The 62,664-nt window shown below is 37.9% G+C and overlaps 5 protein-coding genes across 5 annotated transcripts; 3 read left to right on the top strand and 2 right to left on the bottom strand.

Moving 5' to 3' along the window:
• Positions 1–20,176: 20,176 nt before the first annotated feature.
• Positions 20,177–21,772, bottom strand: gadd45ba (growth arrest and DNA-damage-inducible, beta a). The gene is made up of 4 exons (XM_056734824.1): positions 21,567–21,772; positions 21,363–21,464; positions 21,038–21,257; positions 20,177–20,929 (listed from the first exon to the last, which is right to left on the bottom strand). The coding sequence occupies exons 1-4, from the start codon at positions 21,608–21,610 to the stop codon at positions 20,816–20,818; spliced, it is 480 nt and encodes a 159-aa protein (XP_056590802.1). The 5' UTR covers positions 21,611–21,772; the 3' UTR covers positions 20,177–20,815.
• Positions 21,773–23,385: 1,613 nt separating this feature from the next.
• Positions 23,386–26,280, top strand: larp6b (La ribonucleoprotein 6, translational regulator b). Its single transcript, XM_056735238.1, is given in 5 exon segments — positions 23,386–23,497; positions 24,432–24,542; positions 24,700–24,913; positions 24,980–25,034; positions 25,037–26,280. Coding segments are annotated over 5 exon segments (1,449 nt in total). The 5' UTR covers positions 23,386–23,477; the 3' UTR covers positions 26,086–26,280.
• Positions 26,281–26,621: 341 nt separating this feature from the next.
• vmac (vimentin type intermediate filament associated coiled-coil protein) lies at positions 26,622–29,269 on the bottom strand. The gene is made up of 2 exons (XM_056734891.1): positions 28,757–29,269; positions 26,622–28,450 (listed from the first exon to the last, which is right to left on the bottom strand). Exons 1-2 carry the CDS (start codon positions 28,945–28,947, stop codon positions 28,096–28,098), a joined length of 546 nt encoding a protein of 181 aa, XP_056590869.1. The 5' UTR covers positions 28,948–29,269; the 3' UTR covers positions 26,622–28,095.
• Positions 29,270–30,120: 851 nt separating this feature from the next.
• Positions 30,121–31,620, top strand: ndufa11 (NADH:ubiquinone oxidoreductase subunit A11). Its single transcript, XM_056735002.1, has 4 exons — positions 30,121–30,272; positions 30,700–30,792; positions 31,165–31,287; positions 31,441–31,620. Exons 1-4 carry the CDS (start codon positions 30,194–30,196, stop codon positions 31,551–31,553), a joined length of 408 nt encoding a protein of 135 aa, XP_056590980.1. The 5' UTR covers positions 30,121–30,193; the 3' UTR covers positions 31,554–31,620.
• Positions 31,621–45,684: 14,064 nt separating this feature from the next.
• On the top strand, positions 45,685–58,292 carry nrtn (neurturin). The gene is made up of 3 exons (XM_056735324.1): positions 45,685–46,216; positions 55,227–55,491; positions 57,605–58,292. Exons 2-3 carry the CDS (start codon positions 55,254–55,256, stop codon positions 58,030–58,032), a joined length of 666 nt encoding a protein of 221 aa, XP_056591302.1. The 5' UTR covers positions 45,685–46,216; positions 55,227–55,253; the 3' UTR covers positions 58,033–58,292.
• Positions 58,293–62,664: the final 4,372 nt, after the last annotated feature.

The raw sequence follows: 62,664 nt of genomic DNA on the forward strand, positions 1-62,664 counted from the left end.
AGAGAGAACCAAACGTGTCTTATTAGAACCACTGAGTGAACTAATAAGAACTATTTAGTGACGGGCTCTTTGTGGAACCAAATATTGTTCTTCTATGCATTCTAGAAAAAAATGGTGCTTTGTAGTATTAAAAGTGCTTCTTCGCTAGTAAACACTTTAAGTACTATATAGAGCCATATCTCGGTGCTTTGGAATGATAGAGGTACTATAAAGCACCGCTTGTGTATAAAGAACCAGTTACGCCCCTAAATGGTTCTTCAGCGGTTCTATATATCACCTCAGTCATCCCTAAAGAACCGCTAAAGAACCACCGAAGTCCATAGCACTTTAAGTGCTAATTTATTTATTGTAGCATCACTATGAAAAACTTTATCCATATCCTTGTAACTAACAACAACCATATAAACCACATGGAAGACCCTAGAAATCACCTAGAAGTTCTGTAGCAACAACATGAAACAACCCAGTAACCCCAACAGCACAATGCCTGAAAAACACCCTAAGAATTACCTAAAAACCTCAGAGACACATTTCGTCAACACCTGACACAATACCTCGGACTCCTCTTGCTATCCTTTTACTGTTTTTTTTTCTGTTTCTTTATAAAATATATATTGATGGTAAGTATTGTATTTGTGGTTTTATTTGTATTAGCTTTGTTCAATGTGTTAGGCAAACTACGGCCAGTTCTATGGCACTTGCACATTTCTGCCCTTTTGTTGCACTGATTGCTTCCTTTGTTTTGCCCCTTTGTTAGTTGCTTTGGTAAATGTTAATGTACCTAAATATTCTTACTGAGTATCGTTAATCTTGTCAAAACTTCCCATTTGTTGCTGCTCATACTATGAATATCTATACTGTATCTATGTCTCTGTACTTTCTCACGTGCCTGTGTGTGGTGTGGTGCGGGACATACTGTAGTTAGGAGGGTGATTTATATCAGCTGTAAAGAAAAACCGCTGACAGCTCTGGGAAACCCTTCCTCTTTCTCACTAGCACTGGCGGCAGCTGGAAAAGTGTGTGCGCGCGTGGAGCAGAAAGGTCCACCCAAACGAATGGCATTTGCAGTGGGAAAGTGGATGATCTGTACATTTAAGTCTTGTTGTTCACATAATGAAAACCCTTACTTAATAAATCAAGCCAGACTCACATGCCTGGGCGCAGCACGGTTCAGCATGTGATTCTAGTGAGGAAAGTATGTACTGCGTCCAGACCGTCCCTACAGTGCAGTATTCCCACACCCTACAATCAGAATGCTTTACCCTTGTGAAAGGGGTTTGCATGTGCTGTTGCCCATGTGCTGTGTTGCAATGTGCTTTTATTATAGTCTTTGTTATCAATAATTTCTTGTGATACTTGCACATGGCGCTTCAGCTCGCCGAACACACACTTATCGGTGTAATCTTAAGAATCAGTCAAGAATATTGTTGAAGAATTGCAATCTTAAGGCTAATTATTCTCTGCTGTAAGTCTTTGAGGGTCAGGACGGGGTGAGCAGCTCTGCTCCGTGACCCTCAGAGCCCCCCGTGTCGCCACTGGCTTCCTGTTCCTCCTCATTAAAGGACAGGACATGAAGGAGAGCAAGTGGGTGGAGAACACATCAGAAGAGGGAATCAAACCCCCCCAGCCTAGTTCCTGTGTTTCTTCTTCCTGTCCTCTCTCACACTCAAACCCACACACATGCATACACACATCATTGCTACAGGGCTTCACCTGATCTCAGCTGTCTCTTCACTGTAAACCCTTTGCTACAGGAACTGATGGTCCATCTGCCCCAAGCGTTCCTGGAAAAGGGGGTCCTACTGGGACCAGCACCAGGAACCAGCAATGACAGTGTCTGGGACAGTGGGATGATGCTCAATCATGGTTTGTTGAACAATGATAACTCAGAATACGATGGTGGCAAACAAGATCATTTTAATTATATACAAAAGAAAAACAGGACTGCGGTGAGTTTGGCTGTACAGTATAGCCGTGTGACAAACATGAAACCATAAACCTGTTTTACTTTTGAATGCATTGTGATTTAAGTGATCTTGTTTGGCATCATAGTTCTGCGTAATTGGTTTTTGTACTTCCTTTCAAAATCTGATCACAAAGTGGTCGTCTGACATGCATGTCACTAACAAACATGTTCACTTCACTTGATACGAACAGTAGACGCATTTTGTGACTCGAAAACTTTTGTATTTGCATTTGGAATGTAGCCTATGAGTACAATGTGAGTCAGAGAACCTGTCAAAGTGTGCAAAAGGTGTTTATTCATAATGCCCATGTGGCAGGATGGTTGGTTTAAAGGCATCACCCTGACGTTTATTCATCAGCCCTTTTAACCAAATGCTTTTGATGAGAACACTGATCGCGTGCTCTGCATTCTCAGTTGATGACAGTTATTAATGAACATGTGTGCGAAGCTTGTACATTATATTCTCTTTGCGTGCATGGGTTTGGCCCCATTGATCCACCTACAGGTGTACTTTAGTGGATGGGTTGTGGTGACTCATTCAGTTCCAGGATCCTGGGTTCGGGAACAGGAATGTACTTTCTTTATATAAACTGGTTTCAGTCGCAGGTTCATTTGTTTCTAGATCCACCATTTCTGCTGATTGAGAGTTTGAAGTTTCGTCATACATGTTTTGGTTAGAGAAACAATACCTTCGAAAGCAATGCAAAAAGAGACTACACATGAAATGAAAAATCTCAGATGAGCTCTCCATTATGTATCAAATGCTTATGTAGTAGACGGTAATGGACTTGATAGGAGAGCAAATAGAGACAGAGGAATACATTTCTGCTGCAGTTGCTATCAGTCCTGTCGTTTGTCAAGGGGAGATGATAGAAAACAACAGTTTACTGTAGTGTGACCTCTCACCTTTCACCTTTCATGACCAGCAGCTGTTCTCAAAGTGCCAAAATCTGCTGTTTGTAAACAGGTTTGCCATGAGAACGTTGCCTCTTTCATTATGGGTGTTCTGTAGCTCATGTTAGCTCTTTTCTAAGAGCTACATATCAAACATCTTCAGTTGCAACAGACTTCATAAACACATGGCAAAAAATTCTCAAGATTGTTTGGTGTGTCATTATCCATGCAGGTTTTTTTATATGGATAAATTCATCTACCTCACCAACACTCCCTCTTACCACACCTGAATACTTGTCATATAAACAGTCACCAATGCGAGTCTACAGAGCATTGAAAAGCACAGGATGCCCAGATAGTTTGACTTTTAGCCCAGATATATATGACATCAGTCATAAAGAAAAATGGCAGCTATTTTTAAACGGTTGAAATCATAAAACAGATGACCTCCACTTATGATTGCAGGCTTTTCATATTTATGCTAGATGATTTTTGACCTATCATAATTAGCGGTGTTTGCTTACTGCTTTGATGTAACTGTTTGCACTGGAGAACTTGAATGACATCAAATTGACAAGAGTAGTTCATTTTTTTTACATTTAAAATGGGATGGTAGTCCTATCGAGTATCCAGGGTATCAAAGAGGCAGCTCTTTCAAGTTGGGCCGGTATGAAACTACTTTTTCAAGATTCAAGATTTTAATTGTCACATACACAGTTATATAGAGAATATACAACCACCAGTGAAACATAGGTCAACGAGAACACTTAATAAAACATCATAGCAACACCCTAACCAACCAGGACACCCTGAAGTTGCATAAAAATGTGCTAACAAGAGTTTGGAACCCCTTAGCAAATACATAACATCATGGCAATCATAAAAATCACCGTAACAACCAGTTAGCAACACCCTAGTACCAACCAGAACACCTTAGAAACACCATAGGAACACCCTAGAACCTCTCCAAACAATATTCTAGCAACACCTAAGCAACCAGCCAGAGTACCCTAAAATTGCATAGCAATGTGCAGACAAGCATTAAGTACATTTTAGCAACTGCATCACATTCTGGCAACTACCAAAAAAACAAAAAACAGCTTTGCAACCCCCCACAACATCTTAGCAACACCATAGCAACCAGCCAGTGCACCATAAAATTGCATAGCAATTTGCTAGCAACCATTTAAGAGCATGTTAGCACAGCAATATCCTCTAAAAATTACCATAGCAACCCGCTTGTATCAATCTAGAACCAACCAGAAAACTCTAGTAACCATTAGAACCACTCAGAACTGCTAAGAAAATGCCTTGTAACCAGTGTTGGGTAAGTTACTCTGCAAAAGTAAATAATTACTAGTTACTATTTGCAATAGCGTAATTAGATTACAAATTACTCTCCAAAAAGTATTTATTTACTTGATACTAATTACTTTTTATATCCCATATCAACCTTGATTAGTTAAGTGATTCAAGGATAGACACACAACAGTTTTTAATTCGTTAAGAAAATAAATAGAAAATAAATAATATAAAACTACATAAAGTACTCTTATTAAGGGACTAAAGTAGTACAAATGTGATAAAGATACATTAATGCCTGCCTTTTAAAGTTGGACTTTGAATTTTAATGTCAATTTTACAATTGTATACATGCAATAGTCAGTTCAATTACATCAAAAGTAACTATAATTAAATTACAGAAAAAATAAGAGTAATCCCTTACTTTACTTTTTAAAGGGGTCATTTGGCTTAAATGAATATTATTGTTTGTTTTAGATGTAAGACAATGTGTATACATGATTTAAGGTTAAAAAACGCTGTATTTTCCACACACTGTGCATGTTTGTATCTCCTCTTTCCTCCGCCTCTCTGAAACGCGCTGGTATTTTACAAAGCTCATCGCTCTGAAAAGCGAGGTGTGCTATGGTTGGCCAGGTCACTAGTGTGTGGTGATTGGTCGAATACTGCACGGAAATGTAATGCCTCTTCAAATATTCGGAACATCAGGCTGCGACGGTACAATGAGATTTACAAGACCGCCCACTTTACTTGCGTGTAGATTTGGGCGGTATAAATCAAATCACTCCATGAACTGACGTAGATTTGTGGGGGTGTGGTTACACGAGGCATTTCAGGCAGGTCTGGGTGAGCATTCGTTTCTAGATAAAATACATCTTTTGTTCCGACACTTACATTTTTGCAATTTTACATGTCTAATACATGCATGGGCAACTTATAACACACCAAAGACAAAGAAACACACGTACTTCCGGCGAATGACTCCTTTAAGGGAAGAGGAATTAAACTAAAGTAACTAATTAATTAGTAGCTAGTTACACTTAACGCACGTAACGCACTTTCAATGACTCAAAACACTCTGGTGACTGCACAGCAACATGCCAACAACAGAACATCTCAAGATTGTGAAGATCGATTTTGCAAGCATGTCAGATCGGAAATACAAGTTTCTGCTCATTTCTTTGTTGGGTCGGAGCAGTGATTGTGCCTTTGTGATCCTAACAGTCAGTCACAGATCAGACATGTGACTCACACCTGCAGTTTACAGGAAGCCAGGGGGAAACTTACAGGGGTCTCTCTTTCATGTCTCTTTGAACATATACTCCCGTGCAAAACTTTTGTAGTGCACACACTTTTACTCATGCACCAGCTGCGGCAGTGAATATTCATAAACATGACTCAGTGACAACTTCTATCTGACACCTCTTTCATTTTAAAGAATTCGTGTGATCTGTGCTTGAGGCCACAACTGAGAACATTTATTTTTTCCTACACTAAAGCCCATGCTGGTGCTTCATAGTTGGAAATGGTCTATAAGGACTCTGGCTGCGCATCAAAGCTTACTGTTTATTGCAGACAGTCAGATTGAGTTTGATAAGGAGCTACGAGGCCCCCGTGAACAGAGTTAGTCACATCATTTTGTTTTATGATTTTCTTGTTTTAATGATTGCTATCTTTAGAAGCCATCTAAAGGCTTAAATATTCTCACAGCTGCAGTGTCAGTTGTGCTATTTTGAACTTTTCACCACAATGACAAAAGCTGAAACTTTTAGTTGGAGTTTGTTTATGAGATAACAGGAACGTTTGTGAATATAGTCCTCTCGTTTACTGAAGAAGAGAAGGAACTTTCACCAGATAAATCACCCGTTACTCATCTTCAACCACATTAAAAATGCAAAAAAAGTCTCACTAAGTCTCTCTAGAAAAGAAAGTTTGTCATCAATTGATCACTTTGGATGATCATGAGTCACTGGTTGGTGGCATATTCATAGATGGATGCCTAAGTATTGATCGATGACTTCATGTAGAATGGATAAATTATTGATGACCCTATTTCACTATCGCACATGTGTTTATTTAGGCAGACAAGCTTCACAAATCGGCAAAGAGCCTTGAAAAGAACATAACGCATAAATCTGATGATTTCGAAGGATCACATATCTCCATTAGGATGAAAATTCAGTCAGATCTGGAGATCGAGAAATATGGATGATGGAACTCGTTTCTGATATATTTGTTTTATTCACTTTGCTAAGGTTATTACTATTGGGCAATTCTGTGAAAATATCAACCTTACACAAATGATTTTACCAGCGGTTTTTACTATGGTAAGAGAACAGATTTTATCATTTGGTGGTACAAATACACATGTGAGATCTCTCTTCAAATTTGTAAAGCATTTCTTTTATTTGCAGTGCATAATTTTTCATAGTCAGGTAAACGTCATTTTAAGGATTGTCACATCCATAACGCCAGATATTCCTGGTTATTCCATGCGCCACATGTTCTATAAAGAGGCATTCCTTCTCCATTCATTGGGTATTGGGTAAGTTTATCGTCTCCCAAAAAACGTGTCCTTTTTTGTCACATCCGTAACGCATGTTTATTTCCCTTTTTTTAATATAAATATTTTTCGCAGACTGACATTTTTTCTGTTTAGACTCTATCAACAAGGGTTCAGTAAAATATAAACAGATGGTTCAATATAATCGTAACGCATTCATTCTCTGAGCATTTTAATGTCACATCCATAACGCTAAAATCACGTCCATAACGTTGGAATTGCCCTATTACTCTGTCTCTCTTGCTTTGTGTATGGGTCTGTTTACATCGTCATATGCTCGAGCATACGTGAGCACCACACCTATTCTAAGCATGCGTGATGTATTTGTTTGACGAATCCGATAGCAATGCAGCCGAAGCTTGCGTGTCTGATGAAAATAGCTTCAATAAAAGCTGATGAATCATTAGTCAGATGCTCCTTACATAAGCTGCCGGTGCTGTTTGTAGGAGGCGATGAGCCTGTTGTGACATGCGATTTGTTTTCTCTTGTCTGTTGCAGTCACTCTACTATCCAAAATTATAGCTCAAATTGCTGTGTTTATAAGATGCATGGTGTTTACTGAGGTGGCAATGCACTGTAAATAAATGCTTGCTTGCTTGCAACCGTGTTAGTTTAAGCCTGATGTTTACTAAAGAAATTGTAAAGACAAAAATGTGCAGGTGGCATTGAATAAAATGCAGATTCTGAGTTGAAATGCTGTGTGCACACATGCCGGAAGTGTTTGTGAATTTGCCCCTGACTCCTCAAATGAAAACACTCATTAGGTGTCACTTTGTATTTTAAAGAACAGTTGTAATGCATTTGCTGCGGACTCTCACTGAGACAGACGTTTGAGAAATCGATACAGGTCAGCTGAGATGCTGATCTGATGTCTGTAGCACAGGAAATCACGTCTGAACAGAGTCATTACTAGTGTCTGTGGTGTTGAGACCATGACAGAGACAGTTCAGACGAACATCAGCATTAGAGCTAAACAGGGTTGCTTTTTTTACCTTGGCAGTCTATATTCTGTTTACACCGTCTGGAAAGTCTCGCCCCTCAGCGGTCCTGGCACGGGTGTCTGGGTTTTCCCTTAGTGAGTCAACGCTGACTGATAAACTTTCTTTCTCCCCTCTACTCCTAGTGATATTTAACACGTTTTTTGCATCTCTCGCCCACTTTCTCAGCAGACCAGGGTGTGCCGACGAGGAAGGGAACGAGACAGACGCTAAAGTGAGTCGTATGGCTGAGCTGCAGTCTAGGAGACAGGGAGGAAACAGACAGATAGAAAGACAGCCACACACACATTGGCGGGGCTTTCGTGACACTGACTGAAGCTGTGCAAAACACATGCAAATATTTTGCAAATGTGATTTAGTTGCGAAATTCTTACCTTGTGGGCTTACACATAGTTTCTGGAAGAAAAAAGTTAACCAGTTACTTTAAGTTGTTTACATTTTTTTGTCATATTAAATATACAATAATTATCTAACTTTTTTGGTATGAATAATGCATAATAATAATAATTTGAATTAATTTCTACAACCAGTAGAATATTTATTGTGCATCGCTTGCAAACAAGAAAAAGCTGTCTTTTGTTCCAAATGTTTGCAGAATTTCATGTCACTGTATTTCAACATATGTAATTTCTTTCAAATGCAATAAATTTCCTATGATGCAAGTATGTATTTACATGGACATTGGAGTGCTTCATAGTTAATAGTTACATTTAAGAAACTAGTGAACGATTGAAAGGTAAGATGAGCCAATGTCAACTTAAACCATAAGTTTCAGTTAGTCAAGAAGTCAATTTGTCTGAATATGTTTCATTCTTTATCATCACGCTCGAAACATCCTACACACTCACACACGTCCGTCTGAGTCTGCAGACAGACCGTGCGTTACCTCCTGTACATCTTGATGTTTGTGTAGTCAACACCCAATGTTGAGCCAAGGCTCACGGTTCGCAGCTGCCCTAAATGTTTGTTTTTGGAAATTGAGTATAACAGCATGAACCAAGAACAGAATGTTTGTAACTCTGCAGCTTTCAGTGGGAATACTGTGTTAGTATCTCTCCTGCCCGAATGATTATATATGGCAAGATGATCTGTTGTGAAACGATCTGCCGTGATCTGTGAACTGATCTCACTCTAGAATAAACAGGCTCTGTGTATCATTTGTTTTTTAAGAACTGTTTTGTGTTTAAGGAGAAACTGGAGGAATTTCAGAAATGGGCAGTCAGTTTGCTCGGGGGGATTGGCTTGGTCTATTGTGAGCAGCCCACCAGGACATGCTTTTGAGACTGTGTAGGCATACTCCTATCTTTTTAAGTGTGGGCAGCAAAATCATTTTGCCTTCTCGAATATCTTAAGGCAGGGGTTTTCTAACTTTTTCAAGCCATGGACCCTCTATGATGAACCTTTTTCTTTATAAAAGAATCATTTAAACTGTAAGTGCAATAAAAAATAATTTAAACTTTAATAGTAAGTGTGATATTATAAAGACCATACATTGTTTGTAGAAATGAAACTGTATTCGTCTTTAGTAAAATATTACAACTTTTGCAGTTTTTTGTTTTAAAACAAATCTGGGGACCCCTGGTTGGAAAGCTCTGACCTGCATGAGGGCAAACCCACAATGCATTGCAGGGCTAAATGGAAAACAGTTATCTTTCAAGATGTTGATTATAAATGTACTACAATTTAATAAGAGAGCAATGCATCAATAAAAAAGTAATGCTTTTCTTTTCAGCATATCACATTTTTAAGCTTTGCTTTATGCTTTTATCCGAAGCGGCTAAAGGCTTAAATACACTACGAGACTTTTGCTCAGATTTTCAGTCTGGACTTGCTGCAGAAAGTCTGTGCCAGTCTGCAGATTTCATCAGTTAGTTTGTCTCTAACTGAAACTTCAAAAAGTCTGCAAGTGTATGATGTCTAGTTAAAAAAAATCTGTTGTAGTCTATTCCAGCCAATACATTCCATTTAAAGTGCAAATTGTTTTCCAGCATGTGTTCCCCGAGAATCAAACCCCACACCCTTGAAATTTTATTTTGGTATAATGGTGCATTCGATTCCAACTCGGTAGTCAGAGTTTCTTCTTAGTGTTTTCAATCAGAAAATGTTTAAACCGAACACCTCAACAGACCAACCAAAGTGGTTATTTTAGTGAAAATTGTGGGATATTCAATGCACAAAAGCCAGCACCTGAGCATGTGCTCCTAGCCAAGTAGACTCTCAGGAAAGGCAGGAAATACACACAAGCAAACCGATTAGTGACCTCTACAGATCTTGGACAGGAAGAGGAAACGGAGTAATAAGGAGTCATTCCCTCGCATGTGAGCACAGCTGAGCATTCAACAATGTATAGACTAGTTTACAAATTGTTGTTCTGATCTGCTTAAAGCACTCTCTGTTGCTCTGGGCTGGATTTGAAGATCTGAATACAGATGGCAGTATTTCAAACTCTGCTGTTTGAGTTTATGACAGCCGCAGTTCCTCATAGTCACTATAAAGCTTTCCAAGGTAATGGATGACAGTTACTATGTAAAACGTCAAGGCATCTTTTGCCTGAAGTGACGCACACCCCTACAGGCATGAGAAAGCTGATGTATGGTATCTGCATGCTGGATCATTGAGTGTCTGCTGACTCGCAGCATGAGATGAGCATGTTGGAGAATGTGTGTGGTCAGCGGCAGGTGTGATTGCAGGGTGACACTGGTAAACGACAGCAGCTGCATGTCCTCTTTAAATAATGGGAGGTGCATGGGATATGGTCACACCTGGTTGTCCAGGTCCACACGAAATAGTTACACCATGTCACATGCATTTACATTTAGTAATTTAGCAGACGTTGTTATTCAAATCAATAAGGAAACAATTTATGCAATTTCTCACAAGAGCGAATGGTGGATAGCAGTTGTAAAGTTTATCACCTTGACCTTCTCATTGTTTCGTTCTCAGTTCTGCTTTCTGTGGAAGAACTCATTCATATGAAAACGTGCAGTCACATTGATACTACATTTAAAGGAACGCGTCTCTGTGAAAGCCTTTCTTAGACTTTCTTTGATTTTGGGAGTTTAATTGGTCTCACTAAGAATAGGCAAGGTTAAAAAGGTTATTTGATGAAAGTGGTCCTGACTGAAAGCCCAGTTAACGTAAAGTCAGATCTGTTTTAGTGTCCAGTGCGGTACTTATTCTGAATTTAAGCATAGACATTTTTTATAGGATAATGAAGGAGATGCTCTTTGGCCCCTGCATTCAGATCACCACCTTTTCCCTGGGCGGGTTTTATCACTTTGGTCCGAATAGGCGTAAGGGAGTTCTGGGTTGAGTCAAAGTCTGTGGATAAACAATATGATTTAAATCGGACCACATTTCCCCACTTAGAACCGAGACAATGATTGAGTTATTGTGGTTGTTTTACCGTGGCACCCATTTCCATTTCAGGCCCGTGTGTAAAGTGTATTCAGTTCAAGCCGGTTATTACTGTTAAGATGGTCGGGTGGGAGCAATTTCTGTCCAGACGCTTTTCCAAGCCTGTGGTGTTAGTGAGTAAGCCAGGAATCATTTTGTGTGTGAGTGTCCATAAATAAGCCGATTAACATCTTTCCCAGTCGTAGCAGCTGTACGTAAACCTGTCTGGAATGTTCTGGTGCTACTTTTTGGGACATTCTTGTGCAAAAAGCAGCCCTCCGTCGGAAGCCGTTGGAAATATGCTAAATATATACTGAGGGAAAGCGAAGGAGGCATTCTGGTTCCTGGAGTTTCGGGTAGCAACAGCAGCAGTTGTGGGGCAACTCAGTGAGTCACTTTCCAATGCTTTACTTCAATACCCCCGTACACACAAAACTATACACACACATATACATTGCCCCTCCCATTTTCTCTTTGTTGGTCAGAAAAATGGGATAACAAGTGGGTGTGCACGCGTAGCAATGGGGTCGTTGCTATTTTTAGTGTCGGTAAGTTGCATTAAGTCAACTCTGTGCTTGAGGTCGGGGGCTCAAACTCTTTGATCATAATTATAACTCACGAACTCTGGACATATGGAGCTACCAATTCAAGAGCAAAATATAAATTAAAATATAAAGCCTTTGCAGCAATTTTGTCATCTTGACATCTTGTGTGCAAGTGGAAGAAAGACTTATCCTGCATTTAGTGGTTCATTTTGTGCCGGGCATTTACAGTAACTGTATAGACGCTGTAGTTCTGAGAAACACATCAGCATATGAATCGAACAGGGCTGGGGAGTAACATAATGCATTTTAACTAGATCCTGGCTACAATAGTGCGTTTTTATTTGAGTTTTCGTTTTACAAACGCTATACCCATCCACGCTGAAATGCTTACATCCATGTAATGCGCATGAGTAAACCCCAAGACACGTCAGCATGTGTCATTTCTGTCAGAAGTTCATTTAATTTGTGCCGTGTTCTGCGACTTTCTTTTTTCCGCAGAACATTAAAGAAGATATTTTGTTTAATTCTGTTAAGCGGCACCCACTCACTTGCATTGGTTTTGTGTCCATACAATAGGAGTGAATGGGTGCCAGTGCTGTTCGGTTACCAACTTTCTTCAAAATGTCTTCTTTTGTGTTCTGCAGAAGAAAGAAAGTCATGCAGACTTTTCATTTTGAAGTAGAAAAAAGTCCACAGGAATGAAGTGCACAATGCAACGCCATCTAAAACTAGCTGCACAACTCAGCTCAAATAATGATTTGTTTCCACAGAAGAATTAAAGAAGTGTGTAATTCATGTGTCACTTACATGTCCAAATAAGATTGCAAAACCTAATAACACTTTTCAAACAGGTTTTCTAAACACTTTAAACAGACAGATCCGTCCAGACCTCATGCATTGGTTTAAGCCAATGTTGCCGTGTCGTTCTGGTCAGGATGGTCAAACAAACACAGCATGTTTTGATAACGCCACAATGTTTACACTTTTGGGGGGAAACAACCTATGAATTGCTTACAGTTGCTTTCAAAACTAGAAAAAGGAAGAAGTTTACCAGACTACCCTGCTTTCTATCTGTTTTATTTAAATAATAAAATTAAGTATCTTTAATTTTGTTAAACATGGATCTGTGATCTACCCATTTTCTTTAGCTCTGTCATGTTAAAGCGTCTGCAAAATGAATGCATGTAAACGTAAATGTCTTTAATACGTGCTTTGAAAACATTTGAGCTGCACATTTCCGCTTATAAACCCTTCATAAAGTCTAGACAGATTCGACCAATGAAGTGCATAACTGTACTGTACATGTGTTTTTTGTTTGTTATAACAAGCTAATAGATTGAAAATGATTTTCTGTGATAATCAAATGTTATAGATGTAGTCTGTGAAGTACAATCCATTCGAACTGTACATTCAAGTAAACAATATACAAGCCAAACCTTCATCCTTGTGTGACTGGATTTTTCTAAACTCATTATTGTTAAAACATTAATTAATGTCTGCTTTAATTCTCCACGCATTGAATGACAATCTCTCATTTAGATGCGACTAACAGATTATCTGCATGTTAAGAGCATGTTAATGTAAATATGCAATGCGAAAACCACTGTGCCTTAAATCAGAACAGCTAACAGAAACTGTCTCTGTATCCTCCCTTCACAAAGAGCTGTTTCTGTAGTTCAACTTTAGCCACCACACCCTGCGACTCCCACAGACTCTCTCTCTCTCACCCCATTCCACAGCCCACCCAACCCCTCCAACCAACTCTCTTCTGTGGCTGGCATTTGGGACGGGTGAAGTTCAAATGGGCCCCACTTAAAAATTCCTTTCAACTCTGTGGGTCAGTCAGACCTGTTGGCGTGAGCGTAAACCTCACTCTGAAATGTCCGCATGAAGGCCTCGTGTCATGAAAGGCTTCCTGCCGCTTTGCACGTACCTTTCAATTAACTGCCACCTCAGACAAAGACGCATGCACATGGGGCCAAACAATGGCTGCTCTTGTGTAAGTGAAGCCTGAGGTGAAATTCCACTGTTTGTTCATTTCGGTTAAATGAGAAAGAGCTCAGCTGACCACAGGGCCAGCGGAGGACACTTGAGGTGCGCGTTCATCGGAGCGGAGACATGCTGTGTTTGCGTGATTGTAAAAGAGTTCAAAAGAGCTATGTCTGAGAGTTTTGGTTCATTTAAACAGTAGACAACGGTAGACAAGACATTTTTAAAAAATACTTTCATTTAAGCAAAGGAATGTGTTGGTTGTTTTTTCGTTTTGGACGAAACCCATCAAACGACATGCTGATGAATATTCAAGCGTGACCTTTGTTTGAATGCATGCTTATTTAGACGCCTAAAGGGTATACTTTGTGTGTTTTTGGTTATCTTTGTGAGCATCAACCCATACCCTGCAAATGCTTTAAACTGCACTGCAACCCCTGCAACCAATTGTACTAAATAAAATGCATGCATGCAATGTAAAAAACAGTGTAGAAGGTATTGTCTGTGATCACTGTCCATATCAAAATACAATAAGCTTCAAAACATAGCAATAAATTAAATGCATGCATGTGATTAACGTAAAAACAGCATGCAAGTTGGGAGACCCGAATGTTTGGCGTTGTCAGCATGGATGAAGCCTGTTGCTTTAAAATACATAAAAGCTCAAACCATACCAGCACTCATTTTGAAGATATAAGACTGACTGAAGTGTGAAGTCATAAAAGGCAATTCAATTACCAGTAGAAAATGTTGCCATGTTGTGCTTGTTAAACTGTGAATAAAAGCTCCACCAGCAGAGAAATCCTCCCTTGATCTCCCACTGTAAGTGACTTAAAACAGAATACAATCATTTTTCTTGGGTAGAACGTGCCAATAACGTTAAATGAGACCACCCGTGCGACGGGGTTCCTTTAATTATTACCATGTTAATACTCTGTGATTCACACTCACTAAAAACCATCATGACTGTACTATTTAGGTCTCCTCTAGAATGAGAGAGAGTCAGATATACTTAAGATGACTTTTCCGGCTTTTTCGGCTCGGATTCGATTCTTTTTCTCATCTTATAATATAATATCTCGCCTGGATGCAATTGCTCTTTCATACAGTGATTCTGGAAAAGGACATTTTAAACTTGCGTCTTACGCAACACATGTTCTCCGATGCATATTCTGACGGCCTGGCACTTCAAACAGTGGTGAAGGCTGAATGATTGAGCTCTAGAGGAGGTCATGACTCATGAGGACGACGGGTAGTGCTCAAACTCAGATGTCTGCCCAGTGCTTCCAAAATGAGGCCCAAATTAGCTGCAGATCTCAGAAGATCTCAGAAGCGCGGGCTTATAATAGGAGGCTTTACAGCACCGTTATCAGTGTCAGTAAAACAGAACTAAAGATTACAGTCGGCCTGAATCAACCTGCAGTACTGAGACGCGATGTATAGTCCTGGCATCAAGAGAGTCAGGGGTTGGATTCTCAGAGAACACAAGCTAAAATGGATAACCTGAATCAACAAAGTTGCCTTGAATTAAACATCTATAAAATGCATGTATTAACAGAATTATTGTATAGTTTTCCACGTGTGTTAAAATGGCCAAAAGCGTTTACACTATGTACAAAAAACTGTAATTCTACAGAATTGAACTGTTTTATTTAACAGAATTTTAACATTTGTTTAAACATGGGGAAAATTGTCAAATTACAGAAAGAAACTGCTAATTTGTAAAACCTAATTTTAACAGCCAAAAAATATGTTTTTCTGTTGAAATATTTGGCTTTTACAGCCCCATAAGGGTTTTGTTTCCCACATTCTTTAAAATATCTTCTTAAGTGCTCAAAGGAACAAATACATTTATATAGGTTTGAGGGTGAGTAAAAAATTATTTTCATTAAAAAAAATCAATAAATAATGTTTTAATGAAATTGTGTGTCTTTTGTAGCAATCATTTTCTATATTGAATAAAGCTTTTGGCTTTGACATTACACAGGACTGCTTCATATTGCAGACAAATGTTATCGATTCTCCTCTGCACCAGAACAGAGAGGTCATTTAAACGGTTGCAGTTGTGTTGATGTTAAAATTGGTTTCATGAAGAAACACAGCCATATGGATTCATATGGTGAGCAGAGGGTGCGGATGGAGTGGGTGGTTATATTAGGGGTAAACTGGGTGGTAGGGGGCTTTGAACAAGTCTATAATTGTGGCCGTACTGCAAGGTCCAGCGCTGCACACTCTTTGAAAAAGAAAGGCTCTGTCGGGCTCAGCGTCAAGTCACGGCCCAATCCAGGAGAACCACAGGAGGGGCAGGAGAATCCGTTTTGGGTTTTATGTCCATTACAGAATCAAGAAGCCCCTTATTTTAACTACAAGGCCGCCACTCCCCGGGATATAAATATAGCCCTGCCAAGCTAAAAATATTCCAGCAGGCCGTTCTATAAATAGCCCTGCTGAATGAACTAAATACGGTCAGCAGCGTTAAATCAGCCAGGGCTTTCGCAAGGGGAAGAAAAGACTCTCTGTTTCTGATACTGTCCCCCCTCCCCACTTTCTCTCTCTCTCTCTCTGGCTTGACGTCAGCAAACCCCAGCACTCTCGACTCCAGCCACCGGTCTCGTTTAGGCAGATTTTAAGCTACTTACACGTGCTGCTATTGTACAGCGCCGTGACGCCTCTGAGGCTGAGCATGCATGCACAGTTTTTCCAGCAGTCTGTGATGAACACACAGCAAGCTATTGTCTGGTCAGCTGTGCTACGAGTGTGCTGTACAATAGCACTTATTCTTAGTGCTTACCCACTCCCAGTTTCCACTGTGACCGCTGAAAGTGACATGTCACAAATCAGACCTGAATGTCACCATTAGCCTGTTAAGTCCTGCAACAATCAAGTTTATTTCTCGTGACCTTCAAATTTTGTTTGTTGAAGCAGTACCAAATTACTGTTTCGAGTTAGCATTCAATATATACTGCAAATTCTTTTTCACTATTAATCCGTCAATTTTAATGCAGTAAATGCATGGGATGATTGTTTCATTTGAAAAACAGTGTTTTAATGTTTAATATGTTTGTTCATCAAACGAACCAATATGTAGAAAATGGCAACACAAGAAAAGCGTAAAAGATGCAATTATGACTTAATATTTTGAGCTTTGACATTACTAAACTAATTGAGGTTGGGAAATGTCTAGAATAGAAAATAACAGTTTTACCCAGAAATTGTTTGATAATGTTGATTTAAGGTTCACATGCAATTCAGAAATGTTGCTTTCTATACCAGACATTTTTAAACTTTTACTTTTCATGTATTACTTGTACTTCTTTTTCCTCAACTTGGACACTCATAATTGACCCAAATACAAAAATTGCATTCTCAGCGAAAACCGTGTTCCTTGAATCTGAGACGCCGTTCTCTTAAAAAACTCTGTCAGCATCTGCTGCAACCCAGTAACTGGTAGCTTTCATTAAGCATGAGCGGTGCGTTTATAGTGGTGAGATAAAGTGCTGATTAAAGACTCTCACAGCAATGAAAAACGCGAGAGTTCACAAGCTACGATTTTACTGTCTGTTTCACTTGGTCTGCTCTGCAGGATGGGTCATAAAATTGGCCAGAGTCACATCTTGCCAGCCTTTTTTTGCTCTGCTCGGGCTGTGGGTGGGGGTGGAGAGAAGAGCTACCACTGGGCTCAATGTACCTGACGACCTCAGAAACGGGAGTCAAATAGAAACAGACTGGGTGGTATATAGTCATAACCGCTCACACACAGATCAAGGCTTTATGGGAAGGGAAAACTTCAGCAGGGGCCTGGAGTCTCTGCCTATGAATGCTTTTAAAAATAGCAACCTAGTTTCTGCACATTTGTGTAGGTGTTTCAAGTACAATGCTGTGTATATTGTTCTCTATTGGTCATGTTTTGAGATGCATGAACAAAAATATACTTTCACAGCTGTGTGGCCTAGATATACTTTCTATAAGCACAATGTGCATTCAATCTATTTATTATTATAACCACACTGTTGGCTTATCTGCAATTTGCACTGCCGACTGATAAAGTTACATCTTATTCAAGAGTATAGAGGAGAATGGGGCTTGTTGTCACAGAGGGATGTTATCAGGATCTATTAACTTTTAAACTAAAAGGAAAATTGCATGAATGCTTGTTTTCTCTAATTGTCTGTTTCAATAAACACCTAGTAAAAAAAGGTAATTTTTGTGAATTTCTTCAGCCAAAAAAATGATTATGCTTATAATATCCTAGCTGTTGTTTAATTTCTGAACACAAAGATAATGCCAGATTTGAGGTTGTGACCTGTTTTCTTAAGATGTTTAGGCTGGTTAATACCGTGTCACGTGTGTTTTACATGTTATTTTTGAACACTTAAATTCATAATTGTTTATGTCGTAGTAACAATGAAACTGTTATTTCTATAATCGTCCAGATTTGAGACAATTATAGTGCTGCGTGTCACATCACGATGTAAAAATAACTGTTTCAACAGCTCACCGTGCGCATACGCGTGATCACGACGAGGACAAAACAGCTTGATTCATTCTAGCACCTTGTGGGAAACAGCTCGTGGACTTCTATGGAAACAGAGCGTCTATTTCCGCATTCCTCACATACCGACGGCAGGAACGCTGGGCACGACTCATCCCTCAGTGAGCTGATAGATGTGCATTGTGGCTGTTCGATGAACCATATATATAATGTGGTGTTTTTGCAAGAAAATAATGTCAAACAATATAAGAAACGATTATATTTGGCTTACGTATCGCGAGAAGAAGATGCTCGCGCAGCTCTCACAGATTTGCCCTTAAATGGCCAATGACGTTTCCGGGATACCAATGCGTAATCGGAGACAGACTACGTCAGACGCAAAATCAACCCAGGGAATGCCCAAGAAAGCGTTTGAAGCATTTTATCGCAAAACAGAGAGTGGTTTTGGCAACGTTTTTCTATTATTAGCACCTGATAACAAGTATACTTTTATATCGAGATCATTATTATATGTCGACTGTTGCTGATGCAGTACAAGCATTTCTTGTTCCAGATAAGCAGTTAAGCCCATCTTGTTCTTTTCAACTATGACTATGGTAACCTTTCTGATAACATACACACACATACATGTTGCAAAGGATATTTTAAAGTAAACATTTTCACCCATTTTAGATTAGTATGAAGGTTAAAAATAGTTGTGTTAGCTTAAAACACATTTAATGGGTTTCTGTGTGTCTTCGAAGCCCATCGACTCGGCGAGCTCACAATACTGATATAACCAGCAACTAGATGTTTAAAACGCAGAGCTCAGTCCTGAAGAGTTTCTTCTGTTAGATTAAAGGGGTCGTATGGCGCGAATACGTGTTTTTCTGTGTCTTCGTTGTGTTGTAAATTGCCCATGCATGTAATAGACATGTAAAATTGCAAAAATTTAAGTGTGGGGAAAAGATGCATTCTATATAAAAGCAAATGCTCAACCAGACCTGCATGTAACCACATCCCCACAAATCCACATCAGTTTGTGGTATAATTTCACTAAAACCAACCAATTGTGTAAGCAAGTAGGTGGTGTACCTGTCAGTAAAACTGCATTGGAACCTGATGTTTCAAATATGGTAAGAGGTGTTACATTTTTGTCACAAGTTTGCCAGATTAGACCAATCACTACGCACTGGTTAAACGGCCAATCATTGCGCATCTTGCTTTTCTGGGCGATGAGCTTTGTTCAAAATCCGTTTAAAAGAGGCGGGGCAAAGAGGAGATACAAACATGCACGGTATGTGGAAAATACAGCGTTTTCAACTTTAAATCGTGTATACACATTACATCTAAAACAAACCATAGAATTCGTTTTTGCCAAGTCATATGACCCCTTTAAAAGCTATGGGCTAGCAACCCAGGCTCGATGGGTCGTTTCATGAACTATCACATGCCCTTGTGCGAAACAACCTTTGGTTGCCCCAGAGAAATTTTACCTGTAAAATGTGTGCTGTAAGTCATGAGGTTCTTATATGATAGATTGCGTTGCATGAACATAGTAAAAGACATTTAGTTCAAACACCGGTATTATAACCCCTAATAGCATGCTGAAAGCAACTGTATCATGTTATCAAAGAGACTTTTGTATCTTCTGCAGGTTATCAAAGCTATAGTTCTTGTCTGTTTACGGAGGGGTAGAGCTTGTCAAAGTAGACAGAACTCAACATGCGTAACTTGCGAAGTCAGGTGTCGTAATCGGTTGCGTTCAAGTACGGATATGACGTTGATTCCCGGAGAAAAGGATGTAAAGACCATCCTTTGGCAAACTGTGTGATCCATTTACCCTGCTTACCACCTGCAGTATTTGTATAGTTGTATCTGCACCAGTGAATTTCCTCCTTAACCCCCTTGCTATGCAGTTCAGAATAAAATAACTGAACTTTTGACCAGTTAAGTGAATCTAGTATCCTTTTAAATGTCATCTATGAGATACATTGGCAGTGTCACCAACCATGCATCCCCTCACCCCAAGCAAAACAACAGTCAAATGTATGCAATTCTCAATCAATAATTTATTGTAACAACGTTGCATTGACAATAACATAATGCATATATTACTCTGTTTAAATAACTGTAAAGAACTTTCACAATTCATAGTATGCATTTAATAGCTCGACAGAATTCATAGGTCCACAAACACTATATTTCAGTGCAGTCTACAGAAGCAATTGCAGTCCATTAATAGCTCAGCACACGGCAGTTCATGGTTGTCCGGCACCAAAACGGGATTTTCATTCGCCATTTCCAAAATACATAGTCCCACAGTCAGCGATAGTGAACCATCGGCATATGGCGCTGACGTACAGTGGCTTTCCAACCCATCTCACATATGAAACTGGGGGCGCACGCGCCCACGCCGCCCGCCTGCACGTTCTCCATCACAGTTCGCGCCGACGGGCAGTCCTTTACAGTTCATGTTCCCACAGCTCGACCACCTTTTTCCCCCCAAGGAGGACACGGTAAGCTGCATTGGCAGGGTGCAATGTGCCGTTCCGAGAGCTCCTCTTTCTCTCTCTCTCAGCCCCGTCAGAGGACGCGGCAGTCAACGGTTCCTTGTGCAGCGCACGTTTGCTTTCGTTCGCAGAGAAAGACTTTCATCCTTTCGTCAACAGTGACAGCTTGGCGAGTTGTTCAGGGTTCTTGCAGGGACAGATAAGGAATCCATTGGTTTTTGCAGCGGCTCTCTTGGCAGTAGTTTCCCACGTCCTTTAGCGCCTGGCACTTCAGTGGTTGGCATTGAGCGTTCTGTGAAATGCATGAAATGCAAGGTAAGTAATCGTCGTATTGGCGCGTTTAAGATGCAATTAAGATGATCCGAATGCATTTCGCAGATGATATCACAAATCTACTTACAGTGACTAGGAGGCAGTGGAAATCTCTCGGCTCGCTGTTGTCTTCGTTGGTTGGCTCGCCGAGCACCTGCGCGAGGCGCCTCAGACCGGACACGCGCAGGATGTTGATGTCGTTATCGCAGCAGAAAGCCTGGATGAGCGTAAAGTGAATCTGCAGCGCGATATCATCGTGATCTTCTTCATCGGTTGCCAGAACGCAGAGCACCACACAGTCTGGATCTCTGTTGAACAAAAGGACATGCAATCAGCCACCCGTCTGTGCGCTTGAAGAAGCACGCAAATGAAAATTGATTTTCGTACAACATTCAAACAAGTGATATACTTACACATTCATGAGTTTTGCAGATTCATAAACTCCGACTGTCAGACAGTCTTGTCTCTGGGCTGCAACCAGCAGCTCTTCTAATGCTTTGCTTACACTGTCCATTCTGTAAGAAACACGCGAGTCGTTAGAAACCATCGAGACCATCTCTATATAGTAAGATCACCATTGAAATTGGATATGTGAAAATGCAATAAAAATAACTTACTTTTTATCAGTAATGTTGGATCCGACGAGTTCTTCCAGAGTCATTTTGTTTTCGAATGAATGTAATCCACACGTCTTCAAAGAAGCTCCGCAAATGTGTAATTCCAGTTCAAGTGTTCTGTCAAAAGTATAATCCTGAATTCGCTTGGAGTCGTAATCCTTAGATAGTTTCTTCGAGTCAGTGAAGTTGTATCTGCGTTGACTGTCGAAACTCGCTGAACCTTTATACCTCTTTCGTGTGGGCGTGGCTCCGTTTAACGCTCATCTCCGTCATTGGTTAGAGAGAATCCAGCTCTCCCTCAATCATTGGTGACCGGGGGAAACTACTGCTTACACCCACGTGGGCTGTTTCACGGAACATTTCCAAACAACTAGCACATCGCGCACCTTAGTATTATTCAGTTTGTTTGTTCCAGGTCCAATGGAATTTCCTCATGGAAATGATGTCGTTTCCCTGTTGCTTTATATGCTCACATTGCAGATCTATGTGAAAGCATTGCATCTTGCACATCATTCAATAAAACCTGCAGTTTACTTGTATTTCCAATATTCTCAAAAGCGAAATACAAGAGCACACGCTGGTCTAAATTGCATTGCATAAAGGATTTTGGTGTGACTCCCCTGGTGGACATATTTGCACAAATGATAAAAAGTGAATTGATGGATTTTTTTATCCGTTTTGGCATCGCACAGGTGACTTAATTCATTTGCGAAACACAAGGCGTCTGCAGAAGCTTTAGAAGGCGCTAGAGTGTCTGTTACCTGGAACTTTCATCAGCCATGCTGTTCCAGTTCCACCGGCTAATAATAGACGGTAGTCACAGGATCAGAGCTGTTGATGTTGTCATGAGACAGCCTGTTGTGCTCGAGTTACGAAACCATCCAGCTTGCAGAAACACTGGGGTCAACATCCTTAGGGGCATTCATTGCTCGACCGATTTACTTACCTTGATTAAATTGCGTTCATAATCAAATGACTTAATAATGCCAAAATGGTGCATGTGCCAAGGTATTGCTTTTGCATTTATGTGTCACGTATTTTAAAACGTAATTTAAATTGTAATCGCTCGTCCAAACAATCTATTCAACCCAATTGAAATAAATCAACGCACTGACCTGTTGCGCCATCTGCAGTTGGTGTGATAAATGATAATATAAAAAACGTTTTTTTTTTTTTTTAATAAATCACAGATGGAGTTTGATACGACACGATCATTAGGGTTCTTTATTAATTGGAGTTCATAAGAAAACATGTTAAAATAAAAAATCGCCGAATTCACTGTTGAGAATTCTCATTTAAGGCTCATTTGAAGCGGTTCATCAATCAGTCGCACAACCTATCCACGTGTGCCACCTACTGTTCAACTGTAGTATTACAATTTACAAGTATTCCTTATATGCAGAATATAATCGAAATATAATAGAATGGAATGTCGTGTTGTTGTACAACTGTAGGCAACAATAAACTTCAGTGTTTATATAGAAAACTTGAATATTGCTCAAATCCCAGAATAAAGAATTCATGCATATGTAAAATTTGAGGACACTTGTTAAAGACAGCACCTATTACTTTCCTATGCATTGCACGTAGTTCCCATCAAATGATCATTCGGTAATGTATATTTTTGTGACTTTGTGTGTGTGTGTCTTATAAGCGTTTGTCAATGGTTCTAATTCCGGTCTTGCTGAGTGGATAACACTTACAAAGGCAACAGTTACTGAATTTGTAATATGGTTGAGCACACATTATCTTGAGCGTGTTTATTGGCTGTGAAAAACGATAGATAATTAGCAGGACTTTCAGACAACCTTCATCTTGGCCACGCACACAGGTGAGAAAAAACTTGTCTCTATGCGGGGGTTCTAATATACAGGAAGCCGAGCAGGGGGTTCTGCAGTGTTACCTGCACTAATGTCTCACGGATCCCCAAGGTAGGCCTACTTATTCGAATGGAATACACTTACACTTACACTTAATCTTGACACCTCCTCCCCCAAATTACACACAAACGTCGGGTCCATGGTCGGTCAATGGGTCCAAGGGCCGCAAAGTAACTAACACACTCATTAAACGTTTAATACGGATAGTAATTGAGTAATTAGGAAATATTAAGTGGAAATAATATGGATGTCGGTTTGGGGGAGAATTGTTTTTCTTTAAATTTTATTAATGTCCACAGTACGCATGTAATCATATTCCTGTCTTGAGCTGGAATAAAATAATGCCTTTAACATTGAAAGTACCCTTTTAAATGAACATATACGTAGCAGGACTATAGAATATAGTAAGCAATGCATTTCAGCATACACACAAACAATAAATAAATAAAGCTAATTGTCAGGAATTCTAACAAATGTTTTGTTTGAACACTGAAAATTATTAAATAAGCCTGATAATAATAGACTCAATTAAAATCAAATCTTGCGTGTTATCATTACTGTATAAAAAAATCTTAAATAATAATAGCCCAAACTAGAATAAATACGCGGAGGATGTGAAAGGACGACTTAAGATATGTTCGAGATATGCGCATACTGGGCGGCACGTGATATTAAAGTACCGCGAGAGTAGCGCTTTTTCTGCTAATCTCGCGGTACTTGATGTTAAACGCCGATCTGCCTGCGCAGCGCCGTATGAAGTCGAACACACCTGCTAAAGAGCACGTACAAGAGACCGCCCAATAGACAGCTTTCTTTAATTGTGACGTAGGAACCTTTAAATGAGTGTTGTAAAAGGATTCACCTGCACTCAGGTGATGTTTGGCGGTATAGTAGAACCGACGGGAAGACGTCAGGTAGGCTGTACACAACTCTGTTAAAGTTTAATCGTATGCATGCGTCCGTGTGAATGTTAATTTCAAGATAGATGTTTCAACAGTATGTCCTCACCCATTTTCCACTGTGAAGACACAGCACCTCAGCTGCCAAAGGGGCCAATTTCATATAGTGATGATGGGCTGAATGATAGTTTGGATGGGTAAGGCACTGCTTGGGTATTACAAGTAACATTTAAAAAAAAAAAATGTTTAACAACAAAACACTATTGAAATGTATTTGGGTGTTTCTAAAATGACAGCAAAAGCGATATTCTAAAAGTTTTAAATAAATGGATAAACTATTACATGTTTGAGCAGGAGTTCAACTGAATTGACGGATGTCTTTGAGGAGGAATGCTTTGAGGATGATTTTTGGACTCCACCAAATGATGATTTAAAAGAAAAAATAGCCACTCGACTTGAAAACTACCTTTCTGATCAGAATCTGTCCGAGGATGCTTTTCTGCTTAAACATGTTCAAAGAAATAAAATGGGCTACGTCAGTTTGAAGCTACTGACATCTTTTAAAAAGGTGAGGTCCGATTTATCTTCTACTCAAGATAAAATGACAACATTGTAAAAAAATATTTTTCAATAGATTAAAGATCTCACTCGTGACTGGCGGACTACGCTGGCGGCTGCGCGAACCTCGAGCACCTGGAAGTGAACGAGACTGGTACCAAGGTGCGACGAAGGACGCTGGTGCCCGACTGGCTCCTGTGCATTCCCACAAGCAAGCTTCTGCTGGCCTGGAACTTCCTGGATGGGGTTTCCCCACTCAAAGACGGGATGAGTGTGTCACCTGGTTTAGAGCATTTAGGCATCATGGAAGCAGCAATGCGGGAGTTTTCCCCCTTCGGCACAATTTCCTCTCTCCGCATTCTACGCCCAGGAAAAGAGATCCCTGCAGAGCTGAAACGTTACTGCAAAAAACACATGGAACTGGGGCGCAAGGTGTGTGCTGTGGTGGAGTACGAGTATCTGGAAGGTGCCCGCAAGGCCTACGAAGCCCTGAAGGCAGAAGAACAGATGCAGGGAGGAAGAGGCATCTGTGTGGCCCTGTTGGGGAGCCGTGGAACTCGTAAGCCAGGGTGGAGCCAAAGCCTAGCGGAGGACGAATATGAGGAGCATATTGACAATGATAGTTTGAAAAAGTCAAGCAGAAAATCTAGGACGTTTTTTTACTCCTTGGAGGATTCAGCCCTTTGCAGCTCTTCAGAGTCTGATTTTGCCCCTGCGTCTCCCCGACCCAACCGCAGGGTTTCTCGCCCACAGGCCCTATATGGCAGCCCCCTTGCTATCCCGCGGATATCGACTTTCCAGTCCGACCCCTACAGGAATCCCCTTGGCAGTCCTGTAGGAAGTCCCCTCCAGCCTCGCAAGCTTTTTCCGTGCAGTCATGTGTCTTCAACTTTGGCCACGCATCATTTTTGCAGCACGCCCACTGCACCTGTTACCACCTCCTTAAGTCGATGCAAGAACTCAGGTGATCTCTCGCCAGATGACACTGGGTTCATGGGCAGCCCTTGGGTCCAAAAACGGAAACACGCAGCCCAGGTTATTCAGCCTGAGATTGGTAGTTCTGTCTCACCCAAGCATCTAACAAAATCTTTGAGTGTCCTGGTAGTGCGCCAGCCTGTCGGCCCTGATGGGACAAGAGGTTTCCACAACTGCATTGGTAGGGGGCGGATGCTGCTACCTTAGTGCTCACCCGCCATTACAGTTGCTTTCTAAGTTCTATTCTTCTGCTGTGTCATCACAACTGTTGTCTGCAGTGCACATTTATAGCACTTTTAATGCAACATAAATAATTCCTCAAATATAACTTGCTATTAATGAAGAGTCTACTGTAAAAATGTCTAAATAAATAATTGAATAAAGATTTGTATTCAGCATTAATGATGCTTAACTTATTTCTAAATTTTTATTGTAAATTACTGTTAATTTTCTCATGTCATTGCAAATATGTTCGACTTGTATTCTGCAAAACACAAAAATGTTTGAAGAATGTTGGTCACCAAACAACTCTTATTGACTTCCAATGTATGGACACAGAACCACTGAGACAGTCCTCAAAATATCTTCTTTTGTCTCCACATAAGAAAGAGTCATGTACAGGTTTTCAGTGACGTGAATAGATGATCGATTTTGGGAGATTGAATCCTTTATATTATACTTGGAAAATAATACCTTAACTCACTGTGCATCTCAGGGGTGCATTACACAAGACTTGGCACTGATGAATGACAAAATAATTTATTTTTCTTAGATTAAATAATAACATTGAACAAATAACCAAGAGTATTTTAGGCACCATTTTACCAGCAAGACTGATTTGACATGCCAGAGTAGTTACCATGCTGCAATGCAGAATGACATGTAACTCCTAAAACCAACATTAACATATTGCGTAACCACTATATCTTAACAGGACAAATGATCAACTGGACATATAAGCTGTACATAAACTAAAACAGTAATGCCCCATCACAGTAAAATCCAAGTCATTCACTACATTACTTGCACTTTGTAAACGTTTTATCCAAGTACAGTATAGCTTGATATAAATATGGCAAAATATAACAGACTTGCATAGACTTATTTCTGCTAGGCCAAATTACAAGAACGAACAAAATGAATGTGGAGAAAAATCTATATCATAACAAAACTGAGGTTTATAGATAGTTGTCATACGCTGACATAACGTGGTTCATTCAACATTCTGGTCGAAGATACAACTGTAAAACTATTATAAAGAGAACCATGAAGCAAGTGCTTTTTGTCACTATCTAACACCACTGGCCTGTAATTTTGTTAGCAGTAAGCCTATCTTTGTTGGAAATTGCTCGCTGTTTATCTGGGGGGCACTATTTTGGGATGCTCTCAGAACAAGTTCACTGCATAGATCACTTAATTATATACAATGCACCATAAATTGCAGTGTTCAATTGGTGTACAGTACTATGACGACATCATACTGTCACTTAACAGCAGTTTTGCGGTTCAGCGCTTTGCACAAGGAAACAATGCTTGGTCTCCCATTGGTTGATTCTTATCCTGTTACTTTTGAATTTCGGTCCCAGGTCTTAAAATACAAGCATCTACAGGAAAAACTACTTTTTATACAAATTTGTCCAAAACGTCATGCAAGCTTAACAATATGAATGATGTAAAAATGCTTTACATCAGCATACATAATTTGTAAATTATTCTTTGTCAAAAAAAAGTGTGTTGTAAGAACTACAAAGTACAAAAATTGGACAGTAGATGATATTCAAACAGGGAGCAGTTGCCAAAACAGCTGCTGTTCGATCACGTACCTTCTCAAACTGTAACAGTAAATTGCAAATATCCCGACATAATTAAAATAAATAAATTACCAAATGAACCAAGATGCAAAATAATAAACAAAATGTTACAGCACTTGCAAATAGTTAAAAGGGGAGAGAAACCAAGTTAACAATATAAAAACAACTGCATATTAAATTCAGAGCGCTTCAAATCTGAAATATGCTGTAAAAACAACATGCATCATTTTGCATGTAGGTTCAGAATAAACAAGATTAGGGCAAACATCCTTAAAACTTTCATTTAACTAGCATCCTATTCACTGAGTGCATTACCGAATGATGACCAGACAGACATTTAATTATATGTAACCATCAAGACACACAGGCCGCTAAAACCTGAGACAAGGACCAGTTCAACTGTGACTCATACAGTGGTCCCAAACACAACCCCATCTAATTCCTGATCGTCCGAGTCATCCTCGCTGAGGGAGAAGTCTTTGTGATTGGAGAGGCAGCTGGGGCTGCAGTTTGACTCTCCATCAGTGAGCGAGTTGTTTGTTGTGGGCTTCCCCAAGTCACTAACCGGGCCCATTCTCTCAGCCTCGGCTATCTGGGCCAGCATGCTGTCCAGTAATGGACGGCTTTTGCAGATGTTGTCCAGCAGTTGGCATCGATGTTGTAATTGTCCAATTAGGGAATCTTTTTCCTTAATAGTTTGGTTAAGTTTATGGATGGATTCCTCTGAGTGACAAAGCTTCTCGTGGAGGAAGGAAATCTCTCTTTACAGGAAAAGAAATTGTAAAATGAATTATCATACATAAGATAGACAGTCACTGTGAGTAATGTAAAGGTCAATAACGAATCATTGATCATTTTGTTTCCAAACTACATTAATTAAAAAAAGATGAGCGACAATGTTTATATTATAGCAACATACATTTTACACATATAAAAAGGACAATGTTTAGCATGATCTCACGCTGTTGTGATACACATGCATAGCTTTATAATAACCACTAATATTAAATGACACGATCAGATATCTACACAACAAAACGAATGTGTGAAAGGGTGATATTCCTCACCTGTCTTTCGTCTCCGTTATTTCTTGCGTGGCAGCTCGGAGTTGTTCATCTTTGCGGATGAGACTCTCCGCCTGCTCCCGCACGGTTTTCTCCGCGTCCTCCAGCTTCTGCTCCAGGTTGGTGACGCGCCCGTACAGCGCAGCCAGATGCGCGTTCGCTTCTCTGATCTGCACCGGCGACGGGGACGACATGTCCCGATGTCTGCTGCTCAGTATGAGGAAAACACGAACCGTTCCTGTAACCTCTTTAGGCACAATTATGCAGCGTTCGTGGGCAGATCATATTTCCTGGTGTCGGTTCGACTGGTTCGGACTGAATGTAACTCGCGTGCATGATGCTACAGCGCCGTCACGCCTCTAGATGCTTTTTTACATCCGCGCGTCTGTTCTCCAGTGAGAACATGTTTTAAAATGCAGCTTTATGACACTGTCGTATAAAATCAAGTGTGGTGTTTTGTAGTTGTTTTGCAGTCCGCTGACGTGTCATTTACACCAAACTTCAACAGCAACCTGTAGATGCTGACCCGGAAATGGAACTTACGGCAGCCGACCAATCATAAACGAGCAAATTGTACAAACAGCACTGCACTCTATAATGGTATTATTGCTAATTATTAATTTTAGCTCTGATTTATTTTCTCCAAATTCACTTTTATAAAAACCGCGGGGTTTATAAAATACAGTTTGTGTACAACTCACACATTATTAATTATTACTTTTGATAAAGAACCAAATCTCTCTTTTTTTTCATTTTGTTTTATTGCAATATACTCGGGGTTTTTGTTATAGTATTACAATATATGGTATTTATTTAATGTCATGACAGCGTCATATTGTCTGTTTACATTGCATATTTTACACTGTTTGTTCTGGGGGCTGCAAAACAGTCTTGTTTTCTAACAATAACAGATCGGTTAAATAGAATAAAGACAGACATTCTATTCTGTTCTGTTCTATTCTATTCTATTCTATTCTATTCTATTCTATTCTATTCTATTACATTACATTATATTATATCATGTTATGTTACGTTACATTACATTACATTACATTACATTACATTACATTACATTATATTATATTATATTATATTATATTATATTATATTATATTATATTATATTATATTATATTATATGATATTGCTGATATGTAGTGATCTTACATATCACCATCTGCATCATGTCATGAAAGAATAGAAAATAAACAGTCTTTCTCTTGATCTCTAATAGATCATTTCACTTTCAACGATATCAATTGATGAGCCGTTTTTTTAATAGATGACGCATAATTGACTAAAAATCTGATCGGTCGTTGTACGTTCAGCCGGGAGGGGGCAGAAAACTCTCCACGTACATGAACTACATTCAACACAGCCCAAGAAAGAAGAGCTCAACCTCTCGCGATATTTCGGTCGTGTCCTTGATCCTGAGGCAGAAATGGGGTATTGGGATCTAGAGGAGGGCAAAGACTGCGTGGAAAAAACATGGATCACCACGAAATTAGCGACAGCAATCGGTCAGTCTGATAGATATTTGTGTTTCAGAGCCTCTAACTGATCTCCTGAGTCAGGTGTTAAACAGAAAGTCTGCTTGTGTGCGCTAAAAGCTAAGTTGCTAGCATAGACGCTAGCTGGTTTACAATGCACTGTTCTTATAATTTTCGTATCATATTCATATTTTTATCTATATTTATATTTAAAACATGTGTGTGTTTACAAGTTTTATTGTCAGTGGGTGTTTTTCTGCTGTGGTTGTTTTTGTTTGCACATAGATCTCCAGATCTACCTTACTGTCACTGAGTTATATATTTAGTGTATTTGTTTCTCTACTGTTGAGTTTTTTTATGTTAATACATGGCTCTGATGTCATCGTGATAAAAAGAAGAGATTGGAGAAATATTACTTTAAATGTATAAGAGCAGTAATAGTGTTATTGTTCTGCAGGGCTGGTCGGTTCTGCCTACCACATAGTGGCATACCAACCTGATACCGCTGTTGAGGCTCTGACGAGAGCAACATCAGGCACTCTCACCATGGGTAAGAGAAAAAATAATGCTTTTATGGAAAATTATGGTCTTCTTTTCCCATGTTTTTGTTGGTATACTCTGTGTTTTCTGTCAGTGCATTGGTCTGCTTGCTTTAGTGCACTTTTTATCAGAGAATATCACATGATAATCTCTTTACAGCTATTTGTTTCACCTTTTACAAATGTTTAAAATTTTAAATTATGGATGTATTTTGTGGTTGTGTGGTTGGATACATTTTCAGCATTTTTTCAACAATTATATAGCCAGATTTTTTGTGATGCATTATTTTAGTATTAACTAGATAAAGATTTACACCCGTGTTAATCATATTAAATGAATGACATTTTTAAAAGAAATGTTTTCCTGTTCACTACCTTTTCAGCCGCCATGGGTGCCATCTTTGGAATGACCACTTGTCTGAGCGCACAGGCCAGAGATGCACCTGATGACCCAACTAACTATTTCATTGGTGGATGTGCTTCTGGTATTTTCCTTGGGGCGCGGAGTGAGTATATCAATCAAACACAACAATATTCACATGATTTTCATTATTTCATTATTCAAAATATTTTTTTGTACAAAGTCCAACACCTTTTTTTTCTCAGTTTCAAAGTTGATTAACAAAAAAATCTAAAGTGCTCTTTTTTTTTACTTTAAGCACACAGTGCTATCACAGGTACCACAGCATGTCTGGGTCTGGGAATGGTGGCTATGCTCACCAAGGTTGGAAAAATGGAGGGCTGGAGGTTAACTGGACCCCCAAAGATGTGATCTTTGATGTCTCCCCTAGTATTTGATGTTTATATTGTATATTACTTAAATAAATGTATTGAGAATACACTTGAAAATCTGTCAATCTTGTCAAGAAACCACAAGGAGTCATTGCACCGTGTCACTGAATAATAGGACAAGTGGTTTTGTCATAAAAGCGATGCATTTGTATTCATGTGCATATTTTATCTTTCAACAAAGTATGTAACACGAGTCAGAGCCACATAACAATCTAATAATGAAGTGCACTGGCAAGCAAAGTGGGGCTATAACAGTCTTAGCCATGATTATTAGAATTGTAGTGGTTAACCATAAAGAACCTTTATCTGGTAGGTAACACCCCAACTATCATTAGTTATTGGGATCACAATAAAGTGAATAAACAAAAATGAGGTTTAAACATGCTTGCTGTTCATCTCATGAATCTGCTACCGCTCATTTATGGTAACTAGTAAGTTATTATTGCAGTCATTTTAGTCTTTTCATTCTGAATGGTATTGCTTTTAATTCACTTGTTACTTACTAGAAACAACTCTTTTTTTTTTTTTGGTAGGCAATTTTGACCAGTTTTGAATGGGAACATTTATCTACATTTTTAGTCATTCAACATACATGAAATGAAACGTATGAACTTTCCTTAAGATTCAAACATTCAACTGTTATATTATAGCAAGTTGTATCAGAGTACACACCAATTTGATAGGCCATGCTTACGTAGTAACTTAACAGCTCAGAGAGTAGCAAAGGCGAGTTCTTATTGTAGCCACAAGGTGGAGTTGTTACCCAGTATTATTGCAAAGTATCTGAAACCATTCAAACGTCCTTAAACCTGAGGTGAGCACATACAACAGTTTTCGGCAAGTTTCTTCAAAAAAGTTGTTATTAACGTTGTCAACATTGTACTTATAAGTCATTATTTACACTGTCTAAAAAGCAACTCAATCACTTACAATTTACTTGGAAGATAGAAATAAAACTTCAATATTGAATGAAAATAATTCTAAAGTTTTAGAAATGATTTTGTTGGATAGAATAAGTATGCTTATTAACTCGGCAGAGAATCAGTTTGGGTTTAGAGCAAAACATGACACTGACTTGTGTATGCTCTTAAAGAAATGTACTTAAATAAGTACAGAGATACAAATTCTTCAGTGTTATTGTGTTTCATTGACGCATCAAAAGCTTTTGATAGAGTAAATCATGAAAAGCTATTTCTAAAGTTGACACAAAGAGGAGTGCTTAAATATATTGTGAAAATTTGAGTTATTGGTATGCCCAGACAATGCAAATAAACTGGGGCAATCAAATCTCTGCTCCTTTCTGGGTTAGTCATGGTGTGAGACAAGGAGGAATCTTGTCTTGTTCAACCTCTATATTGATGATTTATCGTAATATTTGAAAGCCTGCAAAACGGGTTGTACGATTGGGAATATTTTAGTGAACAGCATCATGTATGCAGATGATCTTGTTGTGTTCAGTCCAGTGTTGGATAGTTACTAAGTAAATAGTTGCCTTTAATTACTATTTTAATTTTGTAATTACTCTATTATCATTTAAAAAGTAAAAGAAAGGGATTACTCTTGCTCTTCTCTGAAATTTAATTTCAGTTTCTTCTGATGTAATTAAACTAAATACTGTGTAATGTATACAATAGTGGAATTGACATAAAATTTCAAAGTCTAACTTTAAAAGACATGCATTAATGTATCTTTCACACATTTGTGATACTTTAGTCCGTTAATAAATGTACTTTATGAAGTTTTATGTTATTCATTTGAATTAATTAAGAGTCGTTTCGTGTCTTTCCTTGAAGTACTTAACTTATCAAGGTTGATAGGATATAGAAAATATAAGTAATTCCTGTTGCTCAGTGATTAGAGTATGGCATTAACAATGCCAAGGTCATGGGTTCGATCCCGGGGTATTGCACATAATCAGAATCAAATGTATAATACAATGCAATGAGAGTTGGTTTGCATAAAAGCATCTGCCAAATGCATAAATGTAATCTAATTACATTGTTGAATTAGCGACTAAATTACTTTTAGAGTAACTTACCTAACAGCTCAGCTTCCTAATACTGTTCACCAAACACATTCACATATACAGAAGTTAGCCAAATATATGAACACCCATTATTATACAGGTTATTATTTTGAAGGCTACTGTATAACAAAAACACAAGTTGTGGTTTTCTTTTGTTACTGTATATTGTCGACGTGCCAAAACAAGGTTTTGATAAAGTTGTGCCAGAACAAGTTGTATTCAGCAGCTGTTATACAGGAAATGAGTTTCCACTATTATGAGAAGAGTTAGCAGGTTTCAGCGACTGAAAGATATTCAGAAAGACGGATGGTACAAGAACAGTCCACTGAAGACTATTCAAAAGTTATGAATTATTAGTTCATTAACAAACACAATATAAAATCTACCATCTAACGGCATATTGAAATGAGAGATCACCAACTTCACACACTGGTGTTCATGTTATTTATATAGGTAGACTAAACCTGTTACAGTTAATAATGGGCATAGTTGAATTTTGAAGCAACATGAGAAAGATGCTTCATACTGTATATGGGTCTGAGCCTCCATTAGAACCGTTTCTATTTGTTTTATTAAAGAGTATTTATAATCACCGGTGTCAGGGGTGGTCTTGTCTGGCAAAGTATTCTGAAAGCCAGAGCTGGAAACATGAGAGGGTCCTCATTTATGTTTGTTAAAGACCAGTACAGCCCCATTATAAACCAGTAGGAAGACCGTTCCAAGGTGTTACATTTTATTAGTGGCTTTGCGAATTCACTGGAGCGTATTTACAGGTGATTAGCACAGCGGTTACTGCGACGCTTTTAGTAATAAATGAGATGTGAGAACCAGCTGTTTGCACTTTATTTGGGTGGAACAAGTGAAAAACACAAATTCTGAAGGCTCATTTACATTTATGTATTTGGCAGACACTTTTATCCGAAGCGGTTTACATTACATTGTACTGTACATTTTGTTTCTGACTATGTGCAATGACCTGTGATCAAACCCATGACATTGGCGTTGCTAGCGCTATTTTCTGATTTCAAAGCTTGACAAGCATGAGTTTTCACAATTCCTTATGACTCACAAATATTAATAATAAAAAAGCATAATTGGAGACAGATAATTTTGTACTACACATAGAGAAATGTTAACGTTATTGCGGGGCATCCATGTACAGTTGAAAGAAAAAGTATGTGAACCCTTTGGGCTTACTTGGATTTCTTCATAAATTGGTCATAAAATGTGTTCTGATCTTCATCTAAGTCACAACAATAGAGAAATGGAAGGAAAATGGGTTATTAAACCCAAAGGTTCACATACTTTTTCCACCCTGCACTATGAATGTTTACATGTTGTGTTCAATAAAAACATGAAAACGTATAATGTTTGTGCGGTATTAGTTTAAGCAGACTGTGTTTCTCTATTGTTGTGACTTAGATGAAGATCAGAACACATTTTATGACCAATTTATCAAGAAATCCAAGTAAGCCCAAAGGGTTCACATACTTTTTCTTTCAACTGTATGTCTATGCTCAAAACAATGTGCTGACATATTAATCGTGACACAGAAGTTGCAAAGCAATCTCTTTTGCGCACTGAACGGCCTCAGATGTACCTACTTCTTTGTAATAATATTTATTCCAGCCCTAATGGCCATTTGGAGTCACTTGACAGACATCCTGCTAGTTTATATACAGGCGGACTCGGGGAGTTCATCCTGTGAGGTGACAATAAATAACAGTTCGGATTGAATTTGTCGGAGTTGAAATTGGGAAGAAAACACATAAGGAACTGATGAGAGAGTCTAAAAACCTCCGTCTGTTAATGTCTCCACTCATGGGACTAATTATGACTGTTGAAACTTGGTAAATCTTGGCTCTGGACGTGACTTTAGATGTACTGATGAGAAACTGGAAACTGATGAATTCAGTTTTATTTAATGAACATATTATAACTGCAAATAAAATGGATGTGATGTAAAGAACTCAAATAACATTGATGCACTTCTCAGAAAAAGTAATTTTTATTTGATAATATGCTTCCTTTTCCAGTGTGTTATACATGTAGTCAGCTAAGCAAGCCATTTATAGATTTAGCAAAAGTGTGGAGCTTTTAAAGGGATACCCTAAAACGAAAATTCATAGATGCGAAATCAAAGCAAGTGAAAGGGTGCCGGTTACCTACATTTTTCTAAATATCTTCTTTTGTGTTCTGCAAAAAAAAGAAAATCACACAGGTTTGAAATGACAAGAAGGTGAGTAAATGATGAAAGAATTTTCAATTTCAGGTGAACCATCACTTTAATATTGCTTTTGCTGTTTAATCGAGCAAGGGAAGTCTGTAATATCTCAAGAGATCTATCTGAAAGTGTTATCATTCATCTTAACGGCTGTACATAAACTCAGCAGACACATGCAGCCCAGGAAATACAGTTTGCCACTTGGGTGCTGAAATTTTTACTTCATCGCTTGACACTATGAAACAAATTTCACGCTGGCCGTGGCATGAGTTTAAAGGTTCAGTGTATGAAATTTAGCGGCATCTACCAGCTAACTCAACACATGTCTTTCGAAGCACTACGGTGGCTGGCACAGAACTAAGATGCCGTCATGTTTTTTCTTCTTTGCTGAAGCAGATCATGTATCTACGAAAAGTGCTCTGTAGAGCAGTTTGTCCATTCAGGGCTACCGTAGAAACAACATGGCGGATTCCCTGCAAGGGGACCCGCCGTGTATGTAGATAGAAATAGCTCATTCTAAGGTTATAAAAACATAACACATTATGTAAGGTCTTTGTATACCTCTGAAGACATCTCGATCCTCAAAAAAATTACACACTGGATCAGGACAGTCGGGTTCTGAAGTTTGTGAAACCTGTTAGGAGAACCTGTCTTCTCCAGTTCTGCTTCACCATTAAAACAAGCCAGTTATCTGATAGATCATTCCCGCAGTTTCCTGTGCTCTTCGTTTCTATTGACTTTGCATGAAAAACAAGCTGATTTCAACTTTCGTTTGCTACTCTGTTTTTATTGATTGATTCAGGACTCTTGTGTGTCACAGGCATCATTCTTCTGTGTCAAGGGTCCGAATCGGCAGTTTCTGACTGCTCTGTGATAAAAGAGAGTGAGCTATTATAGATTCTAAACAAACCTTTGAATCTGTCAGTAATAGAGGAGCCAATCTTTCAAAAAAAAAATTGTGACATCAGAGCATGCTAAAAGCTTCTCTCCATTATTGATGGCATACCGGGACTCATGGGCCTGTCTGACAGTGTGTTTTACTATAATGACAGTGGAGCTTTTATACAACTGGTTCCCCACAGTCGCACACTCACAAAAAAGTGTCTTAAATGAAAAATCTGTTGATATAGAATGAAGATTCATAGCTGATCGCGTCAGCTGAAGATGGTCTGTAGTGGGTGTGTGATGGACAGAGTTATTGACGTCTTCCATCTAGTTAACATAATGGACATGATGAAATAGATACCTCAGCTAATGACGTCAAAAGCGTACATTTACTGACTTTAGAGCATATTCATCCTCATTAAAAGGAAGAAACGCTTGAAGATTGATTTTAATAGTGTATCATTAAGGTTTTGATGATGTAAGAATTACGCAACAGCGTTTCCTACATACGCATTTTTCATTCATCTGCACTTAAAGGAAAAGTTCACCTGAAAATAAAAATTCTGTTATTCATCCTCATGTCGTTCAAAACCTGTATATGACTCTCTTTTTCTATGCATGACACAAAAGAAGATATTTTGAGAAATGTTTTGTGTCCATACAATGGATGTCAATGGGGCGATGTTGTTTGGCTACCAACGTTCTTTAAAATGTCTTCTGGGAATGACATGAGTCGCAAGCCTCAAAGGGCGGCAGGTTTTTGGCACCGTATTTGGTATTTGACAGACGTATATGGAAGCAAATAAGAGACATAATGTTTTGAAATTTAACAGCCTATGAATTCTTGATTTCCAATTTAAAAACCTGAATTTAATGCTCACAAATTCAGATACAAAAAAAATAAATTTACAGAATTTCAGATAAAATACATTCAAATTGATCAAATTTGATTGCTCTTATTCAGATCTCAAATTTCAAGATAATACTTTTCAAAGAAAACATATGTCTAATTCGACTGCTCAAATTCAGATCGAAAAATTCAGGTTCAATGGTTCGGTTCAATGGTTCAGTTCAATTGCAGACGGGCTCTGGGCTCAACTTTTTTTCCTATCCTGGGTAGCCCGGATGTTACCATGTGAATATTTAACTTGAATTTTTCGATCTGAATTTGAGCAGTCGAATTAGACATATGTTTTCTTTGAAAAGTATTAACTTGAAATTTGAGATCTGAATAAGAGCAATCAAACTTGATCTATCTGAATGTATTTTATCTGAAATTCTGTAAGTTTATTTTTTTTTATCTGAATTTGTGAGCATTAAATTCAGGTTTTTAAATTGGAAATCAAGAATTTTCATATTTAAATTTCATAGAGGTAAATTCGAAACAAATAAATTCAGATACATGGTTTCCAAAGTAAAATAATTCAAAATCAAGTATTCATAGGCTGTTAAATTTCAAAACATTATGTCTCTTATTTGCTTCCATAGACAGGGATGGGCATAAATACATGTAAATGTATTTAAAATACAAATACAAAATACTGTGTGGAAAAGTGTATTTAAATACAAATACAAAATACTGTGTGGAAAAATGTATTTAAATACAAATACAGTATTTTGTATTTTGAAAATACACAAAATACATGTGAAATTGGTGATTCAGTATTAGGCTAAAATCTATCTGGGCCTATTCTAAATGCCAAAAAGCATGATGTGTTTAACTGCTAAGAAACTTTCGTTTTCATTTTATTTACCGCTTCCCTTCCCCTGCCTGGTAGGAAATACATAACTACAAAAAAAGACACTTTATAAAATGTTTTATTTTATAATGTTTTATCACCCACGGTGGCTTAACGGTTAGCACGTTCGCCTCACACCTCCAGGGTTGGGGGTTCGATTCCCGCTTCAGACTTGTGTGTGTGGAGTTTGCATGTTCTCCCTGTGCCTCAGGGGTTTCCTCCGGGTACTCCGGTTTCCTCCCCTGGTCCAAAGATATGCATGGTAGGTTGATTGGCATCTCTGGAAAAATTGTCCGTAGGGTGTGAGTGCGTGAGCGAATGAGTGAGTGTGTGTGCCCTGCAATGGGTTGGCACTCCATCCAGGGTGTATCCTGCCTTGATGCCCCGTGACCCGAGGTAGTTCGGAAAAGCGGTAGAAAATGGATGGATGGATGTTTTATCACCATCATAACTTCAAACTCAGTAACAAAAATAGAAAGTTTGTCTAAAATAAAAAATAAATAAAATTAGAATTTGGCATTATTCAACCAAAGGTTGTTTTTTTTCTACTAAAAGCTAAAGATTTTGTGTGGTGTATCATTAATCAGTGTCATCACAGATGCACACAATCAATACAGATTGTTGGGTTGTAGCTACAGCTGAAGCTCACGTGCATGAATGTTGGGGGAAGGGCGTGTCTGGCCTGAATTAAGGTGGTTGATGCACGAAAACACCCTGATAAAAAGGTTGACTGGCTCAAAGTATTTTGAGTATTTTGAAAATACAAAAATACTCATCTTAAATGTATTTAAATACAAATTACATTAGATTTTTCCAAAGGCTTTAAAATACAAAATACAAAATACTATTTTGTATTTCAAATACGTATTTTAAATACATGTATTTGAAATACTGCCCATCCCTGTCCATAGACGTATGCTTCCTCTCTCAAATCTGTAAAAAAATTATTTAGTCTCAACAATTAGGGATTGACTCTTTGGGTCAGTTTGCTGCCTGCTATTAACACCAGCGTATTATAGAGAAGTTCATTTAGATACATTTTCACATTATTTATAAACTGTGTTGTTGCCATGTATGCTTTCCTGTAGCTCAGTGGTAAGAGCATTGCGTTAACAACGCAAGGTTGTGGCTTCGTTCCCAGGGGATTGCAGATACCCAAGTATAAATGTATAGGATAAAGCAATGCAAGTCGCTTTGGATAAAAGCATCTGCCAAATGCATAAATGTAAAATGTAAACGCGTGCAGAGTTGAACAGAATCATCCCAAAACTAGCCCAATGATGGCATAAAAAACCCAAAAATATTTCACACCCATACATTAAATACATATTACATATAAATATACAGTCAATTTTGTGAAAAGAAAATTTATATACAAATAAAAATAAAATTCTGTCATCATTTACTTGCCTTCGAGTTGTTCCGAATCTGTATTAAATCAAAATATCTTCTTTTGTGCTCAACAGAACAAAAAAATGATAAAGGAATTTTTCCTACGATGGGAGTCAATGGGGGTCGAGATCTGTTTCGTTACAAGCATTCATCCAAATACCATTCTCTGTGTTCATCAGAACAAAGAAATGTGTACAGAACAACTCGAAGGTGAGTCAATGGTGACAGAATTAGCATTTTTGGGTGAAGTATCTCTTTATACCCGGAGTGAGAAATTTATGAAGTCTGTTATAAATCTAAAGCATGCCGGTCCTGAATAATTTACAGAGTGCTGGGTGTGGAGAATCCAATACACTGAAACCAAAGTCCGAAATCTCATCACTAGCAATATACTCCCAACACGCATATGCAACGTCTGCGGAAAACGATGAGGCACGTCTCCCCACGGATGACACTACGGGTTTTTGAAGGGCTTTTTTTCCCGACTGGTGTTCAAAACATGGACTGTTTCATAGGTGTATATATTCAGACCTAAAAGCTGACATCTTCTCCAGAACCCTTCACATCAGCTTGTGATCCTTGGGGAGGCGTGCAATCTGCACGCTAACATTTCTGCAAATTATTTAACGGAAGTACAATGATTTTCTGAATTTATGCTTTGAAAAACCCAGAAGGATCCTTTCTGAGCATTAATCCCAATTCAGAAAAAACAACAATCTGAAAATTTGTCGACTAACAAAAAAGGGATACAGTACAAAATGTTCCAGAACAGATGTTTCATTTGAAATATTCTTTATCATCACTAGACTGGTCTCCAAAAACGTTTTCAAAGATTAATTTGAACTTAATTAATACCATATTAATACATTTCTTGTTAAGATAATTGTAAATCTGTCATCATATTCTCATGTGATAAAGAGATTCCACGCTGATACCAAAAACATCTGTTCACGATATATGACTAACACGAGCTGTCTGGCCACGTGTGCAACACAATATCACTATAAATCTGACTTTATCTCTGAAAGTGCCTGTTGGGTCTTTAAAGATCTATAGCTGAGAAGCATCTTTACATACAACCAGGCTTTCCAGAGAAGGTTCTCAAGGTTTAGTGTGAAACTGAGATTATCACTGTAAGATTTGCAACAATTCACAGGAAAACTGTATAGAATGATTTTTATCTTCACACGACTAGAGCCACTGGAACTTGTTTCCGTATTGTTGGCGTAATGTCATCAAGAGCATGAACGTCTTGAGGTTAAGTGTGTCTTTATCAAGAACATCTTAACAAAAGCTTTATCCAGACAGTAAACAAAGCAACAACCTTTCGGTTAACACCTATGATGTTCTTCTCTTTTTGGACACAAAACCTTTTCCGTATGAAGTACATTCTTAAAATATGATTTAACGAACATATTTTGGATGAGAAAATGTTTTAAAAAAATGAACATTTATTTAATAATAAAAATAATACATTCTTTTAACAATAGCCGTTTTTGCAAAACTTCAATACCTAATTTTATAGCTCTCTTGAATTTATGTCGACATTTGTGTTAGGCCCAATAAAACACATTTATATAGCACAGAGATCCCAATGTTGCTGGCATGGTGAATTGGCTTAACATGCGTAAAAATAATGAAGCCTGCCTCATTTGATAAATAATCATTTTTCACATCCATTTACATATTTTGTATTGTATTTTACAGGAAAGTTGTTATTTGGAATATTCTTTATTCGTTCAAATGAATGCATTAACCAAGTAATAAGCATTTACTTAAAATCAACATTTATATATATATTTAAATGTTTGTCCCTGTCAATACATGTCATTATTGTTAGTTCATAATGCATTAACAAATGTTAACATTTACAATGTTTGATTTTAGTGATGTATTTGTAAATGCTGAAATGAACATGAACCATGATGAATACATGCTGTAGAAGTATTATTCATTGTTGGTTCATTTTAGCTAATGCATTATGTTCACAAATACAACCTTATTGTGGAGTGTTTAAAAAAAATGTTTCTTTGAATGCACTCCATCAAAATTTGGAAACAAACTGTTGATGTGCGTACGATTTGGCAGTGATGATTGTTGTAAATAAACCAGGACCAGTTTGACCCCAGATTTATACACATGTTTAATTGGGCAGTTAAATACCTTCCCCCTAAAAAAGAACAATGTAACCAGAACAAATGCTGTTGTTTAAGAAAATGAAAATGAGGGGTAATTCACTGCTTCTCATTATTATAATTTTCTCACCATATTTTTTAATGCTTCCTTATTTCCATCTCAAAGGGAATTTACTCTCAAAGCATTTACTCACCCTCAAGTTGTTCCAAACCTGTATAACTGTCTTTGTTCTAATGACATTCTTCCAAATATCTTTCTTTGTGTTCAACAGAACAAAGCCATCTATACAGGTTTGGAACAACTTGAGAGTGAGTAAATCTTAACAGAGTTTCCTTCCACACGGGTGAGTAATACGGATGTTGCCTTGTCATGTCTTAGACATGTTGCACATTATATTTTCTCTATTATTGTTTTGCTTGCTAATGTGGTGTGGTGATTATTGTGGGCCCGGTTTTATCACTTGTAAAGCATCATCCAAATATTTGTAAGCTCTAATTGGCCACAGGTATTTCATTAGCACTCTACTAGTCTTGCCGACTATGAGCCCTCTATTTTCTAAGCACAGATGTTAGCCCTGCACAGCTGTAAACCTGCACTTGTGGTTTCCATCACAGCGATTTCCTCCACGCTGGTGTTTACATCACAGCGGCTCTCTTTCCAGCCTCACCTGCTCTCTGTCCTCTGGCCAGTGCTCAATGTGACCTCCCATTAGAGAGAGGGAGGTCCGTCTCTTCATCTTCTTAATGGATGATAAACTAACAGCGGTGATTAACTGGGCTGGAATGTAAAATCTCCAGCTACAGTGGCTAACTTTTTTCAAACCACAACGCTCTTATTTCATGGAATTTTAAACACACAGCATTGAGATGGATTCCTGTTTAGTATTTACTGTAGCAGACCACACAAAATAGAGTTTCCCTTGCTTGAAAGTGAGATTTAAAGGAACAGTTCACCCAAAAACACTTCTTATTGTTGCTGAAAGAACATTTAGTAAAATAACTCTTCGCTGAGTAAAGAAAGTTATATGGGATTGAAACAATTCAAGGGTCAATGAATGATGACAATTTTTTTTTCTTTGATTTTTCTTACTTTACTGTTAATTAAAAAAAACATTTTACCTTCTTTGTCTGTATCTTTATGTGACTCAATGATAGTGAGATTAGATCTTTATATGTGAGCAACAGAAACAGAAACAGAAATATAAATAGAAAGAAATTGTTGAAATTTTAACAATACATTTTTAATTTAAATAAATATCTTGAAAACATTAAACCTTAATTTAAAGTCTGCAATATTTTTGACAAGATTGCAGTCTTCTCTAATCTGAGATTGTTGAGATATTGCACGATTTGTATCCTGCTTGTATGGCACTCAACACCGACGTCATTTTGGTGTTCCTTTCCCTTTCAAATGTACAATGCTCAAAATAGCTTCAGTCTACCAAAATGGTATAAAACCACTCCCCAGGTATCAGCCTGAATTATTTTCTGTGGGAACTGTCATGAACCATCATCACTTCATTATAGATTTCATTTGATGAACAATGATCTTTAAACATGTTGACTCAGGACTCGTCTGGGAGAGAGTGGTGCTTTAATCCAGCTATTTGACTTTGTCTGAGGCGTTTTCTAGGGTTGCACTTGAACATTTATAGGGCTTTGACATCCGTTCTGTTTTGGAGCTCAAAAGATTTTGTTGTGTTTGTATATTGGCTGTCAATCATGTTGACTTCCTAAAACCACAAGACTGTAATCATTAGCAAGCCTACAGGGAATCAAAGCTTAGCAATAAAACAACCAACGTACATCATACCTAAAGATTTGCACATACACCCAGTGGCAGCGCTAGGGGTGGGCTAAGTGTGCTGAAGCCCCGAATGTTTCAAGTAAAGCCCAGAATGTTTTATTACCATGGCGTGTACGAATCCCTTGGGGGCCGTTTACATTTTGCGTCTTTTGCGTGTCTACCAATGGGCAAATGTGAGTGGGTCCTTAATAGAATTTAAAATGAAGAAAATATTTGAAAATGGCTAAAAGGTGTTTATAATAAAGTGTATGGTGAGGTTAAGGGTAGTAGAGAGGTCTTAGTCATCTATTTAACCATTTTTATACATACAATCATTTACACTCTTATTATTATTGTATATTGTCTTGGCTTTCCAAACGTTTGGACGTCAGTCCTTAGTGGCTAAAACTGGAACTCTTACTGAATGTATAGCCACCTCCACACAAGAGAAGACCAAACATCATCTGAAAAAATATGATATTCACATTGAAATATTAAAATGACTAAAAATAAAATGTTATTCAAATTAATATTTAAAATGTTAAATTGTTATAAAAATGTAATTAAATTTGCAGTGTCCATTTTTTTTACAGAATTGTTTTATTAATGAGTTTAAAACTAACCTGCAAATTTACAGTTTACTGTAAAATAATATGAAAAGCATGTAATTTTAAAACATGGTCATAATTTCATTTTTACTTTTCTCTGGCGCTCTATCTGCCAGAATGTTACAGTTTTTTACAGGATGTTTATTTTTATAAATTCATTTATTTATGAGTGCTATATAGATATGCAAATTTAGTAGCTCGCTAGTCAAGTTCACTTTGACATCAAAAGTGATGTGATATTAAATGGCGCAATGTCAAAACGATTTAAAGCTCACCTAGTTTCACAGCGGCATTGTGTCGCTCTTCAGCATTTTGGCATGAACGTTAGGGCTTGAACATTTCATGTTTTTGCCAACATGATTTCCCAGAAGATCAAGTCTGGTATTTCATCAGTTGCATTGAAATGAATAAAGAGCTGTTGACACATTGCACAAACATGCCACATAATGCAGTCACACTATATATGTTATCACAATAGAAGCGTAATAATCTGCTCTATCCCTATAAAGCGTGCAATACAGGCTTAAGTTAAGAACATTTCAAATAAGAAAAACATTTAAATGATAATAATGCTGACTTTATGGTTAGTTACACCTTAAACGTTCATTATTCACATTTATACGTTTTAAGTCAATATTCTATAATTCAAAACATCAACCAGAATGTCTGAAGAATATGAATACAGTGCAGGATGACACAAAACAAGTTTTACAGGATTACAGATGGATTTTGCAAATTGTCTCGCATTTCTACCAGGGACCTCAAAATAACCAAAGACTTAAAGTAAACGTCCGCAATGAACAGTGGGTGGAGCTTGTGTGTGAAAAGTGTGTTTTTTCACTACGCACTCTTTACCCTCTCTCCACCTCTCCAGCAGTACGAGAAACTCATCTCTAATGTCCCGGTGCTGCTCTCAGAGTCAGTTGCTCTCATGCCTCTTTAATTCAGTTCAACTGTCAGGATTGTTTCATTACGTGGCTCACCGTGTACAAGCTGCCAAAGGCTTCTAATCCTCAAGTGTGAAAAGGATCACAGAGAAGGTGGCATTTACTGTGAGCCAAAAACTGGAAGCGTTGGACTGGTACCTGACTCTTGGACCTCTTTCTGTTATGGGACTCTTTTCACAGCTTTAGATACCAGAAGAAATGGTGATCTGTTTGATGAAATGTCCACAAAGGAAAGGACATTTTTGGCTTCATGGGAACATGCATGTGCCTCTCTGTGAAGGAGTATGACAGGATTTTGGCTTCTGTAGGGACTTGCAATCAGCTTTTCCTCACCTTAATGAATCATTCCTGAGGAATCTGTAAGTTAAACATCTGTTTTCAGCTGATATGTGTGAAGATGTAATTGAAGAACCTGCAGAGTAAACATTTAAAAGACTGCACATGAACAGTTGCTTCTGTAAACAGATGAACAAGTGCTTCCAAATTCCTCTGATCGTTTATAGGAGTTCGCGGGTGTTTTGACTGACAGATGGTTGGCAAACACTTGCCCTTGTTTGCCTGGAAGTGTAATGGTTTTTATTTTCAAGGTCTGTATTTGAGGCTCGTTACACTTCACAGTAGACATTTTTGTTAACGTTTGCAAAAGGTCTCTTAATGCTTTGCCTCTACGTTTGCCTGCAAATCCCTGAAGTCAGAATGGGAATCTGTGGATATTTTTTGCACCTTCAGCATCCTTGGATATCGACAGGATCTGGCAACGAATGAATTTTCTCTGGACACTCTTCAATTCATACATTTTACAGACAGACACAACTGTTTAGGGGCTGGAATATTGATCAATGACGTACCCAGAGGTCAGCTGAACAGACACGCTGTGAGGTCTGGATAAAACGGGCAGACGGTAAGAGCGCATCCTGTTTTCTCAGCTTAACTACAGATTAGGACTTTTACACAAGAACATTATACACTAGTTAATTCAACAGCTAACATGACAGAACAGTGAACAATTCTAAGTTCATGCCATTTCTACATATGTATTACAGGTTGTACATGCATCATAAAAACTTAAGTAAACTATTTTAGTAAAATACGTTAACTGTATAATAATAAATGCTGTATATTGTTCATGACATGATATCTACAAGTTTACACCCAGTGTGTTTGTAAAACATTGCATAAGTTGTATTGTAAAATGTTACCTTTATTACAATGACTTAGACTGGAACAATGCCACAGTCTTACTTGATTAAAATGGGTAAATTTTCATTTTTTTTATTTCCTATATTTCTTTCCTTGTGAAAAAAGACCTTTTGTAATAACATTCTTTCAACGAATGTCTTACACTGAATCCTTTCCAGTTGCGGACAAGCTTGGTTTACATTAAATGATGTGAGCCAGAGGAATGCCAGATAATATCTGCATTGACAGTATATATCATCTACATCATTCCAGCTAAACTGAAAGAGACATCATGATGTCCTCTCACCTGCTTTATTGTTGACTCAACCTGCTCTTTCAAAGATAAACTCAAAGCTGTTGTCAGGAGTTCTGATATCTGATATAGCACCTCTATAGGACTTTTTCACACCACATATGTACACGATTGCGTATGCACACATTTTTGCACCCCAGTTTTTTGTTATTGATTTAATGTTGAATCAATGTTAACGGTACAATGTATGAAAATGAGCAGCTTCTAGTGGTGAGGTTGTGAATTGCAACCAAAAGCTCACTCCACCCCTCCCTTTCGAAGCACTACGGTGGCTGACACAGGACTAAGATGTTGTCAAGTATTTGCTTCTTTGCAGGAGATAATCAAGTGTAGCATTAGTTCTGGCAGGTGAATCTCGCTTGTATAGGCCAATCACATCAGGTGCAGCTAATCGATGTTAACAAATAGACTGCGTCCGATTTCAATTGCATATCTTTACCTCTTATCAACTACTTAATCGTGCTGCACTCAAAACCCACCTCCATCCCCATCTCCTCCATTTCTGCCTGTTTCTGTCTGATCATTTAAAGGGCCGCAAATCCAGTTGTGTTCTGCAATGTAAAAAAGTCAGTGATATCCCCAGAATGTCTCTGTAAAGTTTCAGTTCAAAATGCACCACATATCTTTCATTACAATATGTTGAACATGGCCATTTGTGACTGCAATGGAAAACGTGCAGTTTTTGTGTGTGTCTCTTTAAATGCAAATGAGCTTCTGCTCCCCTCCCCTCATGCACAATATGACGCAGAGCACTTACACATGTGCTTTGGGTGACAAGCAATATGGCGGAAAGCAAAATTACGTCTGCAATGTCCTATCTTCCAAACCCATACACTAACTGCAATAAAAATCACTTTAATGCCTTGTTCATAACTACAAATCAAATGGAGATGACAAAAACATAGATAGAACAACATATGCCATGCGAAATGTCGGCAATTGATGATTAATCATGTGCATGCATATTACTAACAGACATAAACACAGATATAGGCCAAAACATGCAAGAAATCCATGCTATACTGACAGGCCATCGGGTCCCAGAGCTTTGATTTTTCAACCTTTCCGGCTACCGGGAGCTCTAGCTCCTGACCTATTGGTCGACTTCGACTCAAAGTCTTTCCGGACCGGAGATACGGACCAGTGAATGTTGGTTTGTCTATCCAAATAAAGAGCTTCTTAACACCAGCTCCGAGGTCGCAAGGGGCCAAACTTGGGCTTGTCGGAAAGGTCTCATCCCAACCTCCTTTTATGTTCCACTTTACATCCAACAACAGCACATATTTGTTGTTTCTTAGAGATTTTTGTCGCTGGCTAGTGGCTACATCTGCTCTTGCCTGAAAATGGCTGACAGCGTGTCTCTGGCTGAAAGTGGACCTAAGCGCTCATAAGGCGGAGTCTGTTAGCGGTCATGGGGAGGAGTAAACAATGTGACATCAGATTGTTAGGGGATCCCCAACAGCCGGTTTTGTTTCACTGTTGTGGTTTAAAGGAGGTTACAAAAAGAAGAATAGATTGATTTGTATAATAACAGGGTGTTACTGCACACACGATGGCGACTCAATTTCTAATTTAACCCTGTTATGCATCATGAACCAATCTGGTTCCCCAGGTGGGGTGGACATGTATAGCTGCGCTCCCGCTATGTCCCTGTAATGCTGCATGAACTGCCCAGAACAGTTTCATTCCGCCAACCTTAAATATATTCCATTCCATTTTCTACCGCTTATCCGAACTACCTCGGGTCACGGGGAGCCTGCGCCTATCTCAGGAGTCATCGGGCATCAAGGCAGGATACACCCTGGATGGAGTGCCAACCCATCGCAGGGCACACACACTCACTCATTCACTCACACACTCACACCCTACGGACAATTTTTCCAGAGATGCCAATCAACCTACCATGCATGTCTTTGGACCAGGGGAGGAAACTGGAGTACCCGGAGGAAACCCCGAGGCACGGGGAGAACATGCAAACTCCACACACACAAGTCGGAAGCGGGAATCGAACCCCCAACCCTGGAGGTGTGAGGCGAACGTGCTAACCCACTAAGCCACCGTGCCCCCCACCTTAAATATATGCTATTGTTAATTGTTTGACGACAGTGTTCCTGACAGAAATGTATTTACCGAAATGCACTCTGTAGAAGAGTTTGTCCGTTATAGTGCTACTGTAGAAACAACATGGTGAATTTAAAGTAAGTCGACCTCCGGCGTATGTAGAAAGAAATCGCTCATTCTAAGGGAATAAAAACAAAACGGCTCATTATGTAAGGTCTATATACATCTATGAAGATACAGTTATCTGTGGATCCTTCCAAAAAATGACCTTTCAATTGGTTGTTCTCAACGTCGTTTCAACATTAAATCAATTACCCAACAGAAAGTGCGCTGTTCATAACATAAAACACTTTAATTATACTTCATAAACGTTATGTTGCATAAGACTGTCTGTGTCCTACAGTTGCACCAACTCTTTAACTCTTATGAACTTCCTGTTAAGATCTTTCACACTGAGTCGGAAAACGTGTTTTACAATTCCCTTCATCTTTCTGTTGTAATTTCTCAGTTTGTGCTAAATGATTCCATTAGTGGACATTGAAATTGAATGCTGCTGTGGTTTAAAGGTCCAATTAGATTAATCGTTCACAGAAAAGCCCATCCATTCATCATCATCTGGATGAAATAACATCTGCCCATAGAAGTTTATGATAGACAGCCAAAAGAAACAGAGCTTCACCTGAGCTCATGTTCTGCATCCCAACACAAAATGTGTTGTTGTCGTTGTATTAATACCTGTAGGGTGTAGCATTGTGATTTGACATCCTGTTATGATACAGTGCAGGGTGTGGAAATGTTTCTCAAAGAAACATTCCTCTTTGACTTCAGTTCGGTTGAAAACTGTCATTCTGAGAATCAATGATAGTGAATGTTTGGGTGATCGATGAGAGTGAGTATTAATCCTGAATGAGAGCGATGACATGGGTATAGTGGGACTACAAAGTACTAACTAAATGGGTAATTTTGTCGAAATACCTTATTTATTGATACAGCCATGGAAAAAATTAAGAGACCATTCAAAATTTTCATTTCAAATCAGTATTTCTAGATGTATTGTGGTCACTCCAGTCCAGTGTCTGTTAAATTTCTACAAAATCAAACCTCAGGAGTGAAATAACGTCATCCAACAGCAGTGTGAAAGACTGACAGCATACAAAGACACATGAAAACTGTGATTAAAATCCAGGTTATCGCTTAAAAAATAATCTGAATAATACTGAAAAGTGAAGGTTAACCTGTTTTCTTTACCATGTTTGAGGTCCGATAAAATATCTCTGAAAAAAAATTCTGCTGTCTGTTATCTATTATTTTTACCTGATTCTCCAGCTTTCATTTTCGTCAAATAAATGCAGATAGAAATAATATTTTTATTTGAAATTTGGGAGAAATATTGTTAAAAACGAACACCTATAAATAGTAATTTTATTAAATCAGAAAAAATGGTATCTTACATTTTTCCATAGCTGTATATACATTTTAAATTACATTATTTTATATTAAATGCAATTCTACGTCTGGTTATTATTTCTTTGTTAACTTGATAGATTGTCAGTTTGAATACAACTTGTTGACGTTGACACATTGAATCACCTTGACTTAGAACATTTGCCCTGTGTATGTAAAAGTCTGTCGGGTGTAACTAAAAGATACACCCTAAGCATAATTAAACTTAATGTTTCCTTTGGGAGCTACTTCAGAGATCCGGTTGTTTGGCTGCCATATCATTTGTCTTTTTTATACACTGTGCAATAATATCCACAGTAGTTCATGCATGTCTCATGAATCTTCCACACATTTGCAATTCATAAACATGATCGAAACGAAACTCTTAAGTTACATTCACATCCCTTAACTGTAAAAATAAACAACGTCCTGAATTTCACCCATTCACAGTACAACTGAGAAACATCACGGTGGCTTTGTTTCGTTAAAGAGGCATCTGGTCATTTTCAATAAGTCCTGATGCTGTAGTGGTGGTCAACTGAACTCAAGCCCAGAGCTGTAGGGTAACCCAACACAGCAAATCACAGAGTCGGAGATTCAGAAGCCAGAGCAGCAGCACTGATTTTCTGAAACTATTTAGCACCTAAACTTCCTCTGACTCGACAGATAAAGAGAAAAAGTCACTTGAGTCTGATCTCACAGTGTACATGAAATGGACTAAGAACTTCATATCTCTTTTCAACATATCGTCATTCAAAAGTTAACAAGAGTGAAGTTAACATAAACTGGGGTTGTGGCGGGCTAATGGTTAAAGATCTGGGCTTCTCACTCAAGTCTGATCTCAGGAAGATGTTGAGCCGAAACCTGAATGGATGCTGCTGCAGTGGTCATTTGCTCACATGGCAGGCATTAACGTGAATGCCTCCATGAGATGATTCAACTTGTTATAAACCTTTGAAAGCTTTCTTAAGCTCTTGGATGGAATGTACATTTTTTTTACATGCACTGCAAGAATAGCAATTAGACCTACAGTTTCCATGTTGTTTTTTTAAGCATGAAACTATGAATAGTGTAAAAACAGGTATATTTTACCCTCTTTGCTATACCTTCAATGTCACCGACCTTTTCACGTCACTTTCTTGCATCTCCAAAGTAAATAGTCATAGAGTGCTTATGGCTTAGAGGTGAAATAGACTGATAGCCTTATCTTACAGGAATTCCAAACAATATTGACTATTCCAGGGTAAACTTATGTGAATTTGTGCGATGTGAGGCAATACTGAAGCTCCACCCTAACCTAAACGTTATTGCAGCGAATGCAAATTGTACTAAAACATACCAATGAGATTGTAATTCCTCCGATACATTTACCGATATCAGATTATTCAGTGTGATACAGAGCACAAATACACTGCATTTTTCTGTCCTCTTTATTGACAGGATATATCAGCCCCTGATCATCCACTGTTTATAAACTATCGGCTGATAGTATGAAACAGTGCTTTTATCAAACAATACCGTTTGTTGGCCAAAATATCGGTACATCTCTAATACTTTCAATTGTCGGCATTGATTCTGTTTCATCCAAAAGCAGTTTATCAAAGCTAAATTCACACTGAAAAGGTGAAAATCATAAGAAAGAGTAGATACTATTTTGCTGAACCACCATTATATAGAACAGCGTTTTCTGGCTCATTAATGTCATCGTGAGGATTTATTTAATTAGACGTAAAACTTGTCAGACCTGAGAAATAAACTACTGGTAAGTACAAGCATGGGACAGGTAATAAAGTGTGTGATGTCATAATTATGGTTATGCATCAAGTCTTTATTAAAAAAGCTTTTTTTACCGCAGCCCAACACCCCACCCTATTTTCCAGTCGCACCCTTGACAAAACAACACCCTTGACTCCAGTCGTCTCACTCATATACACAAACAGTCAAAATATGAGTATTAATATCTATCTGACAAAACGAAATGACATCATCAGTGCAAGAACAATCCTGCAAACAGACATCCAGCATCACAGCACATGATGGAGGTTATTTTCTATTTTCACTCAAGCCTGAGAAACGTGCTTGTAGGAAATTGTGGCTCTTGGGACACAATTGTAGCCATCTTGTAAGTTTCGAGTGCCCACTTGACTAGACAATTTATTTCAGAATGTTCCATAAACAGAGATCAGCTAATGTTCACTTCCCTTGAAAGAGTTTAGAGTGCCATTGCTTCCAAAAGGACCCACAGAACAATCGTGTGTTTCCTAATAAGGAGACGCTGTGCTAAATAGTGTGATTTGTGAAGGGTGTATCCCGGTTGGAGTTCTCCTTGTGTCTGAAGCATGAGAATAAAACAAAGAGACAGTTTTTCTATATTTCATTTGAGGGGTTATTAGTTATGGTTTGTTAAGACAAGACTAAAATAATACACTGTTTTTCAGTAACTCTCACTCTCTCTCTCTCTGCTGTGAGTATCATGAACCCCCCACAGACATTTTCAAATCACAACTTGCATTCCGAAAGTAAAGCTTTTTCTTAGCTTTTTTTGGAGGTGTATGAACGAGCTTCTATTTCACATGAATACTAATTCATTTATTACAAAAGATTTTATCAGAATAGGTCGATGACTTAATTTGATATATTAACTAAAACTATACACATACTGTATTAATGAAGATAACCCATTGCGTTCTGTTGTTATTAAACTTGGGTGTGTGATTTGGTCAGTGTCTTCATGAAATCAAAATATTTGTTTTGGCATTTAGTATGAGGCCTTTAGGATATCTAAACTAAATTTGCATCTAAATGAAAGATGCATTAAAAACGTAGTCTCTCACTTCCACCAAAATGGACCAACAAGTTTTATGCCATTATTCTGCACCTCAGTTTCTCATCAGATCTGACCAATCAAAAGCTCTCCTTAATCTAGAGAATCCAGCACCCGCATCTGCTATAATGGCTATTTTTAAAGGTCAGGAACCAATCCAAACTATGGATTGCATGAAACAAAGCTGCAGATTTCAAGGCTTGTCAGTGAGTCTTTAAAATTATAATAAAATAATCACAGCTCAATACCTGCAGACACTTATAAGACACCTATGAAGAGCTTATTTGCAAAGACAGATGACTCCTTTTTTTTAAGAATTCAAAAGTCTTGTTTTCTATGTTATCGTGTTTCTATTGTGTTCGTTTTTTGTGTGTGTTATTATTTCTCAATCCAAACAATTCAACTTGAGTTTGACTGATAGTAATTGAAAATGCCGAATAAAAAACAAAACATTGGAAAATTTGCTTTTTTAATTTATTTTTTGCAATTGAACGCTTCATACGTTTTGCTATAATTTTAACAAAAAGAAAAACTGTAATGCAAATTTAAACACTACAAAGTATATAGCAGAGTTTAAGTTCAGAGAGTGAACCCTTATAAACAAATGAATTCATGAATAAACTGGAGAACTTTCTGATGTGGGTCAAGTGCTCTCAGAAACCCAACTTGATGTTACCACTTATGCCCCTCTCAAAACGCATCTTCTGTTTCTATAGCATGTAGGCTAGGTACTGACAGATAATTCATATCTTTAATTTTCCATGTTTTTCTGGATTGTTTAAGCAGAGGTTAGTATTATCTAGTGCATTCTTATAAGGTCTGGTGAAGCGTTTGAGAGACTGCAGCCTGCTTAAGTTCTCAGTCTCTGTAAGATCGGCATTTCCTGATTTCAGCTGCTGAATTGTTTGGGACCTCCAGTCGGCCCTAAAGAATCTAAGAGATCAATTTAAGATCAACAAATCAATTGTTTAAAACTGTTTAACGTTTTAAAGGCAGGAAATTCAAAGACATGTTGAATGGCACAAACAACTAAGCATATGACATCATGCTTTGCGTTCCGTTGTGTGTCAAAAGAAAGAAACATCTATTTATATCTATTTAAAAAAGAGACGGTTAAACATTGCAGTTGAGAACAATGTGACACCATGTGCAAACTACTTTTTATGTATGTTATCAATCTTATAATTTAAGATGAAAACCATCATACACCACAATATTGTGTACATTATCATATTGTTATTTGGACACTTGGACAGATATGTTTTTCTTAGAAGTACCTTTGAGACGTAATACAATCATACTGTACCATGCTATTATCATCTAGTTACTCTATTCATGTAACGTAGCTGAACAATAAGGTGGAATAAAGGCGGTGGAATAAGGAGGAATAAACATACGAGGCAGACGTGTGTCCAGAGACCAAACAAAATCAAATAAATAGCCGGATTTATAAATAGGGAAAGAGCCGAAGAAGAAACAAACTGATATATTTTTCCTGTCAGTTGTCTAGTTGCCAAAGCAGAACACTGTGGAATAAATGGACACAAAATCTGTTTTGTTATGACTTTCCATTTATTTCCCATTTGATATAGTAAAACAATAAACAAAAGCATCCTGGGTCCACATGTGATGTTTGTATGACATTGTTCCTCTTTGGACGGTCCACACCTGTGTGCTCAGAAAACGTCCACCAGAATGAGATCAACAGAGGAGAGCCGCATGGCAAAACCACTTGTGCAAACATCTGTGAATGAAATCTGTTTTTTTCGTAGTTGAAAGATGTAGAAAACACGGATGTTTTACTTTTGGCTTGGTATTTGTTGGTAACTCCTTTAGCTGTTGAGCCACCGACCTTGAGACATATTTCACAATAACAATGCTGTCAAATATCGATTTCAGCAACGAATCAAGTTGAAAATATGTAACACAAAATTTGGGTGGAAGCTTCGGCATGGTCCATTTAACTCCTGCTGGTAGCTGTAGCTGCACTATTTTGAAAACAAGAAGCCATGGTCATGTACTCTGATAAAACAAATGTTCTCCAGGCAACAAATATTGCTTTTGAGTGATGATTATCTGTTTGTTCTTCAGGGGCCCAATGCTTCTCCTCATTCTAAGATGAAGTTATGGAAGTTTGCTGCCATTGGCCTGATTCTCTGTGGTGCTGCGGCTGCGCTCTCTCTCCTCATCTTTAAAGCCACACCCTATACCAGAGCCCCGCCCCCTCCTGCCCACAGCAGAGCTTCATCCTCATCGTCTACATCTACATCCTCCAACTCCTCGTCCTCCGTTGGGACAGGTGGACGACAGCGGAGGGTCAGATCTGCTGAAAGTGGAAACTCTCTCATCACAGAATGTAAGACAGAGATTCCTTAACAACATTTACTTCAGACTTATGTAAAATCAGCACTAAAAGAAAATCAATACATTACAGTACATGAATCATGCAGGCCTTCCAGATGGAACAGTTTACATTAGATCAGTCTAACCCGGCAAACATTTTCCTGAAGGAAATACACAAAGGGTTGAGCGAGGTACAAACATCCTAACTCGGGATTAATTGTAAAATGGACATTTGCACAATTTTACAGGAATGGGCGAGCTGTTGCACTGACAGTGAAAAGTTTTGATGTGTTTGAATGGAGATACTGAAAATGGAGCATGAAAGTTAATTTCTTCATTCTTCGTTGTTATTCATTTATTTCTGAGGGGTTACATGTAAAATAGTAAATGTAAAAAATCTCCAAATTTATAATGATGTAATATTCCAATATGAAAATAATGTTAAAGGGACAGGTTACCCAAAAATGTTCTCACCCTAAAGTTGTTCCAAACCTGTATACATTTCTTTGTCCTGATGATTCGTTTTCGGATTCGATTAATAAGACTAGTTGTTATAATCCCAATATTCCAACACAGTTGAATTGCCCGATAGGACATTTCACACACCTTAATCATGGGGGAAGCAGTCAAGCATATGAATAGAAGAAAGGAGGTCTGAGGTTCCACTGGTTCGTCGGGTAGGCATCCTCTGTGTTTGGGGGATAAAATTTTATAGAAATGCATAGCATACATGCCTTTCCTTTGCTATTATCAGAGAGACATCTCATGAGTTGTGTGTCCCAATTTCATCACATTATCCTGAGTGACAGATGCCATTTGGTGAGGTGAAACACAGAGAGAGGTATATAAAATATATAATACACCATACACTGTAAAAAAATTAAAAAAACGTTGAACTTTTTCTGGCAGCTGGCAACTCTAACTTTCTGTAAATTTACAGTTTTGACTGTATTTTAAAAAGGTACAGTTCTTTTACATTATGCGTGGAAAAACTGTAAAATAAATGACAGAAAGAATTGTAAAATTACAGGTTTTTAGTGGGAAAAAGACTGAAGCATCTGAAAAATGACAAAGAGCTTCTAGGTACACTTTTGTATACCCGAGACTCAGATCGATGAACAATGCAGCTGTAAGCAGGCTGCCCGTTGTCTTTCCGGGGCTCTCAAAACTACTCACAGCTCTCTTTAACTAGGTGCAGAAAAAAACAGCACTTTATTTATGAATGACACAATTCTGTGCGCTACAATATCCTCGTGATTGTTTTCTTAAGTATGTCGTCATTGGTGTGAAGTGCTTTCATTTTGCTGGAGGTAAGCAACCAAGTTAGTTAACAGGTCTTGTGTCATATTAAGTAAGCTGCATTTATAACAAAGATTGGCAAAGATGGAGATGTCATGTTAATGCACACGCCTTTGTCCTCTGCTTGTGACGTACACTCCACTTTGTGCCGTTGTAAACTGAAGAATGCACTAAATAACGCAGCCTGCTGCCGTTTTTATTATAAGAGATTTGAAGAGATCTATAAAGCGATCTCGTACAAATGACATAATTACTAAAAAAATTTTAGGGGGGCTAAGGTAGAACTTTAGGCCCACCTAAAAAGTGCCTAGCAACGCCACTGACAACTCCCCTTATTTTATTTCTAAAATGCTCCTTATTTCAATGTAAAATAAATATATATTTGAGATGGTGGTCTAGTGGGTTAAACCACTGAACTGGTAAATCAAAGGTTGCTGGTTCGATCCCAGCATCCACCACCTGTGTGTCCTTGAGCAAGACACTTTACTCCATGTTGCTCCAGGGGGATTGTCCCTGTAATAAGTGCACTGTAAGTCGCTTTGGATAAAAGCGTCTGCCAAATGACTTAATGTAATATTTTATGTCAAATAACAAAACTAAACTGCATTTTTTGTTTTTAAATCAAAGTTTAAACAAAATAAAACAAAAGTCTTAGTAAACAGAGCAGCCCTTGCTTTTCAAAACATGTAATGCGAGTTAAGTAACATCTCAACCGACTTGAATCGTCAGATTGTATAATCGATTTTAACCGGCTCATGGTGAATCGTTACATGTCTAATGCTATCCCAGCATAATTAATCAAACCTCTGTTTTTTTCTTTACATCAGTCATGGAAATCTTCCAGACCTTCACAGAGGGTGAGCTGAAGCAGATTATCGGGACCTTGGTGGAAAGAAAAGCCCGCAAAGATGCACTACAGAGCAAAAGAACTAAACGTGCCAAGAAGCGCGGCAAACCCTGCTCTTTACGAGACGTGGAGGTGACGGTCAGTCAGCTAGGTCTGGGATACTTCAGCGACGAAACGATAGTCTTCCATTACTGCAGCGGAAAGTGCACCGCCAACCGCAAAAACTATGACCTGACGCTGGCGTTCATGAAACGCTCACGGTTGCTCACTAGGGATCAGAGGGAGAAAGCTCGACACAGCCCCTGCTGTAGGCCCATCGCTTACGAGGAGGATACCTCCTTCCTTGATAACTTCAGTGAATTTCACACAATCCATGAGATTTCGGCCAAGGCATGTGGATGTGTATGAGGATCGTAACCTTTAAAGCACCCTTTGAGGACAGGAAGAAAAACATGTTTATTTATTCAAAACATATTTCTAGATGGAAAAGACAAAGAACCAAAATGCTGCACGGGAAGAATTCCACACGTTCGGATCTAATAATGTCTCTAATTTGGGCTTAAAGGGATAGTTCACAAAAAAAAGAAAATTCTGTCAATATTTATTCACCCTCATGTCATTACAAACCTGGATGACTTTCCACAGCGCAACACAAAAAACGTTTTGAACCTAACAACATTGACCCCTATTGACTTTCATTGTATAGACACAAAATCACAAAAAATTATTCTCAAAATATCTTCTTTTGTGTCCCACAGAAGAAAGAGTCAAATACAGGTTCTGATTGACATGATGCTGAATAAATGATGACTGGTGAATCTTTCATTTTGCTTGAACAATCCCTTTAAAGCACTGATTTGGGATGTACTTCATTGCCTTCAAGAGACATGAACACTGAATGAGGGTTGTCAGATTCTACATAAACAATATTAAAAATATATTAAAACAATATCTGTTATATTGTTGTTGCTATTGAGACGCTGCTGTATATGTCGTTTATAATGCCTTCATAGGTCGACTTTCGAAAAGCTTGAAATGTTGGGTGGATGAAATAATGCAGAACATTTATATGGGCATCGGTTGGAAAAATGAATGCAAAATATCTAGACCAAAAGTAAACACATCCTCATTGTGATGGAAAAGGAAGCAACTGGCCAGTATAGTAAAAGGGATCGTATTTCAGAAACCATCAGATTCAAATGATTTTATATTCAGTGTCCATATTAAACATCTACCTCAACACTGATAGTCAACATGATCCACAAGGTGAAGATAATACTGATGGGTAAAAACTTTTTAATGGAAAAGTGGATCCGAAATGAAAATTCTTTCATTGTTTACTCAATTCAAACCTGTATGACTTTCTTTTTTCTGTGGAACACAAAACTCACACTGGTTTTGTGTCTATACAATAGAAGTGAATGGATACCGCCATTGTTCGGTGACCGACATTCTCCAAAATATCTTCATTTTTGTTCTGAAGAAAAAAGAAAGTCTTACAGGCTTGCAATGACAATAATAAATGATGACAGAATTTTGTTTTTGGGTGAACTATCCCTTTAATTCAAACATTCTCCTAGGAATGCAAATAGAATTTCTATTAAATGATAATATTGTATAATTTAGATGCATACATTGAATAACTTGGAATCGTTCATTCCAAAAAGTGATAATATTCCGCATTCCTTATATTTTTTGGATATATATCACAGTATTTTGAAGCAGTACTGCAATGTCTCCACATTCTCATTTATGTTTTCAACATTTGTCTGATGTCTGCATTTTGCTTTGACGATCGAATTCCGAATAATAGTTAAGGCTCATTGTCACATGGCTTTCATGCCTAAAGATCTTTACCCTCAGTCAATTCTCTGTTTCTCAAATTAAACAGCACAAAAGAAGAAAAGTAATGCACAATGCCGAAAGTTCACATAGAGCAACACTCCCAAAACAAAACTTCTGTTTAACGCTAATGTGTCTTTGGCTCTTCTGTATTGGCGTTTGAGGGGAAACCTCTCAGCAGAATCTGATGTATTTTGAGCGCTGTGTCAGAAAATCCATGCCTGAGGTCTTTCCCTAGTTAACCCGACCAAATCCACTTCATCCTGTAGGCTAATAGATGAGTCTAATCCACTTAGCTCCTGTCAAGCGTTGGACAAAAATACTAAGGAACTAAAGTGGAAAGAATGGGCACCTGCAAAAATACCAAATGAGGCTAGAGTCTTTAAATGAGTTGAACTGAAATACTCGGTAACAATTTCCTTGAAGCATTTATGTATAATCCATTATATTGAGTTATTAAAGGGTAAAATGCATAATAATTCTAACGGGTTTTTAAATGCATTATATGTAGTTGTAGAGAATTATAATCGTTTAAAATGTGTAGTGTAACAATGAATTGCTAAGTGTTATAATGTTTTAACTGTAATAATAGTTATTGACAATTCATTGCAATGCTTTAAAACTACTTTTATAATGCATTATACATACATGCTTCAAGGAAAGTGCTCCCAAATACTCTCTAGTAATCAGATAAGAAATACAGATACTAGATAAGACGAATTCCATGTTTCACACTCCAACCATACGCTTCATGTAACAATTGCAAATGTGATAAAAGTGGCCGATTCGGTTTTCTCTGAAAAAAGAATTGAAAAAACATCTATTGATTGACCAATGCATGTATATGAGAGTGAACGCAAGTAGTTTCCTTGCACTCAGGAAACAGATGAGTGGCCTTTTAAGCCCGACATAAGTCTGATCAGTTCATTAGAGTAATTACAGTCGAGAAGTTAAGCCCTAACAGCACCAGCCCTTAAAACTTAAGACACCATGTGCTTAAATAACTCTTTGTGCTCATGTAACACACGTTCATTCAAAATTGCATTGAATCATTTTATGTTTATGTATGTATTTAGTTCTTCGTATAGACAAATATATATGTATATATAAAACTAAAGCAAAGGTTTATGCAATTCCCTAATGTTGTTTACTTTGTGCATGTATATGGTTGTAAGATTGTAAGATTCGCATGCCAGGAATATAAAATGTCCAGATCGAATACCTTGTATCCACATTCATAATCTAATACCATATGCGTTCAAAAGGAAATAACTGGAATCAGACAGGAGAGAGATCATATTTGCTTCTTAACTTTCTTTAGCATAACTGCTATATGTCCATCCATATGGCCTGTTGGTCCAGTGCGTGCACAAACACACACACACACACACACACACACACAGCCTTTCAGTTCAAGGATTGTTGGACCCTGATGACCAACTGCAATAAATATTGATGCAATGCATCTATATAACATGTGTATATTTATTAAAGTCTAAGTTATGGTTTGTTAATTTATTTAGATGTAGCATCACAATGTATTCAGAGCATATTATTATTTATAGATTTTTTTGTGTTTCTGGTGCCAAATAAGATTTCATATGTATTATATTCATATATATAACTGTTTAATAAACTGTTTAAAACTTGTTCTGTCTGATTTACATATGTACAGTATGTTGTTGCAATTATATCTGTATTGTACTTCCGTTACTTAGACTCATGCAGAGCCATGTTTTCCTTGATTGACGTACATAGTGTTTAAGATATTACACTTAGCAGTTATGTGCAACTTTTTAAAGGCTTTTTATGCTGCACTTAATTCTTTTTAACCCCGTGATAAAGTCATATTTTCCACTCTTGTCATTCTTATTATAAAAACTCTTGAAATCTCAATAACTAATGAACCATTTTCAAATAATTTCTAGTATGAAGAAGGACGACGTGGCCTTAACTAAACTGTCTGTCAAAAGATTGACGCAAGAACAGTTTCGTTTATTTCTCAGTTTGTTTTGAAGACTGCCAGTTTCGGCAAAGCTGTCAACATAAAAAAACAAGACTTTTCGCCTTGATGAAAGAGTAGACTCTTCATGGAAGATTAGTATTAAAAAAAAGGTTTAGGGTTCTGTAGTAATACAAACTTTTCTTTTCCAGTCTTCTCTTGTTCCGACTGTGTGATGATATATGCAAGTTAAGAAACATACAATCCCCCTCTGAGACAGAAAGACCACTCCTGACGTATTGCACGCACACCAAGAATTGTTGACAATAATATGCACTGTAAAAATCCCTTAAAAATACGTAAGATATGTAATACATTGTTTTCAAGTTTTTCTTTAATTTGACTTGTACTGTATTTAAAAAAACTGTTAGATCTTAAAAAATCAGTACAATTACAGAATCTTTATTTTACTGTATATAAAAAACAATAGTAACGCATTTTCATACAATAGTATATTATAGAAGGGCCTTTTTCTGTCCTCAAATGACTCTTGTTTGGCTCAAAAGTGTTCAGACTTGCTTTATGTAGACCTGTCAGTCAATCATTTCTTTTTGAATCTTGCTTTGTACACAGAGGCATTGTCAGGATAGAAAGGCCTCTGCCCAAACTGTTGCTATAAAATTAAAAGCACACTATTCTCTACATATCATTATACGCTGTAACGTTAAGATCTTTGCTCATGGAATTTACGAAAGCAGTCAAATCTGTTCATTAGAAGAGAGGCCGTCCCAATACTTTGTCCATATAGTGTATGTATATGCAATGGTATTTATCCTTCATCTTGTGTAACATTCAAAAAGCATTTTTCTAGGGATTGTACATTATTTAAACACAGAACATGAGAAATATCACACGATATTGTTTTGTTAGTTACACTGTTTATTATTACTTTTTACACATAATCATGAATTAAAACTTAAAAGATGTATACACGCTTAGTGACTATAAATAGCTCTTTGTACATTGACACAAGACTTCCCTCCTGACACAAGACACAAGGCTGGAAGCAGTCATTGAAAACATTTGTTGACTATTAATCAGAATATTTGACAGGATAGAGAGGGGTTTCCCGGCTTTAGGGGTCTGTCATTATATATATGGCAGTTTTAGCTCCGGTACATTAGGCCTGAGTTAAGAAAGGCTTTTAAAATTAAAAATAATTCAATTCAATTAAAATAAATAACAAAAGTAAAACG

This window comes from Triplophysa dalaica, chromosome 21 (assembly GCF_015846415.1).
Source record: "Triplophysa dalaica isolate WHDGS20190420 chromosome 21, ASM1584641v1, whole genome shotgun sequence".
NCBI classification, from domain to species: Eukaryota; Metazoa; Chordata; class Actinopteri; order Cypriniformes; family Nemacheilidae; genus Triplophysa; species Triplophysa dalaica.

Excerpts from the sequence above, each read along its gene's own strand:
- gadd45ba (XM_056734824.1), bottom strand. The coding sequence starts at position 21,610 with ATGACTCTGGAAGAACTCGTCGGATCCAACATTACTGATAAAAA. Across the intron at positions 21,258-21,362 it reads TCTGCAAAACTCATGAATGT|AGATCCAGACTGTGTGGTGC; the intron begins GTAAGTATATCA and ends TTTGTTCAACAG. Across the intron at positions 20,930-21,037 it reads TCCACTGCCTCCTAGTCACT|AACGCTCAATGCCAACCACT; the intron begins GTAAGTAGATTT and ends TGCATTTCACAG.
- vmac (XM_056734891.1), bottom strand. The coding sequence starts at position 28,947 with ATGTCGTCCCCGTCGCCGGTGCAGATCAGAGAAGCGAACGCGCATCTG. Across the intron at positions 28,451-28,756 it reads ATAACGGAGACGAAAGACAG|AGAGATTTCCTTCCTCCACG; the intron begins GTGAGGAATATC and ends TTTCCTGTAAAG.
- ndufa11 (XM_056735002.1), top strand. The coding sequence starts at position 30,194 with ATGGGGTATTGGGATCTAGAGGAGGGCAAAGACTGCGTGGAAAAAACA. Across the intron at positions 30,273-30,699 it reads GAAATTAGCGACAGCAATCG|GGCTGGTCGGTTCTGCCTAC; the intron begins GTCAGTCTGATA and ends ATTGTTCTGCAG. Across the intron at positions 30,793-31,164 it reads ATCAGGCACTCTCACCATGG|CCGCCATGGGTGCCATCTTT; the intron begins GTAAGAGAAAAA and ends CTACCTTTTCAG.
- nrtn (XM_056735324.1), top strand. The coding sequence starts at position 55,254 with ATGAAGTTATGGAAGTTTGCTGCCATTGGCCTGATTCTCTGTGGTGCT. Across the intron at positions 55,492-57,604 it reads AAACTCTCTCATCACAGAAT|TCATGGAAATCTTCCAGACC; the intron begins GTAAGACAGAGA and ends TCTTTACATCAG.